The 71,800-nt window shown below is 36.6% G+C and overlaps 1 protein-coding gene across 1 annotated transcript; it reads left to right on the top strand.

The window, feature by feature from the left end:
• The first annotated feature begins 23,950 nt into the window (after positions 1-23,950).
• ALDH1A1 (aldehyde dehydrogenase 1 family member A1) lies at positions 23,951-52,971 on the top strand. The gene is made up of 13 exons (XM_058823454.1): positions 23,951-24,111; positions 31,241-31,345; positions 35,209-35,349; positions 36,901-37,030; positions 38,105-38,166; positions 40,222-40,350; positions 42,775-42,888; positions 44,471-44,573; positions 45,126-45,310; positions 46,805-46,969; positions 48,750-48,907; positions 50,441-50,515; positions 52,397-52,971. Exons 1-13 carry the CDS (start codon positions 24,022-24,024, stop codon positions 52,467-52,469), a joined length of 1,530 nt encoding a protein of 509 aa, XP_058679437.1. The 5' UTR covers positions 23,951-24,021; the 3' UTR covers positions 52,470-52,971.
• The last annotated feature ends 18,829 nt before the right edge of the window (positions 52,972-71,800 follow it).

A 71,800-nucleotide genomic window follows, 5' to 3' on the forward strand; every position in this document is an offset into this window, starting at 1 on the left:
GAACAAAGACAAAATCTGGTGGATGAAAGCCAAAACCCCCTTATCCTCCACTGATCTGCAAGTGCTTGAATGAAAAAATCATGAGTAATATGGCAATTTCTCCATATGATAACATATGGCTTCCCCTCTGAAGAGAGCATTGCTATCTACCAGGAGATATTCAGCTTTCATGAGCACAACGTTACACCACATTTATGTTTCTCAGGAACCCACACTAGAACTAATGGAGACACAATAGGTGTTGTAACATTTGCCATTGGTTGAAACACGTCCAAATACTAAAAAAAAAAACCACAACTGAAATGTAAGTCACCTCTGGTTATATAGATCTGACATTGTTTCACTGCTGGAGTAGTTTAGCAGTAGTGTGACTAAACTCAGTGAGTTGTGCTGATGTAAATTTGGTGTGACATTAGCTTCAGGCAAAAGTCTATATTGAGTGCTAATCATTATTTTAGAGCTTTCAGTACTCCAGGGCCAGAAAAAGAAAGATGTAGAAAGGGTTTACACAAAATAAACAAACTTAAAACTTGGCGCAAATGCTGCATCATTCAGGTAATTGCTGCATATATGAGTGGCTAGGATAGTCACAGTCCAGTCAGGCGCTGACATAATTTAAGCAGGATGTACAGAATTGCTAAGAGTGGATGCTAAGACTGCTGGCTGTTCTCATGTGTTCACATCTGTCTGGGCACCAATGCCTATGCTTGACAACCTCACGTCACAAATGAATTTTTAGGCTGTTTAAGGAGTTGTCATCAAAGCTGTTGGCAAAATAGCAGGTTTTTATACAAATTTGAGAAAGTGCCATTTTAACAGAGCTCAGTGGAAATTCACTCTATCACTTACAGATGAAGCATACATAAGGAAGTCAGATTAGAATCAATGTAGGGTGATTTATGTAGAGACTGTAAGACGGTTAAAGTACAAAGAATATGCATACAAGAAGTTAAGGGTTCAAAAGGGTTCAAAAGGGTACAGTAGCACTTAATCATTGACTAATTTAACATCTATACACTTATTCAAAAAGATATACTACAATTATAACAGTGACTTGAGTACCAATTCAAGATAGGAACATTCATGCCATAACCAACTCTCGCACAGGCAAAGAGTTGTCTACATCTACATCTGTGTGTTTAAAGGAACCCGTCAAAAATTACCTTTGAGTTCAATCAAATGCTCACTACAAATCCCCTAGTATCTCTTAATGGGCCCAGCTGCACCTCAAGGAGTTTGTGTGTGTTGGGGCAGTATCAGCTGAGGCCTCATAATCAGTGACAGTCATTCCAGTATTGTCCACTGGAAAGGCAGCAGGCTCCAAGAGCCATCCTGCAGGGATGGGGGTACTGGCACAGGTGTCATGCCTCAGGAGAGCTCAGAGGGCAGCTTCCAGAGGGGAGCTTGGACTGCTGGGCTTGTGAGACAATTTGCTTTAGTTATCTGTCATTTTCCATGGTGGCCAAAACACAGCTGGTAGCTACTGGACTTATTCCCACAAAGTCTAGTAATGATAGTACCATTCCACCTGGGCTGCAATACATTTTTTCTAAAGATCTCATAACCCTGGTAGCATTTCACTTGGGTTACAATAAAGTAGGAGTATCAGGAAACTAACTTTGCTAAAGAAACTGCTGTAGGAAATTCCTGCTAGCACTGTGCAATAGAACACAAAATAGCAGCTGAATAGAATACCTTGTGATCCAATAATTTTTACAAAATTGTAGGTTTCACACCATCTTTATTTTAGAAAAAAACTTAGATTTGTTGTCTGGATGGCCTCAAGATTTGTAAATCAACAGATTGGAGAGGATATACTTCAGACACTGATTCTTTTTTATGTTCTCTAAAATCCCAGAGAGATGCATACCCATACAGACTCACTGAGCTCCAGCCTACAGAACTTGCAGAACAATTTTCCTGGTAAAACGTAAAATTCAATGTGCGTGTGATTGCTGATGAATTGACATATCTGTGGGACATTTGTTACCATGCAGTAAGGTACATGTTGAAGGCATTTTCCTACTACGATGAGGGATTTATAGATTTCCAGATAAACTTTTAATACAGTTAGAATGTTCATTGTCTTTTAAAAGCAAAATTTATTTCTGAAGTTATTTGCCCAAGAAGTCTATGATAATTATCATGAAGAAAACATTAATTGCTTGACTTTGCACATCTCAAAACAAATGTTGATTGAATAACTTGAAGATAATTACAGAAATTAAAAAATAATTCTTTGATATGAATGACAGAAATCATAAATTCTATATTATTCAGTGGAACTCAATCTTTAATGAAGGACTGCTTCATTAGTGTGTAGTAGATTAAAGTTTTAATCTGGTGTAACTTCATTGATTCCAACAGTTATCAGCAACCTGAATATAGTTTTTTATTGTTTACACTGTGTGATATAAGTATTTCCCTTTTTTTTCTACATTAGAATTATAATAGAAGTGTACATTCTTCTTTTTTTTTTTCTTCCTCTTTTTTGGGTGTTGGGTGTTTCTTTGTGTAAACGGATATTTGGGGCTTGCATATATTTTGGAAAACCTTTAGTTCTCCAGGTAACTGATTTTACTTTTGTCTGTCTTCATTGCCATTAATATGTCAGTTTGGAAAAGGAAAGACTAATCTCCCAATGTTCCTTTAGCAAGCGGACTGGCAAAATGTGCAAGTGGGGACTGTATCCCCTTCCTGAAATCAAGATAAGTCAAACACTTGATGCCTAATCCTATGGCAATCTAATTTCTAAAGTCACACAGCAGCTGCAAAGCTCCACTTCTGGAGTTTTTGTGCAAGGTTATCCATGGTTAAAGCGGACTGTTACAGCTTCACTTAGCCAAAGAGGGGTTATACACTGGTGCAATCTAGTGAGTCAGGACTGTCTGCACTAGCTTTGTGTAAATATGTAGTGTAATGTGTATATGCAACTAGTTTAATATTGGTTCTCTACAGAGCTTTGCCTGTTTGTTCTGGGACTTCAGCAAAATTGTCCTCACTTTTCTGTTTTCTCCTGGTTTTTTCTCATGAATGCAATTTTTCAGCTGGTGCAAAACATTCACCTGGATGTGCAGAAGTCTCTTTGAAAAAGGGGAAAAAGTAATTGTATGTTGTTACAAAGGGAAGGCCTTGTAAAGTAGCCCAGGCCTGCTACTTCAGCTAAGCAGAAAATGACTATGGGAAAGTGACTCAGCTGAATTAGAAGTAGAAAAACAAGTTACATAACCATCACGTATTCACATAATAGTGCACAGTGGTTGGTTGAATTATGTTTGTTATTATTTAAAAGTATGTAACTGATAAAGGCCTGACTGCTGAAAAAGGCCTGGCTCTAACAATTAAGCAGCTCTCCTTTGCACATGCCTGGGGACTCTGTGTCCCTACAGACCCTCACTCATCTCACAATTGTACACTTTACAAAACCCATTTCAGAAAGATAAGTTAATTTCAACTTTGTAAATTTGATCTTTCTCATTTACCTATGTGTGCACACAGGTGTGCTATACAGAAGGATCTGCCAGTTAAAATTGGCAAAAACACAGACCAATTATTTTGTTTTCTTTGTGCGTTCTTAGTAGGTGTTTGGAACCAGCGATTTCTAGCCTGTGTATTTCCAGTAAAAAGAGACACAATGGTGTCGTGTGTGCAGAAATGTTATGTTCTAAATAATAATGTCTAATATGGTAAAAGTTGCCTTTTTGGCATCCTGCACTAAGCTGACTGTCTTTGTGCTTTGTGCTGACTACAATCAGACTGTAAAAAAAGACTGTATGTTAACTATAATATGGCTTCTGTAAAATACCACTCCCAAATGTGGGATTACATGATGAAATGCAGCAGCCTAAACCTACCCACTGTCACAATTTATTCTTGTACTTTTGAAATGTCATTGTGAGATGGAAGTCACAGAAGCACAGAAGGGATTCCACTGAGTTGGAAAGGACCCATAAGGATCATCAAATCCAACTCCTGGCCCCGTTGAGAATGCCCCAAGAGCCACACCATGAGCCTGAGAGCATTGTCCAAATGGTTCTTGAACTCTGTCAGGCCTGGTACTGTGAGTACTTCCCTGGCAAGCCAGTCCCAGTGCCCAACCACCCTGTGGATAAAGAAGCTTTTTTTTTAATATCCACCCTAAACCTCTCCAACACAATTTCATGCCATTCCCTCAGGTCCTGTCAGTGGCCACCAAACAGAAGAGATCATGAGACAGGGTTGGCCCTCCTGGCTACCAGGGCACTGCCAACCCACATCCAACTTTCCTGCTGACCAGGACCCCCAGGCTCCTTTCTGCAGCACTGCTGTCCAGTATCTCATTACCCAGTTTATTTAACACAACCAGGTACTGAATTCGGCACCTTCCCTTGTTGTACTTCATATGGTTGGTGATTGCCCAGGTCTCTAATTTTGAGGTCTTTCTACAGGGCCTCCTTGCCTTTGAGGGAGTCAACACCTCATCCCAATTTTGTAAGATCTGTGAACTTGCTCAGTATCACTTCTACTCCTGAGTTCAAGTCATTTATGGAGATGTTGAAGAGCGCAGGGCCAAGAATGGAGCCTGTGGAACCCCACAGGTGACAGGTCACCAGACTGATGTCACCCCATTCACTATCACCCTTTGTGCCTCACCTGTGAACCAGTTGCTCACCCATGCCATGATGTGTACATTCAGCTCTGTGATGCACATTTTCTCCAAAAGGATAATGGGAAAGATACTAGTGAAAGCTTTTCTGAAATCCAAAAAGAGTGCATCCACTGGTTTCCTTTGATCAGCTGTGTGGGTTACCTTGACATAAAAGGATCACAGATTTGATCAGCAGGACTTCTCTCTTATGAAGCTGTGCTGGCTGTGACCAATGACTGTGTTTTCCTTTAGTTGTTTTTCAATACCTTCCAGAGTAACCTCCATAACTTTATTGGGCATTGTTCATGACTAAAAGACATGTAGCTTCCAGGGTCATTCTTTTTGCTGTTTTTGAAAGTTAGGACAACGACAGCTAGCTTCCTGTCAGCTGGGACCTCTCCTCTCTCTTTGGGTCAGATCTATCTTACTCAAAACAAAAGTACAATCTATTGGCTTTGCATTACTAAGAGAAATAAACTGCAGTATATATGGGGGTTTTGTCTCTTCAATATTCATTCACAGAATATTCTGAGTGGAAGGGACCCAAAAGGATCATCTTAGCATTGCTAGCACCAGGCTCTGAGTTAATCTGTTCTCTCATTATTTTCTTCTTTTCTTTTTTTTTAGGAAATTACAATAGCAGAGAATGCAAAACACAATTGATCTATACCTACACATGTATTCTTCCTTCACATCTCTGTTGGCTAACTTTTAAGTCTACTAGCAGTACGTCTGTAGTTCCCATGGTGGGAACTGTTTAAAGGTAACCAGAATTTTCCTTCCATTACTTTTGATTTTAAAACTACAATTCACAATCTCTTTTTTCCTTTGCTTTGTTTAACAGCTAGTGTTAGATGCAGGTTAAAATAGAACATCTCTCAGCATACTGCACCAGTTCCTCCCAAAAGTTTTCTAGTGGGATATATTTGTAGGTAAGTAAATTCTGTGGCCCATGTGAACCTGGAAATATACGCATATCTGAAAAAATAATATTCCCACAGCTGCACTAGTTATGATGTATTTTCTTCTGATTATTTTGGCCATACTTGTTCACCAATGCAGTATGTTAAATACTGTGGATGTCCAAAGTCACTTAGTGATTACAAAGACACAGGTGCTCACATATCTGGGGCACAGATATCAGGCTCTTATATCCTTTGCCTATGTTGCAGAATATATTTCAAAACTATTTTTAGTAGCTCTCTTATACAGGACCTATCCTGCTCCAAGGGAAAAAAAATGCAAACTGAAAAAAAAATCAAACAAAAAAACCCCATAAAATGCAAGTCAAAAAAAGCTCTGTTGCTAATGAGATGAAGATGTAGGAATTTTTAAAATAATTTTTCCCTATGTGAAAAAAGTGTGCCAAAATTTTCCTTGGGGAAAAAAATTTCTTAAGAAAACCATGGTGCAAAGTTCTGTCTTCCACTCGCTGCATTTGTAATTAAATTTGCATTTGTGTTGAGTGTAAAAGAAGGTGCTGTAGCGTCCCCTTTCTCACCCTCCCCATCCAGCTCCTTTTCCCCGAGACCAGCCAGGCTGTGTCCCGGCGCTGTGCTCACGCCGTCGCTCCCCTCGTGTCCCAAGGATGTCCAGGGTGGTTAAGATTTGTCAGGTCACACCTCAGCCTGTCAGGACTCGGCAGCGTGTCCTTTGCCCTGCTGCAGCCATTGCTTCATTTCATCTGCACAGAGCCTGGCAACAGCCCGGCCTCCTTACATGCACATAACCACGGCCGGCCAAAACGAGCTGGCTATTTCTGTCCTGCTGACCTGCCACATCCCCATGGCTTTTGCTAAACCATTCAGTGCTGTTATTAACCCCAGTCTGGGCCACGGTAAAGAAGCAAGCACTGCACACGTGCCTGTTCAGATGTGTGTGCCGCGCATGCAGGCCCAGCAAGAGCTTCTGGTTCTGGGCTGAGTGGTGGGGGCTAGGCTACATCCCCAGCCCATGCCTCTCCCTCTCCTTTCCCCCTTTCCTGTCCCCACAGCTCACTGCCTGCTTAAACTCCTCCTCCCTCAGCTCCACTCTGCTTTCATCCTCTCTCACTGCTTCCCCAGTTTTTCCTTAATATTTTTAATGTGAAAAGTTGACTCATTCTGTATCTTCCACTCCCTTGGTCTGACAACCTATTTTCTTCATGGTAGCTCTTTCTTTTAACCTGATCCCCTGTGATTCCCCCATGAGCCTGCCCCTCCTTCCTGCCATGATCTGGTCTCCCCTTCTACCTCTTCTCTCCCATTGCCTTCCACCCCTCTTCTCTCCTGCCCAGCCTGAGTCAACGGAGCAGGGACATCCATGGAAGAGGGGAGGTCTCACTCCAGGCAGTCCTACAGCCTCAGCTGCAGCCATGGCAAACACACTCCCATCCTCACCTTGGCTCCTGGAGAAAGGAGACCTCAGGTACAGAAACATGGGAGCTTTGGCCAGAGTCTTCTTCTGGGCCTGGGGCAGAAAAGGTACCCTTCTAAACATGACATTTCACACAGTATGTGCACATCTGAAAATTTACTTGAAACTGGTTTAATTAGGGGCTGTGCTATCAAGCCAAACAACTAACTCACTGGTAATAGGAGAGAGAGAGAAAAGAACCAGGTCAGCAGTGGGTGCTGAAGTAGTTTCTAAAAGAAGCAATAATCTAACATTAGCGCAATACTGTATTGCTTATGTTTCTTTGGTGTTTTTGCAGGACATCTTTGCCTCTTGTTAGAAATAAAAGGCAAATCTGTTCTCAGGCGATTCTTCTCCCCTACTTTTCAGCCTTAATGGTATTTGCATCTCCTCTACCTTCTTCCCTTTTCTTTTCCTTTCTCCATCCCTTTTAAGTTGTAATTCAATCTCTTCCAACACATGATCTCTTTTCTTTTTTTGGCACTCCCTCCACCCACTTTCTCATTAGTTTGAGTTAATTAGGAATAGTAGGCAGCCCTCAATCTGTTATGTGTTAAAACAGAACAATCCAAAACAGAGGCACAGACACAACTACGTGATTTCATTGTCTAAAGGAGACAGAAAACCAGTGGGGATTCTCTTATCTAGACTAACATCTTCCCAATGGTTAACCTAACTGGCTTTAAAATGTTCCACAATTGCAGATCTGGGACAACAATCTTTCCCTGTTTCCTTTTCTTTTTTTTTCTTTTTTTTTTTCATTTCATCATTGGCAAGAATGAGTGAATTGGACTGACATGGAGGTGATAGAGGAAGAGAAATAGTCTACATGTCAAAATGACAATTTATATTACATGGTTAACAGAATGAGTGGTACGTGCAATGGCTGTGGGTATTTTCATCTGCTGTGTTGTACAATAAGGTCCTTTTTTTCTCCGAAGTGTATCATCAAGATCACTCCAATTCAATGCAGATTGTTTGCTTGAAGGATCTCTTTCTAACAGTAACATCATTTGATAAATGTCGAATTGAAACAAGAATCTAAGTATTCACTTGTTTCTGTTAGTGAATTGTGTATATGTAAAGGTCATGCCTGGTATTTTTCCTGTAGTGCGGATCACCGACCTTAGGGCAGAGTGTGCTGTGGAAGTGAATTGTAACACGTCTAAGAAATCAAGCCCTGATTCTGAAGGTAAGGCCTTACATTTTTTGACTGACTACATATGGTGCTCTTTGGATGAAATGCATGCTTAGGAAAGACAGGTATAGCTGTGCAACTACTACAAAAATTTATGCCTGCAATAAACATAAATGTGAGTGCTTTTGAGTGTTTATGAGGCTGTTTATATATGCATATTTAAATGCATAATTATGTAAAGTTTTAATCTTCAAAGATTGTTGTATAAGATTCATGAACTATAGACAGCCACATTTATAATAATTGTTAGATTAAATTTCTAATTTGGTACATATGTGCCTGCATGCCTATGAAGTTGTGTGGCAGTAATTTGTGTCAATAATTTACTCATTAATTAGCAATGCTAATGCAATAAAGCTTTAAAGTTACACAACTTTCAATGATCTTTTTTTGAAATCTGATATCCAAGATATAGAATGAAAAATCTATTGGAAAAAAGGAAACAGAGACATTGTAAGCACTGCCATCAAAATGTCTTTATCTGTGTTCAGAAAAATAATTTCCTTTCTGCCAGAAACATCTCTTTATGACAGAGAAGACATCAGACTAATGAGACACAAAAGAATGCTTAATGAATGACAAAGTATAAGCTTGATTATCAGAATATACCAGAGTGCTACAACACTGGAGAAGATAATATCCCTCAAAAAGACATCCTTAGAGGTTTTACTGGGAGGTAGGGGGGCAAGAAGTTTCTGGCTGGATACAGATAGCATGAGACCAAACATCTTCACACGGAGATGCAAGAAGTTGCAAGTTTAGATGCAAGAAGTTGCAAGAAATTTAGGACGTTTTTACAATTTATTATTAATATACTGTTTGTTTATTTATTATCCTAGTTATTGGTAGCTATTGGTAATGAAGTTTCATGCAAACTTCATTAACTCTAGCAAGGAGATATATTTGGCCTTTATACTATTCCTCTATTTGATCTTTTCTTTCTACAGTAATGCAAAAAAAGTAGTGATTGTTGTGGGTCTACTTTACACCACAGATGAAAAACTGTTCTTTTTTACCCATGGAATTAAAATAATTTATATTAACACCTCCATTTCAATACAGGCAATTAAGACTATTTAATTTATGCAATCTTTGTCTGTGCATTTTAGATTACAATGCATAAGAAAAATGTATAAACATGTACTTTAATGGAAATTCAGGACTTTAAAAATCTCTATACTAGATGACATTAATAATTTTATGTAGTGATTACATAAATAACTTTATGAAGTATTGACATCTGAAACTATATCGCTTCCAGTGCTACACAGAAGCCATAAAACTTGTATGAACTCATATAAATCCATTTATTAGTCAGAAAGAAAAATATGAGGGGAGATTAGTAAAACTAAGTTAATCTAAAATATATCAAAAAGGTGTCCAGAAAGTAAAAACTTTTAGGAAGGGAGGAAATAATTTCCACTTTATCATACGTATAATAAACATACTAGTATTTCTTCAAGAGTAAAGATTCTTCAAGAGTAAAGATCCCTTCACATGCTCAGATTAGAACTACGGTATCTATCATATCTTACAGCTTTTCTCATGTCAAACCACTAAGCTAGCCCCTGAAATTGTTCCATACCTAAAACAGCACGATTTTCTCTACAATGCACATAAAACCCCTGTCTTCCATCAGCATATAAACTGGTATGGCAAGAGTAGGAGAAAGATAGTGCTGTGGTGTAAGAAGTTTGCATTTTAGTACGTGATAAACCAGGGAGGGCATTTGTCACAAGCTGAGAGGAATGACTGGAAGATTGTTACATAACACAAAGCAGAATCTGCAGTCCCAGTGCTCTCAATTCACTGCTGCCCCTGAAGTCCAGCTCAGACACGGCTTCAACAGCAAGCTCAGCTTGAGCCACGCTCAGTATGACACTTTGTGAAAGCTTCAGAATGCAGGGTAAGATAATAAACAGCTGCAGAACCAAGCAAAAATAACTTCTAAAATGCAGAGGTGATGCAGAAGTGTCCATGTCTTGTAGGTATTAGTAGCACATAGTGACTTGTACATGTGGTTGTCTAACCAGACAAAAACATAAAGCCAATTGTTTTATAAATTATCCTTTAAGAGACACTGCTCCTACTGGATCAACAACTTTGATACTAAAAACTGCTCTAAATCAGTTAGGTGTGATGATAGCTTATCTTGTGCTTCTAATGCTTGTGCTTGCATTGCAATTGATTTAGACTTACTCTTGAGACATATAGAGGTAGATTCACAGAGATACATCTATTTGTAGGATACAGTGGTATTTTGACACTTGGAACAATAACCTTTTTGGATTTGATATAGTGCTTAAATACACCTCAGAATTAAAACTCAGACTAAGTATTATTTTAAAATTCATTCCTTATATAATTAGTAAAAGGTACATAAAAGAAGGTATTGCTAGCTGAACAAAAAAGAAATCCAGAAAAATAGAAGCCTATAATGTTTGAGCTGCAGCAATAGAATTTGTGAACTCAAAGAATTTGAAGGATATTTAGGTTATATAGAAAAATGCTAACTATGATGAACCGGAATAATCTTGCGTACAGGTACATGCGGAATATTAATTGGATTGCTAATTTCCTCAAAAGCCAGAGGTGCATTAGGAAATTTTGATGATTAATAAGCCTTAATCTGTTTATAGGAATGCTGGGAAAAGATTTAGTGATCGTAAATACAGTTTACTGCATACAGAAATGTTTGCATCTCCATATAGTGGCACAAAAAACTAGACAAAAATATTTTCCATCCTTTATCCAAGAATATTTGAATGCTTTTATATTTTAATCATGGAGATAGATAACTAAAATTGTTAGGCTAAAGCAGGCATATTCTTACTGTAATGGAGTTAACTACCCAAATATCCTTTTAGTTTTTGAACCCTGACCTTCCCTTTTTACAAACACTTCCTTTTTAAACTGCTGCCGGGCATTACACAGACTGCAGTCTTCTGCAAATGTTCACCACCAAGCAAAGTCCTTTCTATCATTAATATTCATTCTCAATCCTCCATATTAGCTTTAAAGCTACAAGCACAAACCTATTTGACAAAACACCTTTACATGATACCCAGGTTAGTATCTTTTCTTAGTTGCTAGTGTAGTGCTTGAGCCTTAATTTGAGCCAATGAATTTAATTGATTGTATTTTTAAACTTCCATTAGTATTAATATCTATTCCAAAATTAAAGCAAAATTAGTAGTAAATAAAATTTAGAGCCCTCAGAAGTAATATCTTTTTAGATCAAAGGAAGCAAGTTTTCTTATTTTGTGGTCAGGTCTGGGAACAAAATAAAAAAGAAATCAGAGAACATTTTTTTGGATGCATTTGTGAAGTTATGACATTTTTGTGTGTTTGAAATTTTAAGACTTTTTTGAAAACAAATTGCCATGACTTATTTTAAGAAATTTTCTTTGTGGTATTTGTATAAACTGAACAATGAAATAGTGTACAGAAGCCCATAGCCTTCAGAATATGTTCTCAGTGTATATTTATAAATTTTGTACCTCAGTTCATGATGGAATTAGGGATTAGATAGGGAAAAAGGGGATAGATTTGAAATGCCTTATTGAAACTTTACTCTTATGCACTCTTACAGTTGTCACAGAGGTAGCATGGCAAGATAGCTATTTCTCTATCCTCATAAAAAATAGTAAGTGTATTTGATGTTGTCTTGTTTTCAAATGCTTTATTGTAAAACTGTAGCTACACTAAAACAAGACAAGACTTTATAAGACTTTTTTAAGTTCAATGGAATAAAATGTTCATTTTAGTTTGCTTTACATGCTATCACAAAGAGAAGAAATGGGAAAATAAATTATGAGAAAAATATTGTCAAAGCAACTTTTCCCCTTTGTCTTTCAGAACATTTTAAATTGATTGTCCTTCCATCCAAAACCTGCTGTCTATGATTAAATAGTTGCGATTGTATTAAGTGAACTGAAATGCAATTCCTTGAGCACTGAACATTCCTGAACTGTGAGTACTAAAAGTATCGATAAATTTACTTCCATCCTGTGACAATTTAACAGCACTCTTTGACTTTACATGAACTTACATGACTTTTCTAGCTAGATAAACATGCTCTAATTTTAAAATTTTTCTTGCTTTTCATTGCAAACAACAGCACTTGAATCTCATGTAATTTCTCCTCAGTGAACAGCTATTCTGTAGTTTTTCTCAGAACACTCCTGACTAGTGTTTTCAGAAAAACTACCGAGTAGAAATTTTCTTCTCTTTTCACAGAGATATGACGCTATTATTTTCCATCATTAAGCGTCCTTGGCAATGAAGGGCACTTTGAAAGGAAGTATATAGAGAAGTTTGAGTTTCTAAGAACTTGCAATCTTGGAAAATATTAGACAGCTGTTACACTGGTACTACCTAATTATTCCAAGTACGTATTTAAATATTTTTTTTAAATTTGATTTCTCACAATAAATCAGCTATGTGGATTTTGCTGAAAGAGTTGTAGTGATGAAAGAATAAAAACGGAAAGTTAATCTTGTGAAAAACAGACAAGAAGGTGTAAGGATTCATAGACAGTAGACTCTAAACTGATACTGCAGTTACCTGCAAGAGAAAAACAAATTAGAATTTATTCTAGCGTACCTAGTGTGTAGTTGTCAGCTTAACCACATACACTTTTAGTGTACTGCAGTAATTTAAAACAAGACACAGGGAAAGCAGGCTTATCAAGGAATGGTGAATAAAAAGGTGAGAAGTTTCAGTGTTAGAAAAGAGACTGAGTGCCCTTCTATGCCCCCAACTACTGTGATTAATTGACTAGAGCACAGTGGAAGAAAAGTTGTTCTGCCTAGGAAAAAAAACTGGTTTCTGCCCAGAAAAGTGGAACTGCAGCTCGAGCTCCAGCTTCTAGCAGCTGAAAACCCGGACAATTGCTTTGGGGACATTTCTCTTCAAAAGGCACATCACAGAGGTGTGGATGTTTATCCACTGCAAGGAAACGTAAATTGTGTGCTTGTGCACTCTCTAGGGTGGCAAAAGGAGGATTTAGCCATCATTAATCTAGAATGGGAAAATATTCAGAGTGCAAACTACAAAACATAAGTTTCTTATTGAGATCTTTCCTAATAAGTTTGCTTACATTAACTCAGGTTGTTTAAGTAGATCGATATATCCAATTCTCTCTTATTCTAATTAATATTTTAGCCCACAGTAGCTAAATCTTCGTTGCATCAAAACTTCTTTTTGATTAGTGTTCTAAGCTTTAGCTTGTATGTAGTTTGGCAATCTCTTTTTCCTCTGCTGCTTCTCCCTTCAATCTCTCTTGTTTTTACTTTCTGTTTAAGTAAAAGTTTTCCTACCTGCTTATGCCAAATTAATACAAAATTTCAGGGGACGTTTTTAGAAAACATCAGAATTTTACTTAGTTTTGAGATGAAATTTTAAATCTTTCTTGGCAAGGAAAAAGGAGTAACAAAGGAGTTTATCCAGAGCAAAACAATAGTGAATTTATGTTGGTTATGAAAGATTAAATACTGTCTTCCACTGTCTGCAAAACTTCTGTGTCAGTGGTGTCTGGCAAGATAAGCAAAAAAGAAAGGCAAATAATAGTTTAATTTTTCAGGCCAGATTTATAACTTTAGCTATATGCTGCTTGTTTTTCATTAAAAAATTGTAAGGAATATATAGTAACTCTGTTTTTGACCAGTGTCTCCTGGCCTTGATTTATTTTTGCCTCTGCTTTCTCCAGCATGATGTGCTGATCATCCAAGTAAATTTCAGTTTATTGCTATCATTATAACCCCAGAATACAACTATCATCCAGGAAATGCATAATTCAAAGAACTTTTTCAGTACTTAGTATAATGATTGTGTATAAACCCTAGAATTCTCACTACCAAAGCAATATGCCAGAGAATATGTATTTGGCAGGCTTCAGCAACATATTGAAAAATGCACTAAAATTTTATCAACATAATTATTTATCTCAGGAATAAGAAACCTTGTTGTTCACACTTCTCATAGTTTTTCTTACACAAATTAAAAGAAACAAGGAGGTTTTAAATTTTTCTTCTGCCTTGTAATTAGTACACTTAAATTAAAATAGAAATAATTTTAACTTAATTTTTAAAATACATAACCCCTTAGAGATTTACTTTAAAGGTCTGAACCTGAGTTTTTTCTAGGGACACTCTGGCAGCATGTGGCATTACAAAAAATCATCTAAAAAAGAAGTTTACTTACATTCTCAATCAGCCATTCTCAAGGCTGCATCCACAGATGATCAGAGCATTAACTTCTTCCTTTTCAAACAGGAAAAGCACTCTGAGACTGTAGGGTTTCATGTGTTTATGGAAAGAGAAGCATAAGACATGCCACAATTCTTGGACCAAAAAACCCCCAAATATTACTCTTGTTTTCTTATAAATTCTGTAACAATCAGAAAATATTTGCAAGCATTTTTATTCCTTAGAATTACAAGAAGTTATTTAAATACTGAAGCATTATTTTGGACAATAAATGTTCCCATTTCAAACATTCTTACTCCTTTGAGAAGGAATTTCCCTTCTTTTTCTAATTTTCTTCTTAGAAGAGAAGTGAAATGTATTCATTGAATCAGTCCCAAAAAGTGAATCTTGTTCTATCTATCTGCAGTAAAAAACAAATACACACACAGGTTGCACATCCACAAAACATATTTCTAATTTTAGATGAAATGTGAATAATGTCACACACAATATACAGAGGTATGGGTTCATGATAAGTTTGGTTCCTTCCAAGATTTACTGTTGCTGCATTTGCATTTGTAATTCTGCTGGCTAACACATTTCTGTAGAAAAGCTAAAAGATTAGTTCCAAAAGTATGTTTTAACCTGATTTCCTGTAGTACATTGTTATCACCTATTTTCTATCCTGAAATGCATTCAAGGCATCTTACAGAAACTACTAGTACACTTCAAATTTCTCACAACTCATATTCCTTTTTAAAAACAATTATTTAATTAGATGATTACCAGGACTTAAAACTGCTCCTTCAGAAGAATTGCAAGACAATAGGAAAGCTCTTGACAGGATTCAGTGGATGCTGGACTGACCACATCATCTCTTCAACAATCCTAGTCAACTGCTTTAGCTGTTCTCATTCACCAGTGAGGCTAATGAGCAGCATATACACAATACACTACAATATTTCTACCAATAAACACATGAGAATTTGATTATAAGCATTTGGACATTAGGAAGAAGTTCTTCAGAGGAAGGGCAATTGGGCATTGAAATGGTCTGCCCAGGGAGGTGGTGGCATCGCTGTCCCTGGGGATGTTTAACCATGGTCTAGTTGACAGGGTGGTGTTGGGTCACAGGTTGGGCTTGATCACCCCAAAGACCTTTTGCAAAATAGCTGATTCTGTGATTCTGTCATCATGACAAAGTAGAAAGAAATGGGAATAACAAATTACAAGGTAACGTAGCCAACTCACTACATCTAAACTTGAAATTAAGGCTTTAACTACAGAACAGGAGATAATAAAAATCTTGCTAATTCTCTTAAAAGGAGACTAGACTCGATCATCTGGAAAACAGAGACTCTTCATAATGTGCTGCAAAAGTTTTATTCTGTATTGGATTTTGAATCCTTAGCTCCCCAGACCAGAGACGCACAGATTTACAACCAGGTTAAAGTTCACTTTTCACTAGAAGGAGCAATCTCTGATGGCATCCACAGAAACCTCCCTGAAATTTGCAAACAAAGGCCGGTGTTGCTTCATAATATTTGTTTGTTTGTTTAAGTTAAACTAAAAAGTTGGGAAACAGAGGAGTTGGAAATCCATCAAAATCCTCCACTGACATTACAATACAAGGAAAGTACTTGAGTGTCACAGTCAATTTGGAAATGCTGTGTGATTAGTCACTGTGCCAAGCTTTTTTATTCCTAATAAGTCACTTTGTACTGCAAATAGGGTTCCTTCTTAGCAGTTCCAATTACATTTCGAGTGTTATAAAGGGGAATTTTTACCTCAAGATTATTTATCTGATCCGTGGTTTCTAGCCAGCTCCGTAGGAACTTCCTGGAAATACCAGTATAAATGATAAATAGCAAGTTAGAGTGGGGAGTGGTAGGACAGGATGACCAAAATGAATAATCATGGACTTCTTATTAGTTTTACATCAGTTCAGTTGCAATTTCAGCAGACATTCTCTTGTTGCCTTCTATTAATTGCAAGTTTCAAATTCTATTCTAGCAGTTAACTACCATGATGTTCGGAAAAGGAGCTCATCTTGAGTAAAAATATTTGGATTTTTTTCACTGCAGAGAGCTCAAACCCTAATACATCCTATACCAAAACACACAAAAATGAGCCTTTCAGAAGTACTGTAGTAATGAGGATGCTGATAATTAATTTAAGATAGTAACGTGAATATAATAAAAACTGATGTAAAGAAATAAGGGAATATTCATTCAGAAAATTGTTTCTAAATATCAAAGAAGGAGGTGGATATTAAATATATCTCTGACTATTTTTAATTTTAGCTGTACAGCTGCTTCTTTTAGATTCTCTTCAGAATATTAAAATTAGAAGGAAAGAGGATTGTTTTCACTTGTGAGTCTTTCATAGCTGAAGAACACAATTACTACACAGAGGCTTAAAAAGCACACATAGCAATTATGTAAAATCAGTTGAAGCTGTCTAAAACTTGGCTTTGAAACAAAGGTTCATGGAGGAAATGCTGAAAATTACTTGGCAGTAATTGTTCCTAACAATGTAGGTTAATAACTAGTGTTGGGTCTGATTCTGATCTAACCCTGACCAGTTTTTTTCAACTGATTTGCATCAAATTATTCATGAAGTTCACCAATAAGAGCTTTTATTGTGACCCATGGTGTAAAATCCTTCTCTTTATTTGTAATCAATTGTTTGAGAAACCTTCAAATTATTGCATCACTTATTACTTGCTCCCTCATTTGAACTGTGTACCAAAAAGAGTTTAAAAAAAATTAGTTTAAATTTAATAGGAAAAACAGGAAGAAATGTGTTCTGGTTCACAAAAAGATACTCTAAATAGAAGTCATTCTATGCTGCCAAGACTGGACTTATAGTCTACAATAAAACTGAGCTCATTTATTAACTAATGCATTGTTCTGATAATACTGTTCTGTTAAGAGTTCTCATTTTCTTACACTAGATATTCCATCCAGTATTGCAGAAAGGACATGAAATTAGAAAAGAAATTGACATGTATAAATTAAAATTGTCCTGTTGACGTGAAAACTCATTTGAACTGATTGAAAAAAACATACTTTTGTCATATGATAACCTCTTAATTGACTCTTTCTATGACTAATGGCAAAAGGTCTCAGGATTGAATAAGTAAGAATTAGGTGAGAATTAGGTGAGTATGGAAAATTCTTTTGATATGAGTAAAATAGTGTTGCTTATATTCTGTATTTTAGGGTGAATGAAAAGGCAGGCCTTTACAAGTCAGTTATGGTTTTCTATAGGTCTTATCCCAGTTTTGTGAGAATTTTCTTCTTTCTCTAGAAATTGATACACTTTTGTTGCATCAGACTATACTCAGTTCTTTTCATTTAATTCTGCTTGATTGCCTTCTGCACAGAAACTCATACAAAAGTACCTTTTAGTTTTGTATGAGTTTTTTTTATCATAAACTGTAAAAAAAAAACCAAAAAAAAAAAACAGTTGCAAGGCATTTCACTTTAAGGAAGTGAAATATACTATGTTCTACCAAATATTCCTGCAACTTTTAAGAAATGCTGAAATAGATAATATTTTAATTTATATTATGAAGACTATTACTTCCTGTAACTGAAATGGGTTCTACAGATAAATGTTTTTTTAAATGGTGTAGCAATTCCTGCATCACTACTCGCTCTCTGCGTCCCATAATATATACAGTTCCTTTTATTTTAGTTTTATGTTTTTATGATCACGTCTTAGTCATTATTTTGTGTGTAAATTTCACTATATACAAAAATAAAACATCTGTTTCCAAATATCAATATATATTATGAGTAATGCTACCAAAAAATGCAGACTACAATGAGCAGATGTCCAACTAGGAGAAAGAGAAATAACTAATTCTAAAAATGTATTTGGCATTACAGAATGATAGTATGATTTGGATTGGAAGGGACATCAAGTATCATCTGATTCCACCCCCCGTGGCATGGGCAGGGACACTTTCCCCTAGACCAGGTTTCTCAGAGCCTCATCCAGCCTGGCCGTGAACGCTTCCAGAAATGGGGCATCCACAGCCTCTGTGGGCAATCTGTGGCAGCACCTCACCACCCTCACAGTAAAGAGTTTTTTCTGATACCTAATCAAAACCTGCCCTTTTTCAGTTAGAGCCATGAACCTCTTGTCACTACACGTCCTCATGAAACTTCACTTTTCCAGCTTCCAGCAGTGCCAGGCTGCCTTTACCGATGGCTGCCGTGAGATCTCCCCTGAGCCTTCTTTCTCAAACTGAACATCCCCAACCCTCTCAGCATGTTTCCCTGCAGGAGGTGCTCCAGCCCTCTGAGCATCTCCATGGACTTGTTCCAACAGGTCCACATCCTTCTTATGCTGGGAACACCGGAGCTGGATGCCGCAATGCAGATGAGGTGTCATAAGTGCAGAGTACAGGAGAGAAATACCTCCCTTGACCTGATGGCCTCATTTCTATTTGTGCAGCTCAGGATGCAGTTAACCTTCTGGGTTGCCCGTGCAAATTGCCAAAATATTGCTGATATTCTCACCCTCCAACACCCCCAAATCCTTCTCCTTAGGGCTGCTCCCAATCTATTCTTTGCCAAAACAGTTTTTGTGCTTTGGTTTGCCCTAACCCAGATGCAAGACTGCTGTTTATGAGGCTCTCACAGGTCCACCTCTCAAACCTCTCTGGATGGCTTAAGTGTCTCTGGACAGCATCCCTTCCCCCCAACTTTCAAGATGAAATGCAGCAGCCTAAACCCACCCACTGTCACAATTTATTCTTGTACTGTTGAAATGTCATTGGGAGATGGAAGTCACAGAAGCACAGAAGGGATTCCATGGCGCTGGAATCAAGGATCATTGAGTTCAGCTCCTGGCTCTGCACAAAACACCCCAAGAGCAACACCATGAACCTAAGAATGTGTTCCAAATGGTTCTTGAACTCAGGAAGACTTGGTGCTACGAACACTTCCCTGGGAATCCTGTTCCAGTGCCCAATCATCCTCTGGGTGATAAAGCTTTTTCTGATACCCAACCTAAACTTCCCCTGGCTCAGCTTCATGTCATTTCCTTAAATCCTGTCACTTACCACAAGAATTAAGAGATTGGAGAAATATATTCCAAGACATATCTTTGTACACTGTTATTGCCCATGTTGCAAAGGGAAAGATTTTTCATTAACAGATTTCAAACTTAAATAGATAGATATCCATGTGTCTACTGTCTCATTCCATGAGTATAAACATTACAGAAATTTTATAATGACTGAGAAACTGAAGAAATGTTAATTTTGCTCAGAGATACTGGTAATTACATTAAAGGAACACTTGGATTTTCAGAAATGCAGGATAGTCAGTGTCCTGCAAAAAGGCAAAGGAATTTGCTCCATAGCCTTGAAAATCTTGTCATTTTTACTTCAGTACTTTGCAATTAGAGTTATGAGGACTTGCACATTCTACCAAGATTTGGACTCTCGATTTGGATGGACAAAAAAAGCATGAATTTCGCACCAGTTCTGCCTCATTTCTGATGTGTCTGCCTTTCCCCATCACACTAAACAGCGGCCACTGTTTCTGTTCTACTGCCATTAATGCAATGCCATAAGGAAGATTGCCAGAGCATAGAGAATTTCAGAACAAGAATCCAATGATTTTGCAAATCTCAGAGATTTCCACTTTCAAAACACATATTGGTGCTTTTGATCCATAAATCTTCCACTTCTAACTTAATCCTCAATTTATGTCAGTATCAATGAGGGATCTGTTCAAATCCCTGAATAATTCCCTTTCTGAACTCCCCGTATATTCTGAATTTGGAAGAAATGTTTCAGGTAATCAAGATTTTTAATAACAGTGATACTGTCTCAAAAGATATTTTTCTTTTTTTTAACTGTGAGGTTTTATAAAGCCTAGGCATGTACTTCAGCATTCAAGACTCAGTCTGAATTCAGCACAGATGATGCAATACAACTGCTGAGTGCAGCAGCGTATCCTGTGCAACCCCTACCCCAGAGAACTTTGGACAGTGCTTATAAGTCACCATGGAAGATTATTTATCTCCAGTGTTTTAAAGTACAGCAACTTTGTAGATGTTACTTAGATTTTTATGTCCCCTTTTAGAAGGCGCTGTGTAATTCAGGTTGTAATTCTGATTGGTCATTGGATGAGAGAGATATTTAGTTTGAAAAGTTTCCAGAGTTGTAAGTGACAAAACCCAAAGACAGAGAACATCTACTCTCTGTTTACTTGCAATACAGTCCTTGCACTCTAATGTCCTCTGACATCAGAGGTGGTTAAAGATAAATACATACAATTTTACCTGATCTATGCATCTGGAACAAAATAAGAATTAGATTTCTTTAATGATCAAATATATGAAGGACAAGTTTTTTTCGTATAGAGACCTATGGACCAGATTTTCTTACTGCTCTGATTACAATTTCAGCTTTATGCAAAGATTTAGTCAATTGTCTCCTATTGCTGGAGAATGGAGGCACCTGAACTGTGGGAACTTGGAAGACAATATGGCAGTCATTAAAAAAAATAGAATAGAGGAAAAGGGAAAAAAAGGGAAAACAAAGATTAATTAGAAAATATACAAACTTCTGCCTACTTATGGGGTGCAAAATCTCAAGAGTTTATGGCCATGGCCTTTAGAAAAATCAAAGTAATTTCTGGATAAATGAAATTCCCAGAATAATCTTCTACAAAATAAGGTAAATATTTCTCTATGAAATGTTAGAAAATCATGGCTTGCAAACAGTATTAGTTCAGCATACACTGACATAAAAATGCCAAGTAAAATCAAAACTTGTTCCTGGAGTGATATCTCAGGGCAGGTAGGAAAGGCCAGGGCATTACAGATGGACCTAGCATTGTGTTTAGGGACAAGAATCCAGTCACAGGTCACCTCTGGCTTGTTCTTGTGACACACTGTTTCATTAATTGGATTTCCAGCTAACCCAACTAGAAGCTCTGTCTTCATCTGTGCAGTTCTGGTTATTAAATACAATCTTACATAATGAATATGGCTTCAATATAGGCCCAATAGTTTGCACACCTAGACTGCAATGAACTCAGGGAAAACGTTACAACACTGTTGATGTCCCACAGTATGGTCTCATATTAGCAGAACTTGTAATTTGGTATGCTGTGTTTTGTTATTAATTTTTTTTGTCCAATCTTTGAGAAGAGACACATAGAAAAACTATCTACAGCTTTTTTCTAGCATAAAACTTTTACTTAACTTCCTGACGCAGAGTGACTCATGTCAGACCTAAAGCTCATGCAGCCATTGGTGTCACATTTTACCACAGCCAATGTCATTCAGCAAGGCATATCACAGCTTAATCACAGCTTGCACGGTGGACCTCTACTCTTGTTGCTCTCTGAACTTGTTTTGGAATATAGAAGGTGCTATCACAAAATCAGAAAACACATCACATACTTTGCCAGGGTGTGGAATCTCTAGGGATCCTTCCTTTGGCAGTGAAAAGATAACAAGTAACAAGCAAATTATTGACTAAAGAAAGGAAAGAATTAGGTAGAACATAACATTTCCAAGAAAACATTAACAACAAAACTATGTAAGCTTCAATAGCTGTATTATCCAATTGTTGTATAATTCACTACTTGAAATAATAGTACAGTCCTATAAATAGCTATGTCTTGAATTGCATATCATTATTTAGGTGAAATGTGAAAGAATTGTGACTCAGGATGGGGTAAAAGTCCTAGAAGGAAAATAGCAGAAAGCTAGAATACTGGAGGATGGTACATGAGGAAAATAAAATACTTTCTGTACTAGGCTAAAAGCATTCCTAGACTGAAAATAAATAGGAAAGTGAAGGCGATTCATTAAATCCAAGGGTGAAAAAGGGAAAAAAAAGAGAAAAGGGTTAGGATTAGGGTTAGAGTATGTCTTAGGGTTAAAGTATGTCTTAAATGAATAAATGGTGTGGAAAACAAAGCAGTGATTACTCGCATTTTTGGAAAAATCGAAACTTTTCATCCAGCATCTTTAAAGCCTGTCTAGAGAGACTCCAGGCTGTCCTTTATAGATATGGAAGGAAGATATATATTATAATTTTCATAAGTAGTTATAATAGTTAACTTCTAGTTTAAACATTTTCCTTTTTTTAATTTGGAATAAAATAGTACCTAAATGAGAATGCATTTAAAACACTCTCATCTGTGAGAGAGACCTTTGCTTTACCTGAAACCAGAGAAATCCACTGATCTCTGTTTTGCATCTCCAGTTGGGCAAATCTGAGCAATTTGCAGAAGTATTAACTAGAGACAAACTCTTTGTGGTTAATAGAGAAATTAGTGGCAGGAAGACTTATAGAGTAGATTTTAGTGTGTAAGTCTGGAAAAAAAAATTCTACACAAGAATAGGATTGAAAAGTTATATTCCAAATAAAAATAAACAAACCCTATTTAGAAATTCTTTTTTCTGCATGAGACATGAGACTCAAAGACATTCTCTAAGGTAAGCAAGCACTGTAACCCAAAATGTTAAAATTTTAAAATGCTGCTGAAAAATATGAACTACATGAAATATCTGTGAGCTGTGAATTCTCCAATTCTCTGTTGATGAAAACAGTAAGATAATTTAATTCTATTTCTATGGTGTGGAACCATTGTGCATTAATCAGAAGCCTAGCTTGTAAAAACAGGTTCTGTGAGACCACTAATCAGAAAAGGCAAGACTTGATGAAAAAAGGAGTTTCTTGTACCTTATAAAATTATTTGCCTGTGCAAGATATGTTTTTCTTTGAATAATCAGAACAGAAAAGTGCGTTCCATCCAGGGTAGAAAAGCCTAGTTTATTGAACAATTTGTTTTGGACTCAGATATTCCCAAGGACACTGTATGAAAAACTTTGTCCTTAAATTTTTGGTGTTGCCTAGAAGAAAAAATCAACAAGTTTTTGTTCAGTTCAACTCAGGGAGAATTTTTTGCTGGATTGATTATTTTTTCCACCTTCACATTTTTGAAAAACACATGAAGGATTTTCTATCACCCTAGTCTTTTCTTATCTCTGTGATCTACAAAACAAACATTAATTACATTACTTCTAATGTACTCTGAACATATTAAAATGTAACCTAAGGTAGCTTGTTTTTAATGAATGCTTTCTAGCTCAGGTAATTATTCTCATCAACCTTCTAGTAAGAAGGGCTTGGTTTGTTTTCAGAGATAGCAAGTCTGTCTTTACCTTCAGACCTGCCTTCAAGTACGTGAAGGAGTTCCCTAGAATCTGGATACCTGCCTGCTGAGAGAAAGCAATTTTACAGGTAAGAGGAGGAGATCTTAAGCTCTGTTCTCCAGGTAGGAATTCGTAGTGTCTGCCTGGGCAGATTGTTTCAGCAGCATGTGCTTCATCGAGGTCTCAGCACACTGAAAAGGCTGTTGCTTCTGGTCATAAAAATAAGTAGTGTCATTTTCTCTTTGCGATGAATTCTTTCATCCAATCATATTCCTGTATGCAAATATACCATGGCTGGTTCAGATAAAAAGCACAAATAAAGCCAAGAGCTCAGTCAGGGTAAAAATCACTGTATTCCCTTTATACCTTATTTTACCTGTGTTTCAGGAGCATCCTCGAACTTCTCAACTGCAATCATGAAGAAACAAGGCTCAGATGGCAATCCTGCTCCAGTTATGCCAGCACTGCCAGAACCATTGAAAGACCTGAAAATTAAGTACACCAAGGTTAGTAGCTCTTACTTTTCCTAATCTTTCTTATACATTCACTTCAGACAGTAGGATGTGGTCATTTTAATCTTATATGAACTATGGAAGACACTGTAAATCAGTGCTTAAAATGTTTATTCTTGCTAAATTCTGATTTTACACATCTTAAGAAATTATATTCAGTGATCATTTTAACCTAATTTAAAGCACCTATATGTGCATGCATGATAGAATTGTTCCACATTCCACTTGGTGTGGGTGTTGTTTGTTTTTCCTGAAACAAATTTTCACCAGTGGTAAGGGTACCAGAAAGTATAAATGGAACAAAGAAGGAAGTGTTTCTACTATATTATTTTTCAAAACAGTGTATTAAACCAGCAAATTAAGATGTTAGCATACTGCATTGTGTTATAATCAGATTCAAATAATTATACCAGATAAGCTTACATGGAAAGGGATACGTGAAAACAAAACTAAAATAAAATTAATTCTGGTCAGATGTTTACATTTAAGAAAATGAATCTGGTTTTGAATTTGTTTTTCAGGTAAAAAAGTAGCTATAAACTAGATATAGTCTACCGATCTAACTATGTAATATTACCATAAACTCCTTGAAACAGAAAATTCTTTCCATATAAAGTTAGAAATATACAGATAAAAAAAAACTTCTAAATCCCAACTTGTGTTTCCAGCTTTAAAAGACTGCTGGTTTTATACCATAACATTGTATCATTGCACACAGATATCTGCTAGAACTTTGGAAAAGTGTTGACAGAAACTTTGCCCTCTGAAACATTCAGGTTTGAATTGATCGGAAAGGACCTCTTAACTCTGGAGGGTCTTGGTTACTGTTCTTTTATTTTTCTTGATATCATTGTGAGGGAAATAATTTTATTTTTCAGAACCACTGTTTAATTTCTTTTCCTAAAGTAGGTATTCATCTAAATTAGTTCTTTTAAATTCCATACTATCCTTTTTTTCTAATGGAAAAAACTTAAACTTATTCCACTACATGTCTTTCTTGAATAAATCACACTGGATCTTACTTTGTAAATATTTAACAGGAAAGATATGTAGTTCTGCCATGCAGTAGCCTGCTACTGCTCTTCCTGTCTCAAAAAAAATTTATTTTACTCTTTGATTTTTTAGTTCTCTAAAGGAAAACAACTAATACAAAAAAAAGCACCAAGTGATGTAACTGAATATGCAAAACACAAATTCCTGTAAATATTTCCATCCTTCTAAAATATTTCATTATTAAGAATAGATTGTTTTAGTACCAAAAAACAACCAAAGGCAGCTCACATTGTTGAAAAGTCTAGTTTGTAGTGTACAGCCAAGGAGAGTGTCACATAACAAATATTTATTTTGCCTTCATAATAGGTACCATTTCCTTAAAAGCTGCATATAAATTCTAACTGTGTAGAAAAGCAATGTCCTTGTTTACAAAATCTAGCCCATGGCTGTGGAGGCTTGATTTTTGCAGTGCTTTTCTCCTCTCTTCAAATATTACATAGGATTGTTTGAAAGCCCCAGCAGTGTATTGAGGGAGAGGGAGTTGGGCAAACAGAAATGTCACCCCATACACAACATTCATTCCCCAATTTAATAAGGCCTTTGCACTCTTGTGTACCCATCCCATTCCTCTCCTGTCCCGTACAAGTTGGAACATGGGATGTGGGTGACTAGTAACACTGGCAGGATCAAGATGAGGGAAGCACTAATTACTGCTGGTGTATTAACCTTTCTGTCTAAATCAGCTAGAACCAGATCCTTCATCTTCGTAACCTCCAATTTTTCTACCATTGCATAATACCGACAGTCATCACGAAGGATCTGAGGAGAGATCTGCAGGAGATGTTCCAAGGACTCTCTTTACTTAACAGTCTCTCTCTTTTATTTTCTGTGTTTGGAATCATTTATGGCTTTTCACAAGGCTCATTAACCAAATGATCTATAGATTGATATAGATATATTTCAGAGTAAGCCTTTTGCATATGGTATAACACTTAACACTTTTCATGAAATTTGGTTTTCAGACATCAAATCAAACGTATTTTAAACACTGAAATTGGCTTTTGGATTTTGAACCATAAAGTAATCTTGATTTGGTTTCATATATGAACCTCTTTTAAAGATTTTTCCATTAACCCAATGTGTTTTGGTAGCTAGCTAAAAATGTGTTAGTAAATATTTTACTTAGACAATGATTACTTGACAAATGCTTTCTGTCATGATACTTTCACATACACTAAACCCTGTAGTACTCCTTTAATCAGAGAAACTAAGATTAGTTAATTATTAGATTGTCAAATTGCATGAGGGGAAGAAAAGGGCTGAACATTCTCTGGCTCAGCCACATGTGGAGTATCAGGAAGTGTTGAAGGGTAAGACATGGTGAGTAAAGAAAAATTATAACTGAATATTAAAATGCTGCAGCCACCAGCCTCAAAAACAAAGGTCAGGCATAAAAGCTCAAAAATGTAGTTGGAATATCTGGGAAAATGAGCTAGAAAGTTACTACAGAAAGTTACTCTATTTAAGATCAGCTCACTTTGTGGACACAGAGTCACTGTGGAAAATCAAAAAAGTTACATAATATTTAATAGAAAGAGTATGTTCTCTGATTATTAGTCCATTGCAGCAGTAAAATGCAATTCCTGCATAAATAATAGCATATTGCAAGAGAGAGAAAGAAAGTTACATGCAATATTGGCCAAATATAAAATTCTTTTAAGGAAAAACTTGAGGGGGAGAGAAAAAAGAGATTTCACACCAGCATCTATATTGACATATTTCTTTAAAGCTTAAATTTTCCTCCTTTGGTAGTACCTTAAGAAATGACACATATTTTAATTGTACTGTTTGAAGTACACAGTGGGATTTCATAAAATAATTTTAGACTAGTAAATTAAAACTTCTAGCACTTGAAATTAGCCTTGTCTTGGGCCACAAAACTTTAAGGCCTAGATGTATCTACAAAATTTACTACCAAGTAAATTTTTATTGCGTTATTGTACTCAAGAATCCCTGAATGGCTGTCACAATCTCTATAAGCAGGAGTGGACAGGTACAACAGTTATTCAGCGCTGTGCACCACCTTGCACGAGTGATGCTGAGCTGCCTCCAGCACATGTCCAGCCTTGGCCCTGGTGTCTCCTCATTGTTCCTGGCCTGTAAAAACATGCTCTTTGTGACATGCCCTGCTCCACAGTCCCCACGAGAAAGCTTGAGACCAGTCAGAGGAGCAAGGGCTCAAATCTGGGGATTACTTTTATCTCTGTAAAACAGGAAACTGGGCTCATTTGAAGAGTATTGCCAAGAAAAGTTTTGTAATATCCAGGGGCAGATTTAAGGTGGGAAGAAGCTTTGCTTTTTCTTATACTGTAAGTTTGGAAAAATTTCTGATATCTAAACAAAAGGTAGCTCCATGTTTAAAAAGCTATCTTTAAAGCTAAGTTAGGGAAGGTCACTTTTTAGTTAGCTCCATTACTTTTCTTGACTACATCTTTGTATGAATTATAATGTAAATCAGAATTAGTGAATTACATAAAAATTCCACCAGAACAAACAGTGAGTTTATAGAAAGATGCTGAATGTGCAACAGCAGAAATTTTCTTTCAAATCTGTACTTCTAAATTATTATGCAGAGGGACTGAAGCCTGAAACCCTGTACAGACTGCATAGCAAAAGGATACAATTCATAAGATGACGACACCTAATGTGAAGACCCAAAAATTTCTTTCAGCAGAGCTATGGTGTTTGTCAGAAGCAAGGCTGTACAGAGTAAAATGCTTTCTCCCTTCATGCAGCTCAGACACAAATATGGCACTTCCCATCTAGCAGATACTGCAAAATTAACTCAGAATTTTTTCAAAGTGTTCCAGAACTGAAGGAAAAGAAACCACTGAGATGGCAAAAAAAAAAAAAAAAAGTCTAAGTTCAGATCTTGTGTATCCATTCTCTGTGTTCTCTGCTCAGGTCATCTGAGTGACAAAAACAACTGTGTAAACAAGGACAGAAATACTTGCAGGTTACCTCGACACGAAATGGATGGTATTGGATAATTTGAACTGAAATCAATCATTTCAGAAATGCAAGATTTTATTGCCCAATGACATTCAGGAATAAAGACATCAAAGGGTTTTTGACTGATGCTGCTTGTGCTTTATCTAAAATATGAAGCTCCAACAGTGTAGTTTCATCTGCTGGAAATCTGTATTTCCACTTCTACTGCAAAGAAAGTGAACAGTCACTTACTCTTTGGGTTGTTGAAACAATAATTTAAAAAATCTTCTCTCCTAAAATTCCAGTGAAGAGTTACAAAACATCTGTATCCATATTCCTAAATCGTTGCAAAATAAATTTGTAGCCCTGAACCTGGTGGGCTGTAGACAGTCACCACAGACAACCCAGTGCACAGCACTTGCCACGGAGGGGTAGATCCTTAGCACTTGTGTCTGAGGAGCTGTCAGTGGAGTTCTGACTCACTAACAAAACACTCTAACCTGTTGCAAGGTGATCCCAAGCATTGTTTTCCTCAGCAGGTCAAGGCTGTTGCTAGAGGCTGCTGTTAGCTGGTGCTTAGGTGTTGCCTGGGCTTAGAGATCCACATCCTGTGTGCAGAAAATACTCCACAGCAATTTATGAGCATGGCTGCATGAGTACAGCTGCCTGAAATGTGTTAATGCAGCTTACATGAGAGTTTCGATTTCTTTCCTTTCCCATCTTTCTTACCCCTATTTTGCAAGGCCACTATCTAGCTTATGAAAGACATATGGGTAGATTGAATTATACAACTCTGATAAAATATTGTGTGTTTGTGTATTTATATATATATATAATATATGATAATCAAGTTATAATTTAAACAGGAATGGTATTAGAAACATTAATAAGAAATATATTCAAAACTAATATTATGGGTGATATTGATTGGTGCAATAAATGTAGTATTCAAACAAGTGCTTTAAGTATTTCCAAAAATGGTATGTTTTTCTATTATTCCTTTCACAGACAGATATGAATTTGGCATACTGTAACATCATGGCAGTGTTATGTTAATATTTACCTTTTACTTTTTCTCTTTTCTTGGCAATGGCTTTTGTCATATTAACCATTTAACTGCTGTCTCTGTCCTTTTTCCACATTGGAATTTTGTGTGGGTAATCTTATAACTTGCTTCATCACTTATCAGAAATTTCTATGGACTTAGATATTTATTTCAGATAGCTTTTATTAAATCAGGAGTTTTCTGGTCAGTCCTGATGGTCGGAGGTGGAAATGACATTATATAAATTGCCCACAGAATAACAAGCAAAAAAATACAGAACTATATTAATACAATACAGGAATATATTAATATATTAAAAGATTATTGCCATATCCATTTATGGATGGTACTTTTATCAATATTGATGATAAAATAATATTAATAAAGTATTAATAAACTATTGACCGAGTATTAACAACTACTCAACCAGTTTTAATATTGTGCAGAAAATTTATTCCCTGAAATCTGTGACGTATTTATGACATGTGGTTGTGGTGGAAGGATTTTTTCCTCAAGTTTCTGTGACCAAAGACATTTATCCTGCAGTTCTGGCATCTCGACACTGTCTTGCCATGTCTTGAGTCAACCATCATCTACTTTACCTACACCAAAGTGTTTTCTGGTCTTCTATTTCAAAGTTCCTGTTACTCTAAGCAGCAACACTAGGTTCTTTGTCCTAATGGAGAGTGCTAGGTGATCTCACTGCTAGACCCCTGTGCTAACTGTGGGTCAAGGTGCCTTGACACTAGGAAAAAATCACAATCTGAGCTCAAAATAGCCAGTACAGTGAGTCAGAGCCTGGCATGTCCTTGCAGGTGAGAACAATTAAGATCTCACACTCATGCCTAGAATGCAATGGCACTGGGAGCCACTGAGAAGGGAGTGCACTGGCCCACCAGCATCAGGAGGGTGGGCTCAAGGCACTGGTGGCACAGCTTAGCATGGCACACCTGCTTCAGCACTGACTTGAACCCAGAGATCACAGAGGGTCAGGCAGAGAAGGACAGGTGCTGTTAGCTTTGGACTGTGTACTGTGTCATGCCCACTCCAAGTGTATAAAGCACTTATTAGCAACTTATCCCCCTCTTTTCAACAGCTGTGCATTTATTGGGTCTTTTCAATGACAATTTCCTTTCTGCTTCAAGGTTAACCTACAGTTAAAAAAGAAATTAAACCACTTTGATCATTTTACCAACAGTGCCCCAGAGATGGCAGGCTCTAGAGTAGTACAGATCTGGTGCCCCCACAGGTAAGACCCAGGCTCTGTTTTGCATTTGTGAACAGAGATAAGTACATCAAATTTCAGACAGAGGTCCTTTTGTATGTCCTAAGCACACAGAACTATCTGGGTGCAATTCTGCGCAATGTGCTCTAATATCACCCTACTTGAGCAGGGAGATTGGACCATATGACCCCACTGCAGTTCCTTCCAGCTTTATCCATTCCATGATTCTTTAACTCATTTGATTTATTATGACAGGGATTTTTTTCAGTCAATTTCAAAAAGCCCTGCTATTGCTTTTGTTTGTTTGGTGGTATGGATCGGTTTAGTTTTTGTTGGGATTTTCCTTTTTTTGGCAGGAGAGACTGAAGATAAGTCAAAGAAAAGTTAATTAAAGCTGTGATTTCCAAGATATTTTTAATTCAATACACTATACGTACTAAATCCAAGGATTGGTTTACTTCTGTCAGGCCATGTAACAGAAAGGGCCTGCATTGTTACCAACCCTGTGAGCATGGGAAACTCAGGTAGTTTTCCACAAGTCATTTAGGGCTGAACCTCCCTTCTACTTCAGACAGGAAGGACCACTTTACAACAGCATATTTTTATGACATGAAACAAAATAAAACTGCAATGAAGAGAAAGTTTTCCTCTCCAAAGGAAGTGAATTTTAAAAACCTTGTCATGGTTAAGTGTGTATGTGATTACTCATCTCTTCAGGATAATGTAATAACAGCTGTCCAGTTTTAGTTCAGACATCTATCAATCTGGCAGCTCTCAGCTTTGAAAGGTAGGTTTATTCACTAAAACATACAACAGACAGCAGGTATATATGTGTTACTAATATTGTTGCACTCTTTCTTCTCCTGCAGATATTTATAAACAATGAATGGCATGATTCGGTCAGTGGTAAAAAATTTGCTGTCTTTAACCCCGCAACTGAAGAGAAAATCTGTGAGGTTGAAGAAGGTGACAAGGTAGGGTTTTCTTTCTTGCCCTTAACTGTAACTTTAATTTCAGTGTATCTTAAAAGTAGGAAGGCAAGCAGCAATCTGTGTAATGTAAAACCACCTCAGATGGACCTACTTCATCCTGTATACCTTCTTTCACAAACTCTTTTTTTAATAAACCATAATATTTTTTAAAGAGACGCTGAAAAACTGCTTTACCTTAGGCTCATATGAGAAAAGTTCTGAAAAAATATTTTTACTGATTTGTTTTACTAATATTATTGTTTCTTTTTCTAATCTGTGGTCATTGACATCTAAAAATTTAGGTGGGATTTTATTTTATTTTTCTGATATGTTTTCTTCATTACAAATTAATATAATCTTGTCCACGACACATTGATATAAGGCTTTTCCTTATAGAAAATATAAAAAGGACAAATACCTACCATTTCCCACAAATTCTGTGATGATCACTACCATGAGTATTTTTAGCTATATGTAGTCTCAGTACTCTCCCCTACAAATATTTTGTTTTGTGAAAAATATATTGAAAAACATATAGTCCTAAAAATTACTTTCAAACTGAAGTTAGCCTATCAATTGTCTCTAATTTCACAAAACTGACCCCCTTAAAGCATGTTGAATCAATGAAGCAGATGACTAAAAATATTGTTCAAAACTGCAAAGAATTTTTTTTTTTATTCTTATGAGATTCTGTAGTGGAAAGTTTCAGATAGACGCAATCAAAGATATAATGAAAACCTAAGCCCTGATCTCTGTATTTTTGTTACATTATGTGTTTTTCTTATGAACAGGATTTGCCTAGCGCTACTATATAGTTTAAATGTAAGGAAGGTGGTAGTTTGTTTTTTTTTTTAAATAGGATAGACAATGTGCTTAACAGTATTAAAAGTACTGACCAAAGAAAGGGGTTTTTTTATATATTCTGAGAAGGAAAATACAATAAATGAAGGTTTTATTTCCACTTTATGAGATGACTGTAGCTGGAAATAAAGCTGGTTTTATAATTATTGGTCTGGTCCTTGCACATATGTATTTGATTTTCTACAGTTCTACTTCAAAGTTAATCTTGCATCCAAAAATGAAAGGTTTTTTCACATTTCTCACTAAATGATATATTCATTTTAGTCAAGAAATGTGCATCTCTAGAATGTTGTGCATAAGTAGCATTTTTTTAAGCTCAGCATCAAAATGTTAATCATGTTTTTATTGAGTAGAACAAATGTAAAATTTGTAAGTTTTTCTGTGTTATAAGTTCACCAAAAATTATGGCCAATATAATAAGCACATGCTTTTTTCAGGATCCTTTAATTTACTGTACAGAAATTCACACTGAAATAAAATTCTTTTTTGAGAAATACACTCAGAATCATCTTCTCATTACGTCTTTCTCACTCTCGTCTGTAATCTCATCTAATAATCTTTGTCTCTAATGTTGTCTAGTACTTGAGCAATAGTGACCACAAATTAGCAAGGTCATAATGATGTCACATTTAAACATTTTCTTTGAGAAACATGTCTGAGAAAGTCTGACTTTTAATTATTTCACCTGGAATGAAATAATTTTAAAAAATCAAAACACCTGAAGTTTTTCAAAGGTTTTTCTTTTCTTTAATGCCACTATAAGTAGTGCTGAGACACTGATAATTTCTCATCTCTACATTAAATTGCTCATAACCTGCAACTGTTCAGTTATCATTCAAAAATTTTGTAGCTTTCTTTCCTTACAAACTCTCCAACAATTCATTAAATAAAAGAGATAATACTATTCAAAACACAGGTTTGCTTTCTCTTCAATAATTTTGCAAACTAATGTGTAATGACAACTGCTATTAACTAAATTGCCTAGTGAATTGTGCAGATCTAGTAAATTACACAGCCTTTATGAACCTAATATGCAAGAGGCTAGACTTCAGATAATGAGCCAAGAGATTTTAGGAATTTAATTTGTGCATACAATAGGGTTGACAAAGGGCTGTCCACTGCCTTGCAGTGGTATTTTAAAAAACAAGAGGGGATTACAAAGAACAGACATATATGTGGGTGGGAACTGTTTTCTTCCAGTTTGATGGCTCTTTCAAGCTACATTCCTAATCCTAAAGGCCCCTAGTAATAATAAAGCAGCTCACCTAATAGTCAGCATATGTAAACTAAATGTACTTCTGTAAAAAATCTAAATTGGCTCAGAAAGGAGTTTTTATACTCATAGTGTAGATTTATGTAATGAAATTAAATTTCATACAGTTGAAGAACAATTTTTTTTATTACTTTTCATTTGCAGCCCTCTCTTATTCTTATATTATTTTTCTCAGTTTTTATTATTTCTGCACTTCTAGTAGAATGAACACCAGACAATGTAGCTTTAATTTACATCATTCATGTTCATATGATATTTTTTTCCCTTCTCCTTTTCCAGTTAAGTCCAAGCCACCACCCTTGAATCCTATTGCAACAATATAGAAAATTTATGACAGGGGTCACAGATAGTGATAAGGTGATTCACAACATGCTAGAGATTCTGGAGAAAATCAGTCTTAATTTGGTATATTTTAGGTACCTGGTGTCAGTATCTGATACTGACTGGTCAGTATCACTCTATAGAAATGGCTGTGTTATTCATATAGTTCCTTCCTATCTTTTCCAAAATTTCCTGGAAAAACTTTTGGAATTTATGTGGCTTTCTGCCTCAAAGGTCTGTTCTGGGCTTTCCACTAACACACCATACTCACAGCTTCTTAAAATTAGTTGATGTCTACCAATATCAGTTAAAGATTCAAGATCTAGTTCATGTTTTAAACAATTGACTATAGTGTTGACTTAGTCAAATTTGCTGATTTAGTCAACCTTGCTAATTATTCCCCTGGAGGAGATATTGACAAATAGCAGTACAAAAAAATGTTTAAGATATCCTTCAAACATTGCATGCAAATTTCTCTGGGAGATGTAGCATATATAGTAACTCCTTTTTATTCTTTCTTTCCTCAAAATTTTCCATTTCTTACAAAAAATCAGTATTAAATCTCTTTTTTATGTCACCAATTTTTGTTGGTAAATTTTACAAGAATATTAAATTACAGAAGAATTCCAAATACTAAAAGCCTTTTTTCAAGAAACTGTAATTGTTTTTCCTTAAATCCTGGAATACTCTTTGCACAGAATAGTTTCATTGTAGATTTTTCATCCATAATGGAAGCCAAATGATAAATTACAAAATACGCTAAAAAAATATCAGTGGACCAACGAATTAGCTGGTATAGACAAAGACAGTGCTTAGACTTCAAAATACGTAGGCTTAGCTTTTTTAACATGCCTTATTTTTAAAGTAATTTTATACATAAATATTTCTTAAAACTTTCCAAAAAAATTATTGATTTGTCTTCCTTAATAATAAATTTGTGTTCTTTTTATGAAATGTCCTAAGGAACAGGCTTTTCTAACCTGGTCTTCATTGCCCTGTAAAATACTTTCAGATGAGAGGCAATTAAGCATTTACCTTACAGACCCAGACATTTCTTTCCAAATGAAAGAGATTAAACTATATCATTAATGCAAGTGCTTGATATATAGGAAGAGCTTAAAAATCTAAATTTTAAAAATAGAGTTCTCTATATATATTTTTATTTTGGAAATTTGAGAACCCATCTGTTTCTCATAGAATTTTACATTCCTGAAATAGCAACAGAAGTGTTTGAAAGAAAATAACCCATATATTTAACATTACTGGTACTAATTTTTATTAGATTGGGGTTTTTTTTCTCTTATTTCAACTTTATGTCGAACTTATGCTAAACTTTACACATTGAACAGCAAAGAAAGGCTAATGACAGAACCAATTATTGATCACATAAGTGTTTTTGTTTTCCTCACAGGCAGATGTAGACAAGGCAGTGAAAGCAGCTAGAAAGGCTTTTGAGCTCGGGTCAACCTGGCGCACAATGGATGCTTCAGAGCGAGGAAGGCTCTTGAATAAACTAGCTGACTTGGTCGAAAGAGATCGTCTGATTCTAGCTGTGAGTATGATATGTGAACAAAAGGACACGGAGAAAAGTCCTGATTTTTACAGAGAGATATTAGAGAGTTTAATATGCCTACTCTTTGGGAAGCTGGGTTGTCTCATTACTTGTTTTTTTCTCTGTAGCAAATGGACCTCTCTAAGCCGGCCTGCACTCTGGTCTATTAACACCCCATATCCACAAAGTACTTGAGTTCTGATTCGCTTTAAAGTGATACTTAAGCTGCCTTAACTTAAACCACAGTAATTTGAATCACTGATTCTTAAGAGCACGCTAACGTTGATCCCATGGTTAATACTTGTCTAAACCAAAGGCTGAATCAAGGCCTAAACTCAAATCAAAGCCTGAATCAAGGCCTAAACTCAAATCAAAGCCTGAATCAAGGCGTAAACGCAAAGCCTGGCTCCATGCTTATAGATGATACAAGTCAGAACTGGGAAAATTTGAATTTCATGACTCTATATTTTCTCATCACTAATCCGTCATTAACTCCAGCTTGCAACTAGCAGTGAATGATAAAGCTTAAGGAGAGCCAAAGACAGCAATGGATTATTTTAAAAAGAGCAATAACATGAGTGCTGGGGAATGATGCCCTCTCCTTACAAACCGCTGTGTACTGGCTATTTTACCATACTTAACAGAAGACACATAACTTGTAATGTTTTCACCTACACATTGTGAACTAAGGCAAGAAATTACATATAAAATAGAAATACATCACCAATTTGATAAAGGCTAGTATCCTCTCCTCCTTGCAATAAACTCCACTTATGATATTATTATTAAGGTGACTTCTCTGCTATTTCAAATGCATTCTGGAATTAAAACTTAGGAGGGATAATTGTTTGTGCTGAAGATGAATCCCGGTTTTCTGTAAACAGCATAAAAATTTAGACAAGGAGGAGTATCCAGCATTCAGGATGATCACTCAGACTGATCTAGTTTGAAGTATTTATCCATTAGCCCCAATATTCAGGGGCGTGGAAATTAATCCAAACCACATTCCTTAGATTTGGCTGAAAAGCGACACTATTTAGAGACTCTCTTCTACATAAATATTTATTTTTCATAAGGAATTTTTCTCACTTAAGAATTCTAGATGGCTCAGATCTTTCCTTTGCACATCAGACACTCAAGGTGTAATTAGGGTATTTTTTACAGGACTTGAGCTTGCTGATATTGTATTTACATCAGATATTTGCACCATCTCCTTCCTAATGTCTTGATCTGTGCTTGCAAAATATTTAACATAAAGTAGAACTGATTCATATGGGTGAGAAGTTTTTTGAGTAAACCTTACCACTCCAAATGCACTGTGACCATGCTATCTGCATAGCTCAATACAAATAAAACATCATGAAAATTTCTCACTTTGAAATTGCTACATTCAGGTTTTCAAATTGTGTTCTTCAGAGGGGAGTAATCTAAATGTTTCTTCTAAAGCTGAAATCCTCAAAGTGAACTTCCTAAAGCTAAATTACAAAGCGTAAGCAAAAGAACTATTATCAGGATTTGATATTAACTGTTTAATTTTGCTGTTGTCTGCAGACAATGGAAACCATTGATGGTGGGAAGCTCTTTTCCACAGCCTATCTAATGGACTTGGGTGCCTGTATCAAAACTTTACGCTACTGTGCAGGCTGGGCTGATAAAATCCATGGGCGTACTGTTCCAATGGGTGAGTAGTTCCGAGATAACAAAGCTACAGAACTGAGGCCAACACAAGCTGTAAATAACTGACTTTTTTCTAAAAGTTGTGCAACACAGAAAATATTTTCGAAAGTTTTTAAGGTAGGTTATTAAAGAGTTGTCATAGTTCTCAGTTTAAACATTGAGTGTAGGTCTTCACGTTTATTTCTTGTTCACACTACTAACAAGTATTGTTTATGAATAAAAAAATTTTAACCTGTGCAAACATCTAAGAAATGTGGTAGGCTCTTTTGCATTGCAATGTATAGTTTATACAAGGCTACAGTAGTGAGGCCTGGGTGTCTACATATTTAAGCAAAGATTAGCACAAAGCTGTAATATTTACTTCAGTGATGGGATAATGTGTTAGGAAAAGTACTATGAGATAGGAATGAGGAAACAGCACTTGCTAAAATTTCATTCCATTCCCTTTCCCATTAAGCAGCTCTATGAAAACATTGTCTCTCTAGCTACCTCTCTCAGCAAGGCAAAGAAAAGAATGGTAATAAAGAAGGAATTAAGGAAAAGGTAATAAAGAAGGAATTAAGGAAAACTAGAGTGATAAATACTTCCAACTTCTTTGCCTCCTGTAGACCTTTATACTAGGTTTAATGGAACACATATTTATGTGAATCAAAGAGAATTTTATATTTAATGGATTTGATTTAAGCTGAGATCTAATATTAAAAAATGTCTGATATATACCTAGGATTTAAAAGAGAAGTTCTTGAAAGAAAAAAAAAGGTGATAAAAGGAAAAAGAAATGAGGAATGCTTATTGGTGTACTGTGCATACCATATTGAGAAACAGGGCTGTCACTGCAAAAAGACAGTCAGACTGGAACAATCAAACCTTGTAGCTATGAAGAAAGTAGACCTTGAATCCAGATGTACTTTATGGCTTTTTGCATAGTTAAGATTTTGAAAATATCATTTATAAATAAAATTGTGTCCAGCTAAGTTTGGTACCCTAGTTTATAATCTTTGTGATTTAACTGTTTCTGATTTAACTGTTTCTCACAAATGCTTTGTCTGAATGACTAATTTATTTCTTTTTCCCATAGATGGAAACTTTTTTACATTTACTAGACATGAGCCTATTGGGGTGTGTGGCCAAATTATTCCTGTAAGTTGGAACCATTTATGTAAATACAAATGTTCCTTGCTACAAATGGAAATGCATTTGAAATTTTGCCTATGCTAGTGCATAGTAGTGAAACATTCCTAACCAAAAGTTTTCAGGTCCTGAAAGACAGAGATGATCCTGGGATCTGTAATTCTGATTCATCAGTGTGTGATGAGTCACTTTGGTCCAACCTTGTCCCTCTCCTCCCTGTACATGGAGAGAAAATAAATCTCAAATAGAAGTTTGATTTACAAAATAATTTGAAAAATGAAATTGCGTTTTATTGAAAAAATTAGAAACAAACATGGAGGAGAGTGTAATATTTACATTCTATTATATTTAAGCCTATAAGCCTATTAACAATAAGCTCTTTAAGACCTAGAATATCTGTTATGCTCTTTAAGACCTAGAATATCTGTTATGCTCTGTACAGCATTCAGACAGCTGGATCTTTGTTTATGGCTAAGACTCATTCACCATGATGGTGGTACAAGTTACAACACAAAGAATGTGTCAGACAAAGCCCCCGTTTGGCACATCTGAATTCCCAGTATTGAACTTGCTCTCTTCAACTAAGTTTCAAAAGGGCTACCTCAGTCTGATCATTCAAAATATTTGAGGAGCTCAAGTTCTAAATTTATTTGTGAAGTCTATGTAGTTTTGGTGGGTGTCTGTGAAAATAGTTATATGCACTAGGCTCTCCTAATGCACCCACCACCTTGCACGCAGTAGTTATGAGCAGCCTCACCTGGTGTGCTTGACAACTCAACAGATTCTAAAAGTCATCTTGTCTATAAGGTCTGCTCAGACATGCAGGTCCTGCTCACGTTCCTGACATTTTTAAGTTGATCTTGAAAATTTGCTTCACACACCACATTGGTTTAGAGAACATTACTTGAATATGGTTGTATCCAGTCCCTAGGAGAGCTTGGGAAACTGCTGGTTTAGATCTTCTTGTAGGTCAGACACAAGGCATTTCAAATGAAATGCTCAATCAAGCTATGACAAAGAGCTAGAAACACTAGACGTGGCCATTTAAAATATAATTATCTCCTGGAAGTACAAGCAGCAGATAGTACAAATACTGACTTCCCTTATAAAATGTTAAGTATTTCTTAGTATATCTTCATTTTCCCTCCATCGAAATATGAACCAACAAACTGCAGTTTTCTATATAAACCAAAACTGTGAGGACTATGTGTATGTTGCAAGCTACTTTTGATAGCTCACCATTTCCACTTCCTTTCACTTATGCAGTAGTATGTACAACTGCATAGGTTGTATGTACAACTTCAACAATGAATATGCAGAAAACCTTGGAATCCCTCACTTTATATTATTTATGCTCCCATTATTTTTGAGGCTGGGGTGAGTCTGAAAGGAGAAAAGGAGAGAAAAGAAAAAAGTATTGCATGTATATTCCTCCTAGCTACTCTAACATAATAGGTAACTCTTAACTGCCTTTTTCCCCATTTCAAAAAGGTATTTATTGAGCTGAGGTTCATGGCCTCAATGTCACCCAAACCACAGCAAGCATTCTCAAACGTACTAAGCTGTTTTCCCCTGGTCATGTTGTCCCTCACACTGCAGAACATGGGGTCCAAAGCATTCAGCTACTCTTCCATCTGCCTGAACTGCTCGCAACAGACAGCAGCCAGTGAAACCTCCAGGGGAGAGGGCAGGGGCAGCATTATGTGTCATTACCTTCTTTCCCTTAGAAAGCTGAATTGGTGATGGATGTGACCATTCAACAGCAAAACTCCCAATTGCACCACTAATCCAACAACTGCCTGTAATACTTAGTTAAAGGAGTACACTCATTGTCTCTTGAGCTTGTAACTAATACCTTGGATCCCCCGGACTTACACATACACAAAATCCCCAGTTTGTACTACATGGCTTGCCAATTGCTTTTTTCAAAACATCTTCTTTCTGAAAGGATTTCAACAAAAAGCTCAACCACCCAGCTGAAAATTTTCACTATTATAATAGAAAAAGCTGAGGTATTTTGGTGATGTATTAGAAATAGGATACACTTTCTCATCTGTCTTTCAGTGGAACTTCCCACTGGTTATGTTCATCTGGAAGATTGCCCCTGCTCTTTGTTGTGGAAACACGGTGGTTGTCAAACCAGCAGAACAAACTCCACTCAGTGCCCTTTACATGGGATCCTTAATTAAAGAGGTAAGTCACCAACAAGAGGGTTATTTGCCCCTCTCAGAAGCGTAAGAGTACACTGCAGCTGAAATGCCACAAAGGTAATACAAGACAGGCTCATGGCATGCCTAGTCTTGCACTGTGGAACTTACCTTGCTGTAAACCAGCGAAGCCAAACCAGGGCAAAAGCATGCATATCTATGAGCCTAGTGCATACACAAAAAGTCCCACAACATCAATTTAGTAAACTCCATTATTTAGCAAATATTTTTGTATTACAAAAGCACAGTACCTTTCAGAGTCAAAAGCAAACAAGGAGTCAAGTGCAGAGTATTTGGAGGTGGGTGGCAATGACTTTATTAGTACAGTTATCACAGAAAAGAACCTGTTTGTACAGCTTTTTTTTTGTTTAACTGAACAAAGTTTTCATCCACCTACGTTTATTATTAACAGGGAGCTGTAAAATCAAGTTGGTGACTGCTGCCAAACCTGTGAATTCTCTTCACACAGAAACTGTGAGAAGACACATTGTGCTCCTGAATAAGGGGTGTGCCGGTTTCTTCAGAAAGCTAGTGTCTCCAAAGCTCTTATGCTCAGTCCAGCAACCACCCAAAGAGAACAGTTAAACAGTTTAGCTTTCTTCCCAATAAAATCAACAAATACAATCTAAGTTGTTCAAAGGTTGGCACAGATGTCAATAATCACTAGTGCAGTAACCTTGCAGAGCTTTAATGGAAGTGACTTGGCACATTTTATAATTCTGCTTTAAAACCATGATTCAGCACAGCCCACTGATTGGTTGTGTGTTAATATTACACAAAAACAAAATTTTTATCAGACTGGAGGCACGTCCTGCTCTTACTGCATCCCATAGTAAATGCTATTAGATAATACTGGGGAGGAGGAATAGCTTTTAAAAATATATGAGAAACCTTCTTTGTCAGTTTTTAACAATAAGTATCCAAAAGTGTATTTGTCTGAAAAAAATAACTTTACAGGAAAAGTAACTCAATTCTGTTCTGATCTAATGAAATTTCTATTGTGATATTCCGATTTCTTGCAAGTCAAGCTCAGAAGGTGGGAATATAAAAAGTACATTGGAGGCCAAATCCCTGCCAGTGGTCACTTCAATAGCTGCTTTGGACTTGTGAAAATATCTGAAGGTCTAATTTAACTTTCTAGTTCCCCAAAGCCCACTTGAAAAAAAATATCTATATAGTCACTTCTGTAACCTTCACTATCTTGTTTAATGACACTCACAAGTCTCTCTTACTAACATATAGATAAGAGCTTCTAAAACAAACATAAAAATAAAATGCTCAAAGGGAGATTTCTCTACACAACTTAAGTAAGAAAGGCAATGCTAAGCAAATGAAAAGAACCTCATTGTCTCATCAATTTCAGGGTAAATATTTATCTGGAAAATTAAATGAGCATAACGAGCATTGACAGACTGTATCTGAGCATGAAACTGTAAGCAATAAAAGTTGCTTTGACAAAAGTAATAACCTGGTATCCAAAATGCAGGACATGAGTTTTAGGAGCTCAAACTCACCACCTGAAATGCACCATTTTCCAAAAAACATGGAGTTTTCGCATGTAATTCCAAAATCCTGTTTAGTGCTATAAAGAGACTTTTTGAAATGATAATGCAGGATATGAATCTATTTGATATTTTAATAATTCTGTGTTCCTCAAGTATCATTGATATTGTGCAGCTGCTTCATAAACCAACAAAACTCCATCTACTCTTCTCACATCCTTGGAGTTTGCCTGACAAGCTGCTGGAAGAAAATAGCTTATTTTGCTGTGAATGGAACATATATAATACAGGATTTGTGGGAAACAATACATTTGTTTTGAACCATAGGAAAATCTTGTTTGCATAAAAAATGTGCAAGATATTGAAACTATGCCCATCTCAGCCTGCTTGTTCATGCTTTGTAGCTAATCTGCCTATTTTTTGCTGCAAATTCTCATTACCCACTATACTTTCAACCTACATCCAGAGTTCCATCATTTTTCTTAACTTCAGTAGCAGATCATTAATTAAATTCCATCTAGCATGGATATAAATGTGCAGAAGTCAGCTAGTACATCTGTTGATTCAAACAGTTCTAATGAAGCAGACATGAAAGTAAGCAATATTTCTTTATGCATCTGAGTGAGAAAATTTAAAAAAATATTTCTTAGAAAATGGCACTGACCAAGAATGAAAGTAATATATTCTTTGGGGGAAAAAAGAAAAAAAAGAGTTCAGTAACCTAAAAGACAGGTGAAGGAAAGAGGGTGTAAATCATGTGAGAATGAAACCTTGTGGGGCTCTAAGGCTGAGAATAAATATATGACTAAGAAAATGTGGCTGGAGAACTGAAAAGGGAATACCATGCAACACATGTTCTTATAGTTATAATCCTTCCCCAAATTTACAGGATTTTTTTTCCAATTCAGGCAGGATTTCCACCTGGAGTAGTGAATATTGTGCCAGGCTTCGGACTCACCGCTGGAGCAGCAATTTCTCACCATATGGATATAGATAAAGTAGCTTTCACAGGCTCTACAGAGGTACTATAATCAATGCAAGAAAATAGAAGCAGGACATGTGGCCCTCTGATTCCCAGCAATGATTTAATGTCTAACTTATTCTGTGTAATTATTTTAACTCCTTTCTTAAGGCTGCTGGTTTGTTAAACAAAGTCTGTTTAATGATTTGTTGGTTATTATTAACTTTAAACATATTTAAACAATGTTTGTATTGCTGGAAAGCCCTTTAAACAAAGGCAGTCCATGAGATACAGTAGATCCTAGTATACCAAGGGTATTTTAAGTCTTTACTCCTTCAAACCAAAACTTTTTCATAACATTCTTTTTAAAAGATATTCTGTTATCTTTGAGTTTAATAACAGCAGGATGACAGGAAGGTACCTAGGAAATCTCATTCTTCAGTCTGCACACATTTAGGTGAGGTGACAGATTTTTGGTATTTCATTGATACTTAGTACCATCTGGGTGGTCTGGGTGTTTGAATATGTATCTGTTTAAAAGGAAGGTCACTGTTAATTTTCCCTAACCTTCACTCTGTGAAGTGCTATAATTGAATATTTCTCATTGCAGGCTATATATAGGACTAAGGTTTAGCTATTTCTTTGATACAGTTCATTATATTGTCTGTCTAAATACATGCTAATGGAAAAGCTGCCATCTGGCCTCTTAACTTCTTGGATATAGACTCCAAAGATAAATATCATTGCTTCATGTCAGGGCTTAGTACACACTGAGTGCAAGAGCTGTGTTTACTCTCAGAAACATTCAGCTCCGCAGTAATGGGAAATGAAAACAACCCCAAACCCTGACATCTGAGAAATATCCCACAGATGTTACCAACAGACAGTGACAACTACAATTCCCAGTGCCCAGTGATCCTCCAAAGGCAGATGGACCCATGTATTCTAGAGTTTGGTGATTGTTCTCTTCTAGCAGTGCAATTTAGCAATGAGAAATGATGGCAGGAAGGCTGACAGAGGGAGAAAGTTTGCCTGATGGCTGCTACACACCGGCAGCTACAGTTCAAAGCCACAAGAGCTACAAGCAGATTTTTCCTTCACAGCTTTCCCAGGGCAGTTCACAGTAAGTAGTTCCTTCAACTATGTCATCAGTAGGAAAAGGCAGGATAAGGGTCCTAGCTTGCAGTGTTCATTTCCTGCTCTTCATTCATCCAAGACAGAAACTGAAACAAGGAAGAGCGTCCATGCAGCCAGTGTAGATTGCATCATAAACTTTGTGCATTAAAGAGCTTTCTCATGCATAAAACAAAGGAATTTTAACTTAATGGGAGTAACAGGTGCAGCAGCAACCTGTGCCTGCTTTAGACTAGAGATACATGGAAGTAGAGTGGTAGCAAGCAAAAAAGCACCTCATATATTTGGCAGTTAACATTACAGGGGGAAATTCTTCTAGAAATCACTTCCAGTTCATAGAGTGCCCTGTATCCTGACTCTTTTCAGTTGTTTTATTTTAACTTATTTTTCATTTTATTACTGGGATAGTAGAAATCTCTTAACTGATTTTCACTTTTGAGGAAATGAAAAATGTATTTAGAGGTCATTGCAAACGTTTGACATTAAGCTGTCCTCTTCCTACGTTTTAGGTTGGCAAACTGATAAAAGAAGCAGCAGGGAAGAGCAATCTGAAGAGAGTTACCTTGGAACTTGGAGGAAAAAGTCCGAACATCATATTTGCAGATGCAGATTGTTAGTAGGAATTTTATTATATGAACTACTACTATTGCAAATCCAACGTTCTTTTTCCTTTCTTTGTCAGTAAATTATTTTAACCTTTTCAAAAAAGAAGTAATTTTTAATGTTTTCTGGTCATGCCATAATTTTAAGTTAGATGGCCACGAAAATCAATTGCTCCTGAATAGATGTGGAGCTCTGAAAGCCTCTTCACTCTTAATGTAATTAATGATCATCCTAATGAAACATGAATGAAGAATGAAAAGAAGATAGAAGGATCTTAAACAGGTTTATTCAATTTCTGTCTGAATTCTTTTGTTGATAGTCCTGACAGGGCAAATAATGTTAAATCTACAGGATTCTGAATGTGTGTTCAGCTAGATGTACCATGGTGCTTTTGAGAAGGGTAGTTTGGATATAAGTAAATGGTTCTATATCTGTATTTTAAGGGGCCATAAAAATAAAAAGTGCTACAAAGGGAAATTAGATGGGTGACAAAGGTTTGTACAGAATTTATTGTGTGATGATTCAGGTTTATGATCTGATGAACTCTGCCTTTCTTTGCAGTGGATGCTGCTGTGGAATTTGCCCATATTGGTCTGTTCTATCACCAGGGACAATGTTGTATAGCAGGATCTAGGATTTTTGTGGAAGAGCCTATTTATGATGAGTTTGTTCGCCGGAGCATTGAAAGAGCAAAGAAGTATACTCTTGGGGATCCTTTGAAGCCAGGTGTGCAGCAAGGCCCTCAAGTGAGTGATATTGCATGTTTTCAGCCTAATTCTGTCATGACACTACAATTTGACATCTTACTAATGTTACTGTTGCAGGAGTTTCAAGGCTAAGTACAGTTTTGTAGAGGTTAGTCTGGAGTACAAAGAGGAAGAAATCAGAGTGATTGTCGTTTGTGCCAATATCATAGGCCTAAGGTCTCTTTCTCTTTTTATTATTGAAGGGGAGTAATTATAAAAAAATGAAATGCTTTGAAAAGCCCTAATGTAAGATCTGTAAAAATGCAAGTACAATCATCTATGTCATGCTAGAACTTTCTAACTTTTCATTCAGATAGTGCCACTATAAGTGACTAGCTTGAAGAAATAAGTTTTAATATCTTCTCCCCTTTTTCAAGGCACTAGACTTTTATTATGCTGCTTTCAGTTTTAGAATATTACACAATTAAAATGCAAGAGTTTTTTTTTCTCCTTTTGTTAAAAGATCATACCAACAGCTTTTCCATCAAATGAGTGTTTAAATGCAGCATTAAAAAGTATTGCTATCACAATGCTGTGAACTCAACACTGTTACATTAGTTCTCATCTAGTCTTATTCCCACATCAGCTCATACTGCAGGACATGGAATAAAAGCATGTAAAAGAGTGCTGTAGTAGAGAAAAAGAAAAAGTAGGAGACAAAACCACTCCCATGCATTTGATAGAGTAACATATTCTTTATTGGTTATCGCAGTCATTTTGAGTAATAAAAGACATCCAGTAAATTGGAACAAAATACACTCCAAGCCACAAAACATTTGGCAAATTTAAAAATATTATTTTGATACTCTGGAATATGTTTTGATACAAGAAAATTTATTCAGCAGAATGAATTTAAAAGTCAAAGGACAGGAAAATTCAAAAAAAGTAAACTCCAATTGTGTCTGGTGTACAGCTAATATAAAATTAGCAGAAATGTTCTCTCATATAATTGTGGCTTTATTGAGTTTGAATTTCATGCTAACAATTTAAATGAGAGATTTAAATACACTCTTACAAAAAAATTAAGGAAGTTAAACATGCGAAAAAAGCAATAATGAAAATATTTGAATGAACATAAAGACTCTTTTCTCCTCCAGTCTCATAATTTTCCTTTTTTGACCTATTTTTATCCTTAGCAACCTTTAGCTGAAGCTTAATTATTTTACAGATTAGAAAATTTACTCCTTTTAGAACTGGTATGGTCGCATTTAAGATGAAATTGTAATTATGAGTGCAGCTGCATTTCTTTTATGGTAGTTATGTTAAATATCTCTCTTTGTCATCAGATTCCTTGTTATAATTTCTAGAGTAATGCTTTCTAGAAACAAAAAATAATAGCCTATATCAGGTCTATTCACTGTGGTGTATTGCCACAGAGAAAAAAGACCCATATTTTTCTCCAGGTCATAGGGACACAGGTTTAGGTTAATAAGCTAGAAGACCAACTGTTATCAGCATGTGTTGTTTTCATTCCTGAAATATCTTTTCATTTAGATTGATAAGGAGCAATATAAAAAAATCCTGGAGCTAATTGAGAGTGGGAAAAAAGAAGGAGCCAAACTGGAATGTGGAGGAGGTCCATGGGGAGACAAAGGTTACTTCATCCAGCCCACAGTTTTTTCTAATGTTACAGATGATATGCGCATCGCCAAAGAAGAGGTAAATAAATCTTCAGCAGTCTCTTCCCTCACTGGAAGTCATCTGTTTTAATATCTGCACAAAATATTCATTTAGAAGGTCAAGTGACTACATGAAAATCCTCTCATTAAACCTGTTGTTCCATCCTGGTGGTGTTTAAAGTGCTTTTGTTGTTTTCCGGTGCCCATTTGACCAGATTGCTCAAGGAGAGAGAGGAGTATGAGGATGCTGCGCTAGCAAAGGCTCCTGCCTAGATAAATGCTGAGGTTTGGATGCTTGCATTGCTCCATACTGTCTATGTCTCACATATCAAAGTCACAATGACCTGTAAACGTTGGAGGAACAACTTGTGAATATTTTACACTGCCTGAGTGGTGCTTGTGTGCACCAGGCAGCTGCTTTGCAATGTGAGAAACTAGGTGGATGGCGCTTCCAGAGGCATTTTGTTTCTGGCATTTCATTTTGCCCCTGTGGGACTACTTAACTTAGATCAGTTTGCAGATGTGTCTACACTTCATTGAAGAATCTGCTACTGTCCCAACTAAGATGACAATGCTAGGGCACCAGTGACTGGCACCAGAGACAATTGAGAGTCCTGAGCTGCCATCTGAGCTAGTTCTCTACATAAAGATTCAAAGTCAAGTCATGACTTCTTCTCTGTGTTTTTTTTAACATTTATCTTAATTAATAGCTGCTGCAATTGGGCTGCAATTGGTGTCCATTATGCTACTTCATATTAGAAAGCTGATGCAGCCTCCTAAACATATTTACTACATCCAGCAAGAGCCAACAGCCTGAGTTAAAATGAACACCACAGCATTTAGAATTAATTGTGACAGGAAGAGGGTTGTAAAACATGATAGACCTGTATGAGACAGAATTTTGATTGTTTCCACCATACTATAAGTAAAGTAGGAAACAGCACAGTTACAATTTTTTTTGCAGTTCTCTTAGTTACCCTTTGGTCAGAAGTGCAAGAACTGGTCCTTATATTTTTCAAGTGTAATGAACAAAGAAGCTGTGAGTAGCCAAGGTAGTTTAAAGAATGAGTTTTGAATGCTCACCACTTGAGCATTGGAGGAATGTTCAGTGATTTTCTGATCTATGGAAATCAATCCTTAGAACTCTAGCTAGAAACCAGCACTAACTAAAAACTCAGTCAAGTAGAAAGCTCACAGTTGATGGAAATAGAATTAGTTAGATGTCATAATGCCTCCCTCAGCCCACATAGTCTTGGTGTCCTGTGATAGGCACGGGCACCTCTGCTGAGAACTCTGAACAATGGTAGCAGGAGAGCTGAACCTGCAGGACAATTTTCTTACCTGACACCCACATGGAAAGCAGAATCAGTTGTTTCCTTTGGAGTACATTCTCGGTTGTGCAGCTACCTGCAGGGATAAAATTCTAATAATAAATTTAGATGAATGGAAAACTGAAAGTTTTTCTTGACTTTAAAAATAGAGCTTGTCCAGAAAACACAAGTTTGTTGGTAATCAGTATAGATACATAGCACACTGACGCCATGTTAACTATCTTTATGATGGGTGCTTTTTGATCACTGTTTATTTGTTTTCATTGTTCATTTATGGTTTTAGAAATTATTTTCAATAGATAATCTTGAGTTCCTTCATATTGCAAAAATCTTTATGCAAACTTATGGTATTTTTTAGAATTTTATTCACTCTTGTCTGCATTAATTCAGGAATAAGGCCATCTGACAAAAGTAAACTTAAAATACATCAATTACTTCAAATAGTAAGTTTTCTAGTTCACGTCATATGTTTACATGTGTTTGATACAGATATTTGGACCTGTTCAACAAATCATGAAGTTTAAAACCATAGATGAAGTTATCAAGAGGGCAAATAATACCACCTATGGCTTAGCAGCAGCAGTTTTTACCAAAGACATTGACAAAGCATTGACATTTGCAGCTGCCCTTCAGGCTGGAACAGTATGGTAAATAAAGTTTTTTTTAATTCTTAGTTTAGATCTGCAGGTGTCAATACTACCAATTGTGAGACATATTCACAGTATTTTGGGTAGGGTTTTTTTAATATTTATTCTTTGTCATCTTTATAGAGGTAGATCATTGTCTCTTCTGTTTATCTTTCCCATATGTTTCCCTATTATATGTGTTACTAAATAATTACTTCTTGTTAGTCATCATACCATTTTATGATAAACTTAGTCCAAAAAAAGGAAATTTACTTGCTAAAAAGAAAAGGAAACAAAAGCAAATTCTGTGAGAGTGCCCTTTACTTCAGGATCTGGGGATAGCCTAATGGATAATTAATGAGATCAGTTTTGACATTGTGTAAAGAAGTTAATTATGTGAAGTTCAGTGGCCATTAGCCTGGGCAGAGCCTTTTCCATTTCTGTAATGGGAAAGGTTGATAAAATGTGATTGAACAAAGAGAGGATATACAAGCTGGGAGGACTACTACAGGGCCAACTATTTCCAGCTATAGAAAAGAAGAAGCAACCTATACGGAGCTGGAAAAGAAAAAGCTAAGAAATGAAAGAGTGAAAGCTTGGAGGCATAGCAGGGTCTAATGACAATCACTGACAAAGATCTGCATTTCCCTACAGTTATTTCAATGCATCAGATGGAGAACAACCAATTTTACTTGAATGCAAAACCTGTGTCCAATTTACATTTTATCTGGAAGCACTTGCGACCAGCACAAATTCCTGCCCAAGTCCTGTGACCTAAGAACATATGCTTTCCAAAAATAAGCTAACAGTCTTGCCTTCAGAGTTGGTATTCTTTATATGGAAGAAAATTTAGAATAGAAGTGGAATATTTGGGATTTGCTCTTACATGATTGGTGGTCTAGGAATCCTCTAGCTATGAACAGAATCTCTTTTGTTGGAACCAATTGACTGGCAAGGAGGAGAGAATATAAGATATGAAAATAGAGAATATTTGATTTGACAAAGTTCTAATACAAAAAAAGCTTCTCAGCTAGGAAATGGGATGCACATTCTGCCAAAATTCTTCATACCTAAGAAGTTGCCTGTGAAATTCCTTTCTTACTCATTATTGTGTCTTGGTTCTCAACCACAATACAGAATAAGGTTTAACTGAGTAGAACCAAACAAAACTTCCTAAATATATAGTTAAGCTATCCTGCATTTATCTATTGGAAGGGTACATAAACTCTTCTGCAGAACACTTATCTGTGGATAACCTTTTGTGAGAGAGCTTGTATACAAATTAGAAATTTTATTGCAATGATCAGAGAAATATATGACTTTCTCTCAGCTTGAAGACCCTTGCTGAGTTTTAGTACCCTGATAATAACTGTAGTTGTTTTTGATGCTTCATTCATCTGAACTTCAAACTACATGTATTTTTGCAGATATATACATAGATGCAGTTTGTGACCATGACCATAAGCTTTTTAGAGGTGACATAAAACCTCTGATTTTTCAGAAGTGAAAAAAAATTGTTTCACACTGTCAAAAGTAATTTTCCTGTTCTTCTAGGGTTAATTGCTATAGTGCATTGTCTGCACAATGTCCCTTTGGAGGTTTTAAGATGTCGGGAAATGGACGAGAAATGTAAGTAAATACTTTTAAAGCTGTAGATTCACAGGAAATTCAAATGAAATTCCAAACCCTGACTTAAAATATGCATAACTAGGATGTCCAGTTTGAGACATCCTTGGCAAATAAGTCTCTAGAGTGCTTAGAGACATCATGTTGTCAGAGGCAACATCAACCAGCAATTCTTTTACAAAATAAATAAGAAAATTTCTTAGGGGCACACTTTTTCGATATGACTGATTCGCAGTATATCATGGTTTACTGCTAAGCAAAACTGACATTGTGTTTATGGTTTACAGTTTTTGCATATATAGAGAAACTCTCATTTTCATGAAGATTAATCTGTGGGTTTTTTGTGAAATCCCCTTTAAATGCTAGGTTTCGAAAACACAAGTCTTCCCAAAATCCTTGATTTAAGTAAGATTTTTCAGTTAAAATTTGTAAAAATAATGTTTTTAGAGTATGTGCCAGCCAGGCCAAAAGTTTTGATAAAAATAATCCTCTGTAGCCTTTTGATCTTTTGATCAGATATGTATGGGTGAGGCACTTCAGAGCTTCTCTTTATGTTGTTTCTTCAGAGATAAAGGCTAGTGCTTTCATACGTGCTCATCACTGGGCACAAACTGCTTCTGATGGCAAAACTCCCACTGACTTCAAAGAAAACAGTCAAGCCAATGTTGAGAGCTTTAGAAAACTTGAAATTGAAACCCTTTAATAATTTAAGATATTTTTATCAAATTCAGCTTTTCCTTTGTTGGGTGCGGGTGCCAATAATTGGGAGATAATAAATTCTGAATTACAATCTTTTTCAGAAATATTTTTTTGGATTTATTTGCTGGAAATAACAGACTATCAAAAATGTTCTCTATAACAGTACATTTTGAATGAAGGAATCTTTAATTCTAACAAAGTTTTCAGCTTCAAATTCACAATTATCAGACCTATAAAAACATTCCCTCTATAGGACAAGGAAAACTCATCACCAGATAGATGTCTGTCATGAGAAAATTTGTAAATATGTGACAATCATTTTTAGGAGAAGTGGAAAAACAAACCTATACTGAAAAAAATAGGATGTGGTTGTGTTAAGCCACTGACTTCCCTGATCTCAAAATAAAATTATCCATATAGTTCTTGGAGTGATAATGGCATTATGAATTAAACTACCAAATATCATATACTAACAAAATTCCTCTCCAAAAAATGAAGGGAATCAGTAAACATTTTCACCCAGCACAAGTGTCCTGAGCACAGATTTCTGTTTTGCTTATATATCTATCTAATAAGACAGCAGTGAGGTCTGTGTAACATTATACTGTAGCAAACCCTTGTTCTGCAGAACAATCAGTTATGTCTAAATAGTTTGACTGCACCAGATGTCAAATAGTTAGGAATACAAACAAGCTTCATCTCATCACTGAAAACATAAAGGTAAAACATGTTCATAATGTCAGAGACTTAAACTCTTTTTCACTGTATCAGTTTTCATGGTGGAATAGTTTTGTCCCCCATTTACTTGAGATGAAGTTCATACTCTTTGACTCTGGAGAAAGCTCTTGACATCAGAAGAGCTTTACAAATAATTTGCTGAACATACTTGTGAAGATCTAACATGCTCTTGATCTGCTGTACAGAAATCTGGTTTAGAAATACTCTAAATTAAACACCATTCACAGAAATAAAACTACTCTCTCTGCCATTTTTATCAGGAGACCATTGCTGTAGTTTTTCAAAAGGTTTCCAGGAGCAGTCTAGCTGCACAGCTGTCTTCCAAATATGTCCAGTGTACTTGTTACACATCCAGACAATTGCACACTACCTCTGAAAATCCAATACAGAAAAAACTCATATAAAAAGCATTAGCATAAATGCTACTCTTGGTTCTCTTTTATCTAGGGGAGAATATGGTCTTCATGAATACACGGAAGTTAAGACTGTCACCATCAAAATCCCTCAAAAGAACTCGTAATGCTGTTTGAGGTGCAGAAATTAACGTCTTCAAATGAATCTGAAAAGGCTATGTGAATTCTCAGTTGTCTTGTTGCCCACGTGATACATTAACTTTTCTGCTTTCTGACTGTATAAGAGGTACCTTCTTACATTAACAATATAAGGAATAGCATAGAAAAAATTAATGTGATTATGAAAAAAATCTTTAATGTCTGGTTCACAGCTAACTCATTTTAAAACCCAAATCCAGAAATATCTACTCTTGTTTGCAGTTGTAGTTCTCTGCAGTGTTATGAAAATTTTCCTTTTTCAGTATATTCTGCAAGTACGGTTTGAATTTACATGCTCTTGTAAGTGTTAGATGTCAAGTTGTCCTTGCATTTGCTTTATGGCCTTAACAAAAACGCTAAAGAGTAGCCAGCAGACGTTTCTATGTTTCTCTAGATACATTTCTCAGACTATTAAAGTTGTTCATCATGCTACATGAATGTAATCTGTATGTTAAAAAAATATTAAAGTTCACCTACAAAACCTATTTCTTCTCCCTTCATTAGTCTTTTCTATTATACCAGTTTACCACTGGGCAAAATGTACCAGAGGCACCAGTGGTGTGTTCAGGTCATCAGAAATAAACTACATCTGCTACATGGAGGATAAAGACCCCAATATTTTGCCAGTATTACAACTGGAAAAACATGAGCACACAGAACAGTAAACAATTTGCAAAGAGCCAGCACTTGGCTATGGTAAGTGCATAACAAATCTTACCGGACTTATGGGCAAGAGACCATGAAGAGAAAGAAGAGGAGGGGAGGGAAGGTAATCTCCTTTGTGATTTACACCTGCTACATTTTTCCTGTACTCACATACTTTCATGCAACTAGCCTGTTCTCTTCCGTCTTCTTTTCTCCTCTAATCCATTGTCCTTTATCATCCTGTTTGCTCCTCTGTTCCTTACAGCTGCTTGTTCTCCTGAGGACCCTCTTTAAACACCCGTGTCCCAAGGTGCCTTTCACAGCTCTCTAGGGGCTCAGCTGCCAGCACCCCTGATGGCCTCTCAGCACCAGCAGCCACCAGGTGAGCTCTGGCATGGTGCCTTCAGACAGCCAGCCACAGCCTGCTGCTGACAGGCTCGTTTTTTGTCAGGACTGAATCCAGAGCCACAAGTCACCTCTTTGTTACACGGGCTCGGCCTTACAGACAGCCTGGTACGCAGTACAAGCCCTGCCCAGCAATAAGAACGTGGCACAACAAAAACTTTTAAGCCTCAAGTATGGAGAATTTGCACATGTATTAAAAGGAAAAAGGGTTCTGTTCATTTCGATACGCTGGTCATTTTTTAATTATTTTTCTTTTGAATATTATAGTTGGAACAAAATACAGATGAGACTTTCAGCCTATGACTCTTCTTAGAATGCCTTTTTCCATTAAGAACTGGACATAAAATTTGTGGTATTTCTCTCCACAGCCTCTATACTGTCTATTTTTTGGAAGGCATCCATTCCAAATCCCATATTCATGCCTCTAAAGTAACTTCATAAGACATAGTTTTCAAACAAATTCAATTCTGGTCTCATATAAGAAACAAGTAAAAGACTAATAAATGAAAAGAAGGAAGAATTAATCAAAAGTAATAGTGTACTGTGATATAATTATCAGAGATTTTTCTACAGAGGATAGTAGACAGAAGAAAGCACAGAAATAAATATAAATTACAAATAAAGTGAAAAACAAAGAAAAAGATCTTTAAAAATAAGCTGCAGATAAAAACATGGCAAAATTATCTGGAAGCCTTTAAAAGTGGCAATGAACATAGTAGTAGTGAAAACATAGATACAGTGAAGGATTTCATATTTTAAAAGAATGAAAAGCCATTTGTAGAGTTGGTGGATCTTAAAAAATCTTTACCATCTTCTGCTTTTGTATTAAAGACTAGAAATCTCAAAGAAGAATAAATAAGTCAAATTAAGCCTTTGTCTTAATTTTCTCTTGGATCAAGAGGGTGATTCTGAAATTATATTCCTGATCTTCCTGACTTAACTTCTTTACCTGGAAGAAGGATACAAGGGAGCAAAACGGGGTTCCTTTTTGGTGACTTTAAGCCAGCAGGCTCACACGTGGTTTCTGGTATGGTCCAACCACTGTAACCATTCAGCTCTTAGAAGCAAACTAGGGCTAATCAGAGTGTTCTTTGGCAGCACAGAACTGCAAATCCAGTCCTACCATGGTGCCTGTGACTGCAAGCCCAAGCAAAGCATGACTTTGGAATACAATGCAAGGAAAGGTAAAACACAGCATAATATAGCTCTTTAGGAGAAGGACCAATTGGACCCATGTATGCATATATATATTTTTTTTTATCATTTGAATGTCTAAAATACTTTAATAGTGTTCCCAACATTATTGCGAATATGTATTTTAGTTCCTATTTGATAGTCTTGATGGGTAAAAGAAAGCTGGAAATGATCTTGTCATGTCAATTTTATTTTTTCAATGTGATCAAAATGTGGCTTCTAGTAGCAACTTGAAGTTGCCATATTTCAAATGCCTTGAGTCAGAGAAGTGCTTTTATATGTATATTATGTATAGGGAAAAGAAAGAGGGAGAAAGGGAGACAGTCTGTCATTCAGCCAAGGTTTAACACCTAAACTTTTCAACAGAGTCAGATAGAGATTTGCATTGATCTGATGCCACACTGAAGTTGTTCTCAAGAAATGCCTATGTAAAGAGATATACCCTTTGGCATCTAGTAAGCTTAAGGAATTCAGTATGTGTGTCATTCCCTTAAGGAGTTTAAATATGTTTGAAGGAGGCAAACAAGGGCTCAATAAATTTCATAGTCCGGTCTGACTTACAGAAGCACATTTGTTCACAGTATAGGATGATGCCCAAGCCAGAAAAAAAAGAAGTATATGGTCCTACTTGTTCCTCAACTGCCACTTTACTGAGTCAAAGGTCAGGGGTGGATTTTTCTCAGAAATGCATTCAGTGTTAGTACTAATCACTCTGTTAATAAAAGAAATGTCCTTTCAAAATTAGGTGTGTTTGTAACTATGTTCATAGTATTAGAGTCTCGATCTGATGGTGAAATATCTTTGCCATGTCTTTGCATTATACCTGTACATGGGTATGATGACTTGTGATCTGAACAGGAATAAATGAGGACTTAAACTCTGCAAATATTACACAGGTGATTAAGGAGGCCCTTTCTCTCTGGGACTGAATCATTATCATGTTACTCCCATTATGTGCCAAGCAGTACAACTGAAATTTACTGGAATGAAACACGAGAAGAGCACTAGTTGATCTCTATGTAAATATTGCTTATAATGTTAGTGAATTTGTAGTCAGTATTTAGCAGAGGATGAAATTTAACGAGAGAAATGAGCATGTCCTTTCAAGGCCCCTGAAAACTGACTGCTAGTGTCAGCAGCAGTTATTAAATGTTTATTTTATTTTTTGAAACCATGACATTTTACCAATGTTCTTGAAGGCAATGGCTGTCTAGGTAAATAATGTAGAGCAACATTCCAGCAGATTTAAATGGGACTACTCATTTTCCTAGTGAACTCTTTTTTCTAACCCCTTAACACTAATAAAGGCACGCCTTTAATATTCACAGAAGTATGACTAAGGACATGATTTTGCAGTTTTGTTTGAAGGTTATTTGTTTCAAGTAATTTTATACCACACAGGAAAGCAAACTCTAGAAATCTGGAGTCCTTAGAACCATTTTCTTGCCAACAGTGAGGTGATCCCTGCCCCCTTCCCTGCCTCCAACACACTAATTTTTTTTTTTTAAAGAGAGGAAGCTTTTGAATAGCAACAGAAGGATAGAAACACCCTTAGGCTATTTTAGTCAAAACAGTGAATTTGTAAGGAATTCTCATTCTGTTTCAAGGAAGAAAATTACTGATAATCCTTGACTACCAGATATGTTGGCCTTAAGACAGAGAAGAAAAGATATGGAAAAAATATTCAGAGCAAGAAAGGCATCTGGCTTGGATAAAAAGCGAAAATTCCCTGATGAAATAGGTTTTAGGGAGGAATTTGAAAGATGTGAACTTGGCAGCCAATAGGTTTTTGGGGAGAAGAGTAGGCCATCTGGGATGCAAAAGATAAGTGCAGAAAAGACAAGTGCAAGAAAAAGAGGGGAGAAGGAAGGGAGCAGTAAAGGAAGCATAAGGAATCCAATGAGGAACAAAAGCAAAGGACAAAACAAAAATCACTCTGAGGTTCTGAAAGATCTCATTGTAAGATCTCACTATAATTTTGAAAGACTTAACATGAGCTTTAATAGATGGAGTGTTCTTCTCCAGCCCCTCTATCACCCTGTTTGCTATCAGACTATTTTTGAATCGCCTGATCTCTCTGCTCTCCTTCTTTCCATTCAAGTCATAGTACAGTTCTCTTGATGTTAGTGCTGTTTTCCACGTATTCCACCACTGAAAACTGAGATTTAGATAAGTCCTTATTATGGAAAGTATAAAATAAGGCAATAAAAAGAGATCTCTGGTAATTTGAAAACAATAGGTCCCTGTAAACTAAGTAGGAGGTCAGAAGGACTGAATTATAACACTTGCTATGCTGAGATAAAAACAGTGACTTGATGAATATAGTGCTCTGCAAACGAAAGTAGAAAATCTGGAAGCACAACATAAACTAAGTCAGTCAGTTTAATGTTGCATGAAAAATAGGTCAGGATAGTGACCCAACAAACGGAACTGCGTATTAGGTGATCTGACTGTTGAAAATCCAGCTTGTGGAACCATCTTCAAAGAGCAGCAACAAGGTTGATACCTACACAGTGTGGGAGCATGTCATGGAATGGACAGGCTAGAGAGCGGCCACACAGACACACCACAGACAAAAAACACTGGGCCTCAAGAAATAAGAAGCTACAATTGAGGGTATCCAGGCAGGTTATGGTGAGGAGCAAAGAACTTGCAAAGGGCTCTGACACCAGCTGGGAGTGCCCATGCAGCCCATGACTGGTCAGAAGGCTTCTAGAACATTCTATGAGGGACTATATAGATGGATAATGAGGTGATTGGCGCTTGCAATTAAAAGATAACTATTGTGTGAATATTAATAAAAGTTTCGGTGATGTATAGTTATGTTATTGTAGTTTAAATGTCCTCTGTTCTCCCCATATTTCCCTTTTCCCCCCTGTACTGTTACCATCAGACAGCTGGGGTTGTATAGGACAGGTAAAAAAGAAGGCTGCACAGGTGTCCCTTGCATGGGGCAGTTGGGAATGGAAAAGCTTGTTGCTTAGGGGGTGCAGCATGGCCTGATCTCCACTAAGGTCACAAGAAAGCAGTCTCTGCCAATGAACTGCAAAGAGCTGACTGACAGACTCTGGGAGGGGCCAGGGTTGGCTGATGCAACCCCCAGGGGTATGAAAGACTGAGCATACATCTTGAAGATGAACCAGCCACATGGTATCCACAAGGGAAGTTCCCAGAGTTGTGAATTTTTCCTTATGCAGTCCCTTGTTGTATTTTTGTCAAGGTGTAATAAACCTTTTTAAATTTTCAAGGTGAGCTGTTGTCTCCCACACTATGTATATATGCGTGTCAGCACCACTTTGGTGTCTTTGGGGTCTTCTGAAGCAGCCTCTTTATGTTTTGTTTTACATCCTTCTTTGTGCCTTTTTATTTATTTAATACAATTAATAGCAGGTCAGAGAGATCACCATCAGTTGGACACATGCTGCAACGCAGTGCTGTAAACTGGCCGTGCGAGGGCAAGACACCATAGCTGTTTTACACATCACTAGCAGGCCAAGCAGAGAGATGTGGCAGAAATAGTAACCAAAATACCATAAGGTTGTCATTGACAGAAGCTGAATAGAAGTAGCCAGCTCTCACAAGAAAAAAGATTAGTGCTGAGGATTTTTTTAAAGGAAGAAAGCTAGAACAGATAGCAGCAATGAGAGGATTTGTTTTCTCATTTTAGTTTCTATTTTCATATTGATTATAGTCTTATGTGGAGCATAAGATTATGACTAAATAACAGCTTGACAATTACAAATGATCAATACACCCAATCCAAGATGGCTCTAGACATGAAGAGCAATTTGACACACTCTGATAAGCTTTTAAGTTATTAAACATAGTATTGCACCTGGCCATATTCTTCTCACTAAGAGCTCAGAAAAATCCGTTACTTTTTCACATTCTGTATGAGTACCATTTCATATACTGCTAAAAATCTTTAATAATACAGCACGGCCCATGCAGCACGAACCCTGCTGCAGCAAACAAAATAGTGCTTTTGATCCTCAAACCTTGCCAAATGTTACAAACCATCGAGGCCTTACCCATGGCCTGCTTGCATGTTGGTGAACCCACTATTTTGGATTCTGAACACAGCTCCTTATAATATGTAGTACCCTCTGCTTATGACCAAGGAATACACTGTAGTGACAGCAAGAATGAGGCTGGTGACATTTGAGCAATATTTGAGATGTATTGCCCTAATAAGAGAGAAATGTCTGACAGGAAAGTAAGTGAACCAAGTGAGAGCAAACAACACTGTCCGCAATTAGCTACATTCAGGAACAGGAAAGACTTTTTGGGGGTGTGAAAAAAAAGAATGGAAGTGTCATGTGAACCTTCTACTTGGAGCATAAATATGTCCCATGCACAGATGTGTTAGCACCTACTTTAGAACTCATACTATGGACAGGCATGGTGCATTGCTAGCACTGTGTGTGTTAGTCCACTGATTTGATGGCAATCTTTTAAAGATACAAGTTCCTGTGAACGAACAATCATGGTCAAAACAAGAGTAAGGAGGCAAAGGAGAGAAGTATTCACAACTCACAAAATCAAATTCCAAGAAAAAAAACTCTAAACACTTTGGGTTTTTTGCTAGTGTCCCCTTAATATGATTGAGAAATTAAATTTTGGAGTTGTTTACATGCAAATTAGCCATTATGAAAAGAATCCCCTCTATTGAGCTAAGGATACCTTGAAGTCTGATAAACAGCTTGTTTCATATCTTATATTTTTGTTGATTTTGTGATGGAAGGATAAGGCTTCCTTTTGTTTCTCTCTAGACCTCAGCAAGCAAACAGAAGAAGACAATTGAACTCAATGATCTTAGAGGTATTTTCCAACATTAATGATTTTATTCTAATAAAAAAATTAAAAATGCCATTAACCCTAATGAGAGGTCCAGCTCTTTGAGAAATTATATTAGGACCCTAAACCTTACACTCAGCAAAGCAGGATATATGTTTTCCTCACAATAGGTTTCTTCAGTCTTCACTGTGTAACTGCACTCCTTTTCAGAGAGGTCTACATTACCTTAACAAAATCATATCCAAAGGAAATATGTCCATGCATTCACTGACACAAAATAGATCATGTCTGACAATGTGTCATTAGCTCAAAAACCACCTAGACTGCGTCCTTTCCTGTATGTGATATACTCGCCACCACTAAGGCAGCCTTTCTAAAACCTTCAACATTTTATCTTTCACTTTTTCTTACCTCTGAGAATATCTAGACTTTATAACTAACTTTCACTGGGTTTTTTAATGCTAGAAATTAGGCTGTTTAAATAGATGGCTTTATGGATACCAGAAGACCACCTTTTAAACTTTTTATCCAAATGAATAAATTTTTATGAGATTTGCTTGTTGCACATGCTAATTTTTTTCCCTATTTATACTTTACTGACAGAAAAACCTGTATTTAAGTACTAATCCTATAGAACACAAATATGAGTTCTATGCAAGTCATTTTATTATGGAGTATATTTACAATAACAGAACATGGCAAAACTTTATTTTGTAGAAGGAGATTATAAAAATAAAACACTTTGACAGAGCAGACACATAGAAAGAAAGAGACAAATGCCTTCTCTATCTCACCAAGCATGCCTGCCCAGGTCAAGGTCATAGTGGTTTCATTGCCTCTTTCTTTGCCTACTTCCCTAGCAAACAAACCATTACCTGTGAGAAGAGTGGGGTAAGCCAGTCCGATGCAGGTTTTTGGGGGGGTTTATGGCACTAACGCAGCTGGAAAGCATCTGGAAAGAAGAGATTCACAGCTCATTAGGAGTTCCTTCGTGTTCCTTCTCCCATGTATGGGAGAAGCCAGTTGTGTACTAATAAGATTGACTCCTAGAGTCCAAAACTTTCTCACACACCACCACATCTAGCAAAGTCTGATAGTTTTCACTGTTAAATCTAGTATTCAGAATTGTCCAAGCTGGCGCTGCTTTGTGAACAACAGAGACCACTTCTGAATAACTATAGCCCACACAAAATTTTCAGTCCCATCTACTAAGATTTTTTAAACAGAGTATTTTCAAGGAATGTCAGCTGTCACTAGCATTAATTTTGATGGCTTGAGATAGCCTTGTCATTCAGACAAATATCTTCTATGAACATTGATATGCTCTGAACAGGAGTTCTTCATTGGAATCTAGTGCTTTACTCCCTCAGGACTGCTTGCATGGCATTCCTCCTTTAGCTTCCAAAAACATGGTTTTGTCTGAAAGACACCCCTTAAATCTTTTATACTGAAAGAAAATGCGCATCTCTAAAACTAATCTTTGTGTTGAATGGTTCATGGAATAAATTTTTTTGAAGATGAGACTAGTAACAGTGGTATGCAGACAGGAGAATGTAAAAGAAATGTGAGGACAGAAAAAAGAGCACATCAGTTTAAGGAATCCAGAAATAAGTTAAATATTTAAATTTAAAATTCTTACTGTATAAATATGGCATTACATGCTTAAACAAAAATAATCTGTTTACTTTTTTGTCACTGTGCTCTCTGTAAGAAATCTTACTTCTTTAAGTACTCATGCACAAAGCTGTGAATGTGTGTTACAGTGAACTAAAATCACCTGTTAAAATCCACAACTGCAAGGTCAGCTCTCATTCACAATAATGAGATGAAGGCAGAGGTACTCCAGGGAAGAATCTGGACAAGATTTTTTCTCCCAAAAGCTTTACAAACTTAAAAAAACAAAGCTTGAAAAAGGAATCAGAAAGAAAGGACATAAAATAAATCAAGAATGCTACTGAAGTGGGAGGATATGTTTCTATGTCAAGAGACAAGTTGTGCTGTCAATATGTATTTGATCCAGAAAACCACAGTGGTAGAAATAAAATGTCTTGTATTATTTAACAGGCAGCAAAATATGGTCAATTATTAAGTTTTAGCATTTGTAAGAATGCATTTTTAGTTATAAAATTTGAAAGCAAAAGTAAATTACACATTCTATCCCCATGATATTTTGCAAACATTACCTTAAAAGTCCAGGTCCTAAGATTTATGGTTTTTCCTTATATATCTCCTTAAGAAGTACAGTTCCAGGAAGACTAGAGGTCAGCTATAAAAAATTTAGATTTGAGAAAAAAAAATTGCACTAGCCATAATAAATAGATTCAGAGAATTCATATTAAAGTTTAAAAAAATGCAAGTCCAAAAAATGAATGAAATGCCTGCAGGCATCAGTAATATTGACAGTGACACTCCATAGCAAGTGAAAGACAAGAAGCTGTTTGTGAACATATGCAGAAAGGTTGAGCAAATAGTTTATTTAACTTATGTGATATTTTATTATAGTTTCTCCTTTCTTGCCAATACTAATTAAATAGATGCAAAAAGGAGTAGTATCATCCACAGATAACCTACTAATATGTAGCATGTTGTTCAACTCAATCAGCTGTTGGGAATGGAATGCAGTCTTTAATGCAGTTATTAATGTGGATTTCAAGAAATTTTTTTAACATCTGTGAAACCTGTTTCTGTTGCTATGACATTTGTGACAGATGGGTCTTATTTCCTCTTTGTGGTAAATACATTTGTCCTATGCCATAACATAATGGAAACACTTCCTCAGCAATAGCAACCAAAAATATAGAGATGAAGAAAAAAAATCTGTCAAAAGAGTACCTGCAGAAGGATTTATTTAAAGGAGCTATTCCTAGCCTCAAGGACATGATGGCACTTTAACTTGCCTTGTCTGTCAGTACAATAAGAAACACATGAATTAAGTACTGCAGAGCAAGAAAGGATTCCATTTTAACCTAGGGTTGAAATATTCTCTATCTCTTAATCTGCCTGCAAGTAAATAATGCATCTTATGTCACAATCCCATATAAATTATATGCAGAGTTACAGTAAAAACTGGTTATTTTTAAAATTTTTTTTTACTCTTTGTGGAAATCTCTCCTAGAACACACCTAGAAGACCGACAAAATAGCATAAATGTACCTGTAACACATCCTTGCTGTCTGCAAACATTTTCAGGAGGTACCCCGAGCTCTCAATATCCAAGTGAGCATTTTAAAAACATCGAAAAGAAATCTGAAAAACCTTGTGTGCTAAGCACCAAGATAACAATTGCAAACCTGAATAGGCAACCACACGTAGCACACAGGTAAGCAGCAAGTTTCCTGCATTTCCAGAGAACAGCCCCTGTCATCTCTGGGTTCTGGAGTCTATCTCTGGCAGAGATGCTTTTCTTCTAGTGAAACGGGAGAAAAGGAGAAAGTGCCATGTACAGAGCAGGTTGCTGCAGTGACATTTTCTGGAGAGGCAAAAGACAGTGGGAAAAATCTGGAGAGACAAAAGACGGTGGAAAAAAATTGGGGTAAGAGATTTGACACTGGAGTCCTGCACAACAAAATCCATTTGCCACCAGGACCCTAAGACAGAAAAATGGGAGCCCTAGCCGGACAGTTCATGCTGTGGTCTGCAAAGCTTGCAGCTCACAGGATTTCAGCCTGAAACTGAATTGGTTACTCCTTGCACAGTTTAGGCATGTATTGAATAGCCTGGCTTTTGGCACTTAAAACAATCAAGTTTTAAACACATCTAGGAATAGTCTACCAGATATATGGGTACCAGAGTAATTTTGCTAGTGGAAATATGTGTTCACAGAAACTTCAGACAAGGTAGAAGTAGAAAAATTTTACTCTATTATTCAGAATGTGAGCCATGAGAGTGGAAGTTATATGCCTGTTTTGTGGAATTGGATACTGACCCTCGGTTGTATCTCTCAGCTAGGTGGAGCTGACACAGGAAAAGTATCCACCAATTCCTTAACCATCTGACAGAGAAGTCTTGGCTGAATCACTTTGCATGGTCATGTATTTGTAGACTAGCCCTAGCAAGAGAAGCCAAACTAAAAGAGCAGATTCAAGTGGCCTTGCTGGAATTTATCCAAAGCTCGTCAAAGGTGCAGAGATTGTACCATCACTTGAAAAGCAAAGTGTGTGATTCTGCTATTTATCTTTGGCACACCATAAAAGAGTACAGACAGATTATTCTACGTACGTAGTAAAATATTTCTAGCAAGGATGCTGTGAAACAAATTATCCTGATGATGAAAATGAAATGGATAGAGAACCGGCTGAATGGTAGATGTCAAAGGCTGGTAATCAGTGGCACAGGGAGGAGTTGGAGGCCTGTGATTGTAGATATCAGTCAAAGTTCAATATTGGGCCCAGTATCAATGTCTTCAATGAAGGGACAGATGCCTCCTCCGCAAGTTCATTGGTTGAGCTGGGAGGAATGGCTGACACCCAAGTGCTGTGCAGCCCTTCAGAGGGTCCTCAGCAGGCAGGAGAGATGGGCAGAGAGGAACCTTCTGACATTCAGCAAGGGCAAACGCAGGATCCTGCACCTGGGGAGAAACCACTCCATGCACCAGCACAGGCTGGGGCTGACCTGCTGCAGAGCTGCTCTGTGGAAAGGGACCTGGGGATCCCAGCGGACAAGTTGTCCATGAGCCAGCAGTGTGCCTGTGTGGCCAGGAAGGCCAATGGTGTCCTGGGGTGCTTCAGGAAGAGCACTGCCAGCAGCTCGAGGGAGGTGATCCTGCCCCTCTGCTCAGCCCTGCTGAGGCTCCTCTGGAGTGCTGTGTCCAGTTCTGGCCTCCTCAGCACAACAGGGACATGGAGCTCCGGGAATGGGCCCAGGGGAGGGGTACAAAGATGGTTAAGGGACCAAAGCATCACTCGTATGAGGAAAGGCTGAGGGAGCTGGGCCTGTTCAGCCTCAAGAAGAGAGAACTGAGAGGGGTCCTCATCAGTGTGAGTATCTGCAGAGAGGATACCAAGGGGCTGGAGCCAGGCTCTTCTTGGTGGAGCTGAGCAGTAGGACAAGGGGCAGAAACTGATGCACCAGAAGTTCCACCTGAATAGGAAAAAACTTCTTTACTACATGGGTGACCATGCAAGGGAATAGATTGCCCAGAGATGCTGTGGAGTCTCCCTCACTGGAGGAAGACTATTTAAGAGCTGTCTGGACACAATCCTGTGCCATGTGCACTGGGATGACCCTGTTTGAGCAGGGAGATTGGACCAGATGACCCACAGTGGTCCCTTCCAACCTGAACTGTTCATGTGATTCTGTGATCCTGTAATTCTGTGATGTGATTATGCTGTTTTATATTCACACTTTGCTAGAATTAGTTTTACTAATTTCTTGCAGCAAGATTCCCATGCCATTTTAGTTTTCTTGTGACTTAGAACAGACAAAACAAACTTACTCCACACTGCATAGTGGCAGCTATAGTCTAGGTTACTTGGGCTTCTTCTGGTGCAGAAATTGCCTGGAGGGAGTATTGTTTCCTGATGTAAATTTATTTGTTGTAGTCAACTAAGAAACAAAGTGGGAATTGGATGTACCATTGTTGTGCATAGCACCTGACTGTTCTACCTTAGACTGAGTTGAAAACAGAACCCTTTCTGCATTTTTTTTTTTTTTTTTGTGTGTGTTACAGAATGGAAATGTGAAGTCCGAAGTATCCTTGAACTTTTTCCCTCGTGATGTGAAAAATGAAGGGATATTTGCCTTCATATACATCCTGAAAGGGATGTCTCAGCTTTTTAAAACCGTGTTGTATTTACCTCCATGGACAGTTCGTGTGAGGCAGGATAATTCCTCTGCCCTATTCTGTCACAGTTTATAAAGGCTGTGGATTTTTCTTCAGTCATATCTTTGCATGTAAGCTCTCACTTTTGTGGTGTTTCAGCCAGCCATGATATGAATTCTTTGCAGAGGTGCTTGCTACCTCTATTGAAGGAGCCAGTTTGCAGTTTATCCAAACACTTTTGCTCTGCAAAAATGTTTCCTAATTTATCCTCCATAAGACTTATCTATCTGAATATTACTACACATCTATGTGTTTGTCCAGGAAAATGAAAATCTATACTTAATCTATACTTAGTTATTTTAAACAAGACATGTAAGACACAGGACATTATTTTTTTTGACCAAATAGAAGATTCTGAAATGAAAATTTCCTTTGATGAGTTTGGAGTTTGCCTTTTCTGTGTACTTATAAATAATGTTTAAATCTATTGTTTTGAACAAGCATCACATTTTGTCATATTTGAAGTGACAGAATAGATGGACTATTTTGGTCTGAAAAGTACCTATAGATCAGATTATGTGATTCAGCAATGTTGATCGTAAAGCAGAAATCAAAATACTGATTCCTAAGCAGTTACAGTACCTGTTATTATCTCTAAAAAAAACCGTTAATGTTGGACAGGGTTGCTCCCCCTAAATTTTTCCATGCACTATGTCAGGTGGCCTATTAATTTTTTTATTTCTTTTAGATAGCCACAGAACACCGAATGTACCTCTGGCATCAGTTGAAACATCATACCAGCAGACTTCTGGCCCTTCCACAAATTCCCAATTGATCTGAAACTACTAGCATCCTTAATTCTGTCAACTTTTATGGGATCAAATAGAAAGGATTTATTCTTTCCTAATGCAATTACTCACACAGATGGTGGGAATTATCTTATGTTGTTCTGACCTCTACTGGTGAGAAGACCAAAGGTACATGTAATTTTATTTTTTATTTTTCTTATGAGGCAAGTGGAAGACAAAGAGAAAAAAGCACTTTTTACATCACTGTAAGCTTTAAAACCATTTTTAATTATGCATACAGGTAATAGATTAATTTGTATCAGATGGCCCACATCAGTGTGAAACTAATGGTTAGGTACTCACACACTTAGATGCTCACTTAGTAGTTCCTAGTTCAATTTAGAGCAGCTTTGTATTGGGAGCCTTACAAACCAAAAAACATCTTAGCTACCTCAAAATGTTCCCATGTAGTTCAGGACATGATGTAGTCAGTAAATTTCACAATACAAAATGTCAGAAATAAAGAATTGGCTAGGCAGATGACTTTTTTAATAAGTTACATTCAACTTAAATTCAGCAATTAATAAAGTGAGGACATTGGGCATTCTTCTGCAGTCAATGAATATAGATGATGGATTATGATCTCTTTTATCTCTATTTTTAAGTGATAGAATGAATAGGGTAGAAACTAAACTAACAATGATGTCTACAGTTAGCAAGGAAGATAGGCAAAGAGCAAGATTTCAGGAGAGAGAGAAAGACAAGGAAGAATTGAGGGACATTTTTCATCAAGTTCATGTACTGACAAGAAAAATGTGATGTATTTGTCTTTCTTCAGTTAAAACTGGGGAACTACTGAGACAAACTATTTCCTAGTTCAATCACTCTGGAATATAAAAATATAGAAAGCATTTTACCAATCAAATTTAATTGAAGTCAGAGGCCCTTCAAGGTAAAGGTGGGATTGAAATAGATAATGAGTGCTTCTTAGAAACCCTTAGTCCTGTCACAGATACCATATAATCTTTAAAAGTAAACATAACCAGCCTGGGTTCACTCAGGTAAAGGCCTAAAAATCCATATGCACAACTAGTGACATATTAGTGGTATTCTGCAAAATTGCATATGGAACTGAGTATAGAATAAGGAGGTAAACCCATACATTAAGTAAGCAAATATCATTTTAGCCTCTGACTTGATTAAAAGCAAAAGGAAGAGTACTGGGATTTCTCTCATCTGTGCATCAGAAGACGAATCAAATGATGGAGCCCATGTGTGAAAAAAGTCCCACAGCCAGAAAAAGGCTGTCTAGCTGGTCTGTGCTTTCAACAGCAGTAATTAAATACAGGAACTATCCTCCTGCCTCAGCCACGGCATGACCGTGCCAGCACAGTGCCCCCAGTGAAATATGCATGCCTAGCACTCAGGAATTGCCGGTTTCAGAGAGAGCATGGCTATGTTTCATGAACTGAGGGAATATACAAACCTGCTGGGCCTTTTCTGTCCCAGATATGGGGCATAAAGGAGCAGCAGCTGCAGGTGGCAAGCCTCTCAATCATGGCAGCTCAGGAAAAAATCAGATCCTGCTTCTGCTGGGTCAGATTGGGTCATGGGACATAGCTGGACCAGCTTGCCACCAGCAATGGAAAATGGAACTACAGCCAGGGGGAAGAAAGTCACTTCCCTCTTCTCATCAGTATCTGTCTGCTCTTCAATGATCCTGCTGCAGCCTTGCATGGAAGTATTGCTAAAAGCCTGGCTCACAGGGAATCCAAAGCCAAGGTTAGAGGCGGCTCCATATTGACATCCCATTGGATGAACATGCAGGGGATAGCCGAGATTTAAGCCCTCCTTGATGTGAGGCAATGCTTAGAAGATGAAGGCCCACAGGTTGTTGACCAGGATTCCCACTGTCATCAGCATCCTGATGTAGAGGGCATGGCTGGGGTAGAGAAGATGATGCCTAAAGATTTTTGGCTTTTAATAAATTTTTTATCTATTTGTACCTTTTTAGATTTTTATATATATAGCTGTATAGTTTTTAACACTTTCTTACACTTTAGAGATTACCCTTTCTCATACATTTATGCCATCTTCTTGAAATTCTGTTTAGTCTTATTTTCCAGAAAAGAATTTCTATCAAGGGCACCCAGGTTTGCACCACCACTTAGGAGACATAACAAAAGATGTCATGAGGAACTCCTCAAAGTCTTTCTAGAAGGGCAGGTCCGAGGGTGGTTAAGTGACCAGGACAACCCGTCTTCTATTCGATGTACCTGCTAGATGTACTATTTAATTAAATTGATTAAAAGCATGGAAATCCAATAACGTGCTTGTGCATACAGAGCTATGTTTTGTGCACTTGAAAGCTTTCATTAAAGAGCTGCTCATTATGTTATTGCCACTTTAATATTTTTTTGAAAGCTTTTCTTTTGATTCCAGGCAACAGGGATCTGCCTGGACAATGTGCCTTAATCATGGGTTTCTCATTGCCCCTGGGAGGCAATACTGAAGCAGAATAGGAAACCGGATTTTAACACATAACATGCTTTGGAACTTAGGAAATCAGTTGTAGATGATAGATTAGATAGATAGATAGATAGATAGATAGATAGATAGATAGATAGATTTACTCCTAGTCTTGCCTGGTGATAAAAGCAGCATCATATTATAAGGCAGATGGTGGCCACTAAAATTCTCTGAAAGCTGTTATTTATAGCAAATTGTCAGCATGCCCCGGAGAATCTCACTTCCAATACTTGTTGTGCCACTTTCCTCTGTTTCTGGAAACGACAGAATATTTGCTTTCCACTGTGCAGCAAAGTTCATTTGAGGATAGGAAACGCCACATGCCAAGGAGCTTATTCTGGCAAATAATATTAGAGAGCACAGTTTAAACTGAGAATTCCCATCTGCATGAAGCACACAAGAGCAGCAGGGGCACAGACAAAACTGTCAGTCTGCTTTCACATGGTAGGATTGAGGCCAATATAGATAGTAAGAAACTGCTTGTTAAAAAAAAAAGAAAAAAATTATTTTTAATCTAGTTGCAACTGGAACAGAGCTGATTTATGATCCTTCAGCATCATTGTTGTGTGTGGTCATTAGAGATACCAGGACATGGCAGAATGTTGGTGCTGGCAATCAGAAGATGCTTTTAAAATTGTATGAGAGATTTTAGAGTCTCTCGGTCCTAGATATTTATACATTAAGGACGTTAAAAACACAGTTGCATGTCTCAAAAATACTGCCAAGGCCACAGAAAGAATGTGCCATAAGATTAGCCGCCACAGCTGGAACTTGAGATAAAAAATTATGACAGGAAGGTACTAATTCCAGGCCTGGGGAAGTGAAATCAGGTTATCACATTATGACTAACATATCTGGACAAAAATTCCCAGTGTGGCAAACTGTGAGAAAGGAAGCAACTCTCATGCACATACCACACCAAGTTATGAGAACAGCATCTGCTACTACCACACAGATACTCAAATTCCAGATACTGGAATGTAAAAAGGTGAAAAATCCCCAGTAGAACAGTTTTTGGATACCCACAACTGGGAAGCCGAAGGTGAAGAAGAACCAGTGGGATGTCCATGGATCCGTCGGTGCTGGGTGTCTTCAGCTTGATCTCTCTGTCTTTCTCTCTACCCATCTCCACCCCCACGACCTCTCTTCTATAAATTTTTATGTCTCTACTTCACATTTAAAATTAAATAAAGTCCATATTCTCAGCTCATTCTATTATTCTGAAATATTCTTTATTTCAATGTATGGTCTTATTTGCACTTTAATTCAGGCAAAGGCTTCTCTCACTACTCAGATCACAACAACCACCTCACCAGGCTTACCAGCTTTTGGGGAAAATATTGTTAGTGTATTAAATATGGTTCCTTTAAAAAAGTGAGTGTGACTAGCAGACTTTCTAAAACTATCTTTTATCCAAAATATCTGGATCCATGGCACTATCTGCAGAGCAGTTCTCAGGTGATTTAATAAAAAAAAAGTTTTGAAGTATCACATTTACTTTCAGCTAGCAAGAAATTAATCCCATGCTAATTTCAGTGAAATATTGCTACATATTTTCACACTGTAAGGATCAGATTGTTACTTTACATAAATTATGGTTTAGATTGATATCTTTCCAGAGGTTATTTGTGTTTTGCTCAAGAACTGACCTTCATACTTTGAGAACTTATGAAATTATTTTAGAATATTTTGTTTCCTATAATTATTATTGCATATAACTTTTTTTCTTTCTTGAACTAATTTTTCCAGGTCTTAAAAAATTATTTTTGCTTATATAAGTTTAAAAATCCAAGAGGCATTCCCTATCAGTTATGTAACCTAATTGTGCCAGTCTTCTGTTACCCATTTCTCTCTCTTTTGGATAGCTCATTGCATGATAATAGCTTTTAGTTTGTGGATCAATCACTTGAGATAGCTATGTGTACCATTTTGACGTTAGAAAGTTCAATACTTTAAAATTATAATTTTGATGGGTAAAATTGATATTGATGTAAAACTATTGGCTCTAAGAATTATATATATAACTGTTATAAAGTAACTGATGCAATATTTTGAGAAAACTAGTTATAACTATTATTGACAGTAAATTACAAAATGGATTTTTTTTTTATCTATTTCCAAGAAAGAGACAGAAAAAATGTTCTTGGTCTATTTTTTTTATTAAGTTCTTCACAATGGATTAAGAATGTGAAATATTAAAAGCTCTCCACAACAATGGAGAGCTGGCAAGGACACAGACAAAGGAGTCAAATGCTAAGTACTGAACATTATTTACTGAACATATCGTGAATTGTGTAGGATACAATGTACACATCTAAGAATGGATCAAAGTGGAAAATCAACCACAGGTATTGGAAATTCTCTTTTCTTTTGCAATTTCCAAACTAAATCAACAATAATTTGGAAATTTTACATACCTGTGATTTCAAGAGCAGAGGCTACTATGTAAAAATGCACAAAACATTTCAACATAAAGTCAATGACCAAAACAATCCTCAAAGTGTATAATACTATTCTTCATTATTATTTTACTAACACACCACCAGATGTGTTTCATAACTTTCTATGACTATGCACTGCAACTGAGACATTACATCTCAAAAGAAAGCAAAATATTCTGATGTCATATACTAGCTCTTTTCTTTAAATTTTCATGCTAAGCAGAATAAAATAGTCAGACATTTGAAGTGCAGATCAGTACATTCCGCTGTTCCCCAGACACCAAGGGACATTATATTTGTTCCTACATTGAATTATTATTAACGCCAAATATCTTTCAGCTTTTAATGCCTCTAATAATGTAAGTACAAGCAAATACTCCACAGAGAATGTTTACACCCAAATATGATATTGGAAGTGTTTTGCATCCTAACATTAGCAACATTTCCATGTTGTACTGAAAAATAAAAGTGTCACAAAATAGAGTGATGAAATACCTTTACTTTTAAGTACCAAAGAATAAAAATAAATATCTCATTTTCAATCACAGAACAACATCTAGCTTTGCTATTGTTATTCATTTTGGCTATTACACGCTCATCTCTACATATACATGTATGTTATGAGAACACATTGATTGTTAAAAATCAGTACAGCATACAGATCTAACAGAAAGCTCCCCAGAACAATTTCAGCTGGAGATTCTTTGCTGTGTCTCTCTTCCACTCACAATGTAAAGCAA

This window comes from Ammospiza caudacuta, chromosome Z (genome assembly GCF_027887145.1).
Source record: "Ammospiza caudacuta isolate bAmmCau1 chromosome Z, bAmmCau1.pri, whole genome shotgun sequence".
Taxonomy (NCBI): domain Eukaryota; kingdom Metazoa; phylum Chordata; class Aves; order Passeriformes; family Passerellidae; genus Ammospiza; species Ammospiza caudacuta.

Excerpts from the sequence above, each read along its gene's own strand:
- ALDH1A1 (XM_058823454.1), top strand. The coding sequence starts at position 24,022 with ATGAAGAAACAAGGCTCAGATGGCAATCCTGCTCCAGTTATGCCAGCA. Across the intron at positions 24,112-31,240 it reads TGAAAATTAAGTACACCAAG|ATATTTATAAACAATGAATG; the intron begins GTTAGTAGCTCT and ends CTTCTCCTGCAG. Across the intron at positions 38,167-40,221 it reads TGTGTGGCCAAATTATTCCT|TGGAACTTCCCACTGGTTAT; the intron begins GTAAGTTGGAAC and ends TCTGTCTTTCAG.